Source organism: Oncorhynchus gorbuscha, linkage group LG23 (genome assembly GCF_021184085.1).
Source record: "Oncorhynchus gorbuscha isolate QuinsamMale2020 ecotype Even-year linkage group LG23, OgorEven_v1.0, whole genome shotgun sequence".
Classification (NCBI taxonomy): domain Eukaryota; kingdom Metazoa; phylum Chordata; class Actinopteri; order Salmoniformes; family Salmonidae; genus Oncorhynchus; species Oncorhynchus gorbuscha.
In genome coordinates this window covers 32,149,953-32,213,180 of record NC_060195.1, presented here as the reverse complement: position 1 = coordinate 32,213,180, position 63,228 = coordinate 32,149,953, and the positions used below count along the sequence as shown (strand labels likewise).

Genomic DNA, 63,228 nt, shown 5'->3' with positions numbered 1-63,228 from the left:
TATTGTTAGTGTTAACTAACTACATTTAGTTGATCTGTCCCACATTCTTTATCTTTATCTTTTTTTAAAGTATTGAACAAAAATATAAATGTAACATGCAGCATTTTCAACGATTTTACTGAGTTACAGTTCATATAAGGAAATCAGTCAATTGGAATAAATATATTAGGCCCTAATCAATGGATTTAACATGACTGGGCAGTGGTGCAGCCATGGGTGGGCCGGGGAGGGTACAGGCCCACCCACTTAGAATTTGTTCTTAACTGATTTGCCTAGTTAAATAAAGGTTAAATACAATTAAATAAAACTTAGGAGCCATGTCCAGCCAATCAGAATGAGTTTTTCCCCACAAAAGAGCTTTATTACAGACAGAAATACTTCTCAGTTTCATCAGCTGTCCGTGTGGCTTGACTCAGACAATTGCACGCTCCCTCAAAACTTGAGACAGCTGTGACATTGTGTTGTGTGACACAACTGCAGAGTTTTAGAGTGGCCTTTTATTGTCCCCAGCACAAGGTGCACCTGTGTAATGATCATGCTGTTTAATCAGCTTCTTGATATGCTCCACCTGTCAGGTGGATGGATCATCTTGGCAAAGGAGAAATGCTCACTAACAGGGATGTGGAGAAATGCTCACTAACAGGGATGTAAATACATTTTTCTTAATTTGAGATAAATAATATTTTTGTAGGTCTGGAACATTTCTGGGAACTTTTATTTCAGCTCATGAAACATGGGACCAACACTTTACATGTTGTGTTTATATTTTTGCTCAGTATAGTTATATTACAGTGAACTTTGATGACGCCTATGTAAAGAATATATATAAAATAGCTGTAAGAATGGCTGGTATACTTTTTTTTTCTTTTTTATGTGTGACACTAGTAGATCATTAATCCAGTGTGATGACCATTTTATGAAAGTTTAAAATATTGGTTAAATAATTGGTTATTCTACACGGAGTGTACAAAACATTAGGAACACCTTCCTAATATTGATGCACCCACATTTGCCCTCAGAATCATTTGTCGTGGCATGGACTCTACAAGGTGTTGAAAGCGTTCCACAGGGATGCTGGCCAATGTTGAATCCAATGCTTCCCACGGTTGTGTCAAGTCGGCTGGATGTCCTTTGGGTGGTGGACCATTCTTGATACACACGGGAAACTGTTAAGAGTGAAAAACCCAACAGCGTTGCAGTTCTTGATACACTCAAACCGGTGCGCCTGGCACCTACTACCATATCCCCGCTCAAAGGCACATACATCTTTTGTCTTGCCCATTCACCCCGCACACATACACAAACATCCTTCTTTAACCTGTCTCCTGCCCTTCATCTACACTGAGTGAAGTGGATTTAACACGTGACATCAATAAGGGATCATAGTTTTCAACTGGATTCACCTGGTCAGTCTATGTCATGGAAATGTGTTGTATACTCAGTATATTAAAGTGAACTTTTGAGGGTATGTAACTCAAGTTTTCCACAGACAAAATGTCTGGTAAACATATTTTGAGATGTGAGCCACTAGTAGATCATTAATCCAGTGTGATGACTGTTGCATACCATACGATGCCCATATTATGCCCGTTTAAAGATGTTTTGTCACATGTGAGCCACTAATGGATCAATCATCCATTGTCATCAATATCGCAAAGCATAACATGCTCATATTATGCCGGTTCCAAGATGGGAAAATACTTGTTTTGTCCTATTATCGTGAACTTTGAGGGATTTTAATTCAACTGTAACACAGTAAAAATGGATGGTAAAAATGTTGTCACGTGTGCTACTAGTTGATCAACTAGTGCTACTAGTTGATCAATAATCATTTTTGACTGACTTAATTTAAATATTTGTAACGATTTTTTATTCATTTAATGAAATGATATATGTTATAGCTTGAAAACAAATCTAAGCCTGTACAGTGAGTTGGTTCTCTCTTCCAGTGGTCAGGTTGGAGTCTCTTCTGCTCCTCTTCTGTTAATTGGCTTCAATGGTGTATATCCTCCTTTCTTCTCACCTTCTTCAAATTCTCCCCCGATATCACAAGGAAGCAATGGTGCGCCATGTTAATCACACTGTATTACTGATATACTAGTGACACTCGTCACAAAATGTTTACCATCCATATTTACTGTGTTAAAATTGAATTAGAAATTCAAAATAATGTCACTGTAATATACAGTAAATGTATTTTTCCAATCTTGTAGCTGGCATAGTACTGGCCTTGTGTGGTTTATAAAGATACCATTTTGTTGAGGATAGATCAAACACATGTAGTTATTTAACACTTTATACACAATTCTAAACTCTCTTTAATGAAATACAAAGAAAAATGAAGAAAAACATCAAGCTCACTTAGATTTTGCTGTGAAACTGTGTGTGTGTGTGTGTGTGTACTGTGTGTGTGTGTGTGCACTGTGTGTGTGTGTGTGTGTGTGTGTGTGTGTGTGTGTGTGTGTGTGTGTGTGTGTGTGTGTGTGTGTGTGTGTGTGTGTGTGTGTGTGTGTGTGTGTGTGTGTGTGTGTGTGTGTGTGTACTGTGTTTGTATGTCATGACTGTAAACACATCTTGCTTTCACAATTGAACATGTGTTAACCAGCACACACGCTGGGCTACTGCAGCTTATGCAGCCATACTCTACCCGGAATATCAAAGAAAGTTTTGATAAAGCGAGAAATGTTATAATTTTGATTATGGAAGATTAAATACGTGTGCTTCAAACGGGTTGCTTGGAATGATTTGTAGCCATCGTCTCCATCTGTGCATGAAAGTGCATCCTACTCAGTTTCAGAAAACACGTGATACCCTAAAGTGTTGCGTATTCGCGCATAGAAATTCAGGAGTAAAGTCAAACGCAGGTGGCTTAGCTGCGATTTGCGAGTGTCGGCTCACTTGACCGCAGTGAAATTTATAGTGGGGAAGTCAAGTGTCTGAACAATTGTATAAGTCGATGTCCTTTGTTAGCTAGTACTGACATATTTAGTTGTGTGTAATATGAACAATTTACCATAGATACTGTCCATGTTTGATTAAGTCAAATGAGTTCAGGTCGCAAGCATGGCGCGATAATGTGCAAAACTCGACTCAACTGATTGGATTGGGACTGCCATTGCCTTGGACTTTCATGTTGATGTAGGAATCACATTTGTGACCGAAGGTAAGCATTGGCTACAATGTTCAATTAAATGAGTAACTAAGTTAGAAAGTATATTGATAGTTAGCTTAGCTACCGTTAGCTGGTATAACTTTGCTACCAAGTCAGTTAGGTTGCTAGCCTTGTCCACTTCCTCTTTATTAGCCAGTTAGCATGTATGCTAGCCAACTAAAATAGTATAATCGACTAGCATGTTTGCTAGCCACAATCAAACAATGAAGTAGTTAGCTATGTAAAGCCAATAAAGCCAGTTTGCCCTTTATTTAGTCATTATGGGGCTATTGGAAAATGTACTTAAATTAGCTAAAGCAACACCCTCTCTTATCATGACACTTGTTTTAGTTAGCTATTAAACTTGAACTGGCTAGTTAGCTAAGTGGTTTATGCACAGAGCATTACCCGTAGCAAATCCAAATGTAACGAGAACTGTTTAATCAGGCCACATTTGAGATTGGGTCAGATGCAGGAAATCAATGATATCTTTAATTCCGGTAAGTAATTTGATATAACTGTATGTAATATCCATATGTGCACTATTGCTTTATAAGCCATTACTTTTCTCACGGTCTTTGTCTTCTCTCTCAGACACAATGGCAGAAGAGGAGCCTTACCTACCTCACCAACCGGTAAACTAGGTGTTTCATGTCCACGCAATGTCGACACTGAATTTCTGTATTTGTCATATATGCATTGTAGGCTTTATTTTTTGTCACTGAGTTTTAAGAAGAAATCGATTTCCCTATAAACATATAGCACATCAGAACAACAGCCCATATTAAAGGAGAGGTTAACACGGTGGCTAAAGATGTCTCTTCATCTGTAATAGGTTTGCCAGTGTCTCTTTCATAGATATTATTCATATATTTCTACATTGGTCATTGAAATTAGATTCTCTCTTGTCTTTTCTTGTAGTACAACTTTGACATAGATCCACTATGGGATCCCCTGAATTTCCCTCCCATGTCACACTCCAACTCACTCCGGACAGGTAAGAAGTCATGACCCCCTTTATAAAACCCATTATGAGCTATATTGATTACCTGCACCTATCTGTCACCTTCAGATATGCCCCATGTTTAGGCCTTTATACCCAAATAGAGATGAAATGGGCCTAACTAAAGATGTAATTTGATGAAAGCCTAAAATTGGAGAGTACTTTCACTGTAGAGAGTAAGCTCTTTCTTGCCACCTCTGTTCTTTTATGGAAAAAGTTGTTTTTCTGAACTCAGTTTCATGATGTCATGATATTGCAGAGTTGTAATGTAGACATAAAGTGTACTTCTCCTTCTCTGTGCTTTCACTTCTCCTTTGGTCTCAAGAGGGCTGTTTTAAAACCAAGGTTTAAGTGAGACTAGTAGTGGATGTTTATGCCAGAGTGGTTGTGGGAATGGGCCAATAAGGTTCAAGGTACTGCTGCTTCTGCCTTTTTGAACTGCCCAGACATATGAAGCTGCGAAAGACCATCAACTGTGAACAGCAAGATCTCTACAGTTGTTTTTGTGTTCAAAGCGACATTGAGATTGTTGTTTGTAATGAATAGAGCTATATAAAATACATCTATTTTATTACTACTTTCTTGGGGGATACCCATCTCTGTACCCAGAACTGGCATATTCAAGAGCAGTCTAGATGAATGGACATACCCGATAAACTACTTCATTAATCTTACAAGTATGGAACAAGACATCTTGTGACAGTGCAATGCTCCATTCTTAGAGCTGAAGGAAAATGTCACATTTGAATGTCTGGATGAAGGTTGTCTGTTCTATAGAGATCTGAAGCCGAACATCATTTGGCAGATGAGGTTCTTGATTGAGGTTATGTCAGTGGGAGGATGTGGCTTAGGCAGCGGGCCCTACATTAGGCAGGAAGGGGAAGAAGCTCGCTCAGCTAAGTAGTTTGAGGAGGAAGATGTTCTGAGACAGAGAGCAGAAGATGTTTTGTTGACACGGACGATAGCCCTGGCCCCCATTCCTAAAAGGTTCACACCCTTTGTCAGTGTTGCTTCTTATCTGACTTTAAATACATCCTCTATCACAGCACCTGGGAAAAAGTAATATGTTTGTTTAGTAGAGGGAAGGTCCTGGAGAGCTAGGCTACTGGCTGTGCAGCATTTTGTTCCAGCGCCACTCTAACACCTGATTCCGCTAGTCAATGTCCTCACTGGCAGCTCATTAGTTCACAAAATCGGCTGTGTTAGAGCAGGGCTGGAACAAAAGCCTGTATGCACACCCAGTACAGAAGCTCTCCAGGAGGAGGGTTGGCCAGTCCTGCTGTAAAACTAATGTAAACCATTGTTTATTTGTTCTTAGTTACAGCAGATGGGCCCTACCTCCAAATCATTGAACAGCCTAAACAGGTAACCCTTTTCGTCATTGTGCTCCTTCTTTCAGTTACACCACAGGCTACGTAAACAAGCTAGACTCCAAAATTGAATTTAATCACATTTCAAAGTGGTATTGAAAAGTGTTCAGTTGAGTGTCATTAAAGGTATTCTATGTCTATTCTAGCGGGGCTTCAGGTTTCGTTATGGCTGTGAGGGACCTTCTCATGGCGGGCTACCAGGGGCCTCTAGTGAGAAGAACAGAAAGTCCTATCCCAATATCAGAGTAAGATCCACCAACATGTCCTTCCTTATGTCATAATTTCCTTCCTTTCTTCCTTCATGCTTTCCATCCTTCCTTCTTCCTTTCTCTCCTTAGTTATTTCCCTTCTCCCTCCTTTACTTTCGTCGTTCTGTTCTCTTATTGCCTGCTGTCTGTCCTTCACTCCTTCCTTCCATCCTTTATTATCATGTTTTTTACCCCTTTTTCTCCCAAATTTCATGGTATCCAATTGGTAGTTAGTCTTGTTCCATTGCTGCAACTCCCTTACAGACTCAGGAGAGGCGAAGGTCGAGAGCTGTGCGTCCTCCGAAACACAACCAGCCACACTGCTTCTTGACACAATGCTTGCTTAGCCTGGAAGCCAGCCGCACCAACGTGTCGGAGGAAACACCGTCCACCTGGCGACCGTGTCAGCGTTCATTGGGCCCGGCCCGCTACAGGAGTTTCGAGACAACCCAACCGGCCAATTGCGCGCTGGCTCCCGGTCACGGCTGGATGCGACACAGCCAGGGATCGAACCAGGATCTGTAGTAGCGTAGCTAGCACTGCGATGTAGTTCCTGCGCCACTCGAGAGGCCCCTTTCCTTTGATCCTCCAACTGAACAAGCAGAAGTAGGAATTCTGCTTGCGATTCCTAGGAATTTTCTGTCCCTTATGTGTTTGAGATTTAATTGTTTTTTTCATTCATAAACGAAGGAAGTTATGATCAGTTCCGCTTGTATTTCAAACTAACATTTACAGGCCCACCCTGACAGAAATCCATTCATGGCATGCAAATATATCCATTCTCTCACTCACACCACAAATATTAATTTATCTTAGACAATTTGAACTATGTTCAGAATAAACTCTGGGAAATCCCCTCTTCTCGTGTCTCCACACATTTTCTTCAAGTAGTAGGAGTAGGTATTTCTCCAACCTCTCATTTGCATAGAGTGCTTTTAAAAAAATAGATTTGAACCTTTGTGACAGTAACACCCAAACTCCTAACTGAGCCTGTCACTCAGCCAGTCAGCCAGCCAGTCAAGACCTTACGATTCAGTAATTTAGTCATTAAGTCGTTATGAATGAACTAGCTGCACAGGCTAAGAGCCAATAACCCTGAGAGCACATTTTTGAAAATTAGGTGTTTGAAAACAGGTATATAAATCTGACCTGCCATTTCCTTTGTTTCAAGCCTTTTGGGATTTTCCTCCTGTGTCATAGGGGTAATTACTAGGAACTGTTGAGTGGCGTCTCCGACAGGAAACAGTATTTTCAGCTCGCCCCCACGATCTCAGACAGACTCAGACATGAAACGACTGCCTCAGAGCGAAGAAAGTATTGTCTCTCAAACCTGTTCTAGAGGTTGCGCAGGCACATGTAGACCACTGCCTATGTTGTGCATCTGTACAAAGAAGACACACAGTGCATTGATATATGAGTTCTGTTTCTGTGCCACATACATGCTCCCCTATGTATTTCTTTGGACGGTGAAGCTAAAGCTTTTAATATGACTCTATACTCTAGCCTTCGGGATTGAGATCAAATGTTTCATATGCGGCAACAGTACAGAATGTCTGAGTTCTCCACAAGTCAGTGCTTGCATCCATCCCTGGAGGGGCAATTTAAATTGAATCTGATCTGCAAGACAAGGACAACAAAATAGCATTCTCACTGCATCCTCACTTTTCACCTTGTAAGATAACCCAAATAGGTAACCAAGGGAGGAGTTATATTCTAGTCCTTATATTCTAGAAAGCCGGATATGTATATGCTGTGGCTATAGACTGGGTTGAGGAAAAATACATTTGAGCTCAAGAGCAGGCTAGAGATTGTTTCCTAGGTAGACAACTTCAAAATGTGTTTTCAGTCTCACCCTCTGGCTACTGCACCTAACGACACAGGCTGTTTTTAGGAACTGGGTTGGTTTTATATGTAGGCCAATTTTGTCTCGGGGAACCAGAAAGAGGCGTGAAGTGAAGGCCTAGTTCAGTGGCATTCGTCTACAGCAGGGTTTCCCAAACTCTGTCCTGGGCCCCCCTGGTACACGTTTTGTTTTTCTCCCTAGCACTACACCGTTGATTCAAATAACCAACTCCTCATCAAACTTTCATTATTTGAATCATCTCTGTAGTTGCTAAGGCAAAAACCAAAATGTGCACCTGGGGGGTTGGGGGGAGGGGGCCCAGGACTGAGTTTGGAAACCCTGGTCTACAGTGTGGTATTAATTTTGACCAGGAAGCATGTGTAAGATTTCAAAGTGGTTAGATGGCATACCTTTACCTCCCCCCTCTGTCCATTACATATGTTGATATCCATAAGCTCATAGCATACATAAGTCACTCCCAGAGTTAATCATTTATTTGATGCGTCATTGTTGCTGTATTGAATTAATGGTATCAGCCTTTGACAGATCAAGAATGTTGTTTACATTCTATTGTTAGATCTAGACTATCTATGTCGGCTTCCTTTTAGTCAGAACAGAACTCTGAGACGTTGGTCTGTGTGTCATAGAAAGTGATTCAACTGCATGAAATGCATATCTGATCACTGAAGAGAAATGCACATTCTCTTTTCTGTGAAGAATTGGTGACGGGTAAGCTGAGGGGTTCCCCGTGACGGGTAGTTTTGGATTGGCTGGGAATCTTTAGTTGAACTTAACCTTTTGCCGTTGATTGAAAATAGATCTGGTGGCGTATGAAGAAGTGTGCGAAGACAGGTTCCCAACCTACCCTAACCCTGAGTGTCAACTTGAGCCATGTGGAACACTGTTTTCATCCATCCTTTCCTTCATGTTCTCATTTGGTGGATTCATCACTCAGATATTGTTTACCATTTGGACTGGCATTTTCAACAAATTTGAATGCTTGTTGCGTGTGATTGTATGCGTGTGTTTTGTTGATGCAAGAGAGACTAATTTTCCCCGTAGAGAAAGTGTATGAATAACCACATGATACACACAACACAGTGACCATCACACTGCAGCTCCTAACTGAGCCTCACTCAGCCAGCCATTACATTTCAGTAATTTAGTCATTAAGTTGTTATGAATGAACTAGCTGCACAGGCTAAGAGCCAATAACCCTGAGAGTACATTTTATATTTTTCTAAATTGTATTTCCTTACACAAAAAACCACACTACCATGCTATGTAAGCAGGAGAGCGCGTAGCAGTCTGGCTATAACCCAAAAAGGTAACCAGGGGAGGTGTTGTATTCTAGAAAACCTTATATGTACTCTACCTTTCAAAAGTTTGGGGTGACTTAGAAATGTTCTCTAATGATCAATTAGCCTTTTAAACACCGGTCTCAATGTTAACAGTAAGGAGGCGACTCTGGGATTCTGGCCTTCTAGGCAGAGTTGCAAAGAAAAAGCCATATCTCAGACTGGCCAATAAAAAGAAGATTAAGATGGGCAAAAAAAAACAGACACTGGACAGAGGAACTCTGCCTCGAAGGCCAGCATCCCAGAGTCGCCTCTTCACTGTTGACGTTGATACTGGTGTTTTACGGGTACTATTTAATGAAGCTGCCAGTTGACGACTTGTGAGGCGTCAGTTTCTCAAACTAGACACTCTAATGTACTTGTCCTCTTGCTCAGTTGTGCACTGGGGCCTCCCACTCCTCTTTCTTTTCTGATTAGAGCTAGTTTGCACTGTTCTGTGAAGGGAGTAGGACACAGCATCTTCAGTTTCTTGGCAATTTCTTGCAAGGAATAACCCTTAATTTCTCAGAACAAGAATAAACTGATGAGTTTCAGAAGAAAGTCCATAACCACAAATGGTTATGCTCCAGATACTCAACTAGTCTGAAGAAGGCCAGTTTCATTGATTCTTTAATCAGAACGACAGTTTTCAGCTCTGCTAATATAATTGCAAAAGGGTTTTCTAATGATCAATTAGCCTTTTAAAATGATAAACTTGGATTAGCTAACAACATGCCATTGGAACACAGGAGTGATGGTTGCTGATAATGGGCCTCTGTAGATAATCCATTAAAAAATCTGCCGTTTCCAGCTACAATAGTCATTTACAACACTAACAATGTCTACACTGTATTTCTGATCAATTTGATGTTATTTTAATGGACAAAAAAAAGTTTCTTTCAAAAACAAGGACATTTCTAAGTGACCCCAAACTTTTGAACAGTAGTATATGCTGTGGTTAAAGACAGGGTTGAGGAAAGATACATTTGACAAGTGCAGGCTAGAGACTTTTCTAGGTAGGCCTAGGCAAATTCTAAATGTGTTCTTCAGGTTCACCCGCTGGCTACTGTGTCTAACAACACGTGCTGTTTCTAGGAACTGGGTTGGTTTTGTATGTAGGCTCATTTTGTCTCTGGGAACCAGAAAGAGGCGAAGTGAAGGCCAAGTTCAGTGGCATTCGTCTACAGCAGGGTTCTCCCAACAGGTAGAGCTGCCAGTAGCTCGCAGCCCACCTACGAGTAGCTCGCAAATCAATTCTGAAATAAATGCATTTTTTTCATATGTTCCATCGCAAAATGTCAAACAAAGCTCACGCTATCATTGGCTACTATCCAATTAAAGCCACATTGACATTATCCCACCCCTGGTTAGCCACAGTTGGTTTAAAAAGCCAAATTTAACAAAATATCTGCCAATTAATTTCAGCAATATTGCCCCCCTCTGTCTGTTTGGTTGCGTGTTTGTCTACCAATCTGTATGTAGCCAGTTAGCGACGATAATGATAACCGTCTTGTGGGTAGACATACTTTCCCCAAAAACATTCTCAATTAAATGTTAATCCAGGATTATTTCTATCAATTGGGTGCTGATTGTTTTGCTAACTCTGTCATGACATGTGCTTCAGCAGTAACTGAAAAAAACTGGGGGAAAATCACAAACCACGAAAATAAAATCTTAAAACAGAATTTGGGAAAATACAAAATAGATTTTTATGGGACCTTTTGTGCCAAGTAATGCTTATTAACCAATTTGCTGAGGGATTTTCCGTGACGGGTATGGCGTTTCGGATTGGATGTAGAGGTCGACCGATTAATCGGAATGGCCGATTAATTAAGGCCGATTTCAAGTTTTCATAACAATCAGAAATCGGTATTTTTGGGCGCCGATTTATAAATATATTTTTTTACACCTTTTATTTAACTAGGCAAGTCAGTTAAGAACACATTCTTATTTTCAATGACGGCCTAGGAACGGTGGGTTAACTGCCTCGTTCAGGGGTCGAATGACAGATTTTCACCTTGTCAGCTCGGGGGACCCAATCTTGCAACCTTACAGTTAACTAGTCCAACGCAATAACGACCAGCCTCTCTCTCGTTGCACTCCACAAGGAGGTTGCCTGTTACGCGAATGCAGTTACCCAAGGTATGTTGCTAGCTAGCATTAAACTTATCTTATTAAAAACAAACAATCAATCATAATCACTAGTTAACTACACATGGTTGATGATATTAATAGATATTATCTAGCGTGTCCTGCGTTGCATATAATCTGACTGAGCATACAAGTATCTAAGTATCTGACTGAGCAGTGGTAGGCAGAAGCAGGCGTGTAAACATTCATTCAAACAGCACTTTCGTGCATTTTGCCAGCAGCTCTTCGTTGTGCGTCAAGCATTGCGCTGTTTATGACTTCAAGTCTATCAACTCCCGAGATGAGGCTGGTGTAACCGAAGTGAAATGGCTAGCTAGTTAGCGCGCTAATAGCGTTTCAAACGTCACTCGCTCTGAGCCTTCTAGTAGTTGTTCACCTTGCTCTGCATGGGTAACGCTGCTTCGATGGTGGCTGTTGTCGTTGTGTTGCTGGTTCGAGCCCAGGGAGGAGCGAGGAGAGGGACAGAAGCTATACTGTTACACTGGCAATACTAAAGTGCCTATAAGAACATCAATAGTCAAAGGTTAATGAAATACAAATGGTATAGAAGGAAAATAGTCTTACCTGGGAATATTGAAGACTCTTGTTAAAAGGAACTGAAAACACGACCTTTCACTGTTGTTTAATAAAAAATAACTCTGGTCACTTATTTAAAAAGTGTGCGAAAACAGGTTCCCAACCTACCCTAACCCTGAGTGTCAACTTGAGCCATGTGGAACACTGTTTTCATCCATCCTTTCCTTCATGTTTTCATTTGGTGGATTCATCGCTCAGATATTGTTTACCATTTGGACTGGCATATTCAACTGTTTTTTTCAATGCTTGTATGAATGAATGAATGAATGAATGAATGAATGAATGAGTAAGTGAGTCACTATCAGTCTGGCTCCCGGGGCTGTAGTTCTAATATCTGGTCTAAAAAGTGTTTGTCTCCCTCTTTGCAGATCTTTAACTATCAGGGGTTGGCACGTGTGGTGGTACAGCTGGTGACCAACTCTAAAGATGCCCACCTCCATGCCCACAGTCTGGTGGGCAAGCAGTGTGACAAGGGCATCTGCATCGCAGACCTACAGCCAAAAGACTCCAGCATCAGGTGTTTGTTTCCACCATTCTCTCTCTAGCTGACACACACACCAGCTAGCTTACTGGTGCATTCAACAGGTTTTAATATGCTTACTTATTGACAATATTGCAGACATGTCAGGACTTTTTATAAGATGATTATAGGCCCTTCCTTTGAGATGTAGTGATGAGATTTCTGACTTAGGGTTTCCCCATCTAACCTGAACGTACGTCGTTGTGGTGTTCTATCTTGCATGTTTACGTAGCCCTTCCCATTAACAGCCTGTATCACCCTGTATATAGGTTGAAATTAGAGGTTGACCGATTAATCGGAATGGGCGATTAATTAGGGCCGATTTCAAGTTTTCATAACAATCGGAAATCTGTATTTTTGAACACCGATTTTGCCGATTTAAAAAAAAAGGTTTTTTTTTCTTTAACACCTTTATTTAATCTTTATTTAACTAGGCAAGTCAGTTAAGAACACAGTCTTATTTTCAATGACGGCCTAGGAACGTTGGGTTAACTGCCTCGTTCAGGGGCAGAACGACAGATTTTCACCTTGTCAGCTCGGGGAACCAATCTTACAGTTAACTAGTCCAACGCAATAACGACCTGCCTCTCTCTTGTTGCACTACACAAGGAGACTGCCTGTTACGCGAATGCAGTAAGCCAAGGTAAGTTGCTAGCTAGCATTAAACTTATCTTATAAAAAACAATCAATCAATCATAATCACTAGTTAACTACACATGGTTGATGATATTACTAGATATTATCTAGCGTGTCCGGCGTTGCATATAATCTGACTGAGCATACAAGTATCTAAGTATCTGACTCAGCGGTGGTAGGCAAAAGCAGGCTCGTAAACATTAATTCAAACAGCACTTTCGGGCGTTTTGCCAGCAGCTCTTTGTTGTGCGTCAAGCATTGCGCTGTTTATGACTTCAAGCCTATCAACTCCCGAGATGAGGCTGGTGTAACCGAAGTGAAATGGCCAGCTAGTTAGCGCGCGCTAATAGCGTTTCAAACAGCGTTCCATACCCAAACAGTTTGAACTACTTATTTTGAAAATTACTCTCTCCAGAAACAAGTCTCTCACTGTTGCCGCCTGCTACCGACCCCCCCTCAGCTCCCAGCTGTGCCCTGGACACCATTTGTGAATTGATCGCCCCCCATCTAGCTTCAGAGTTCGTTCTGTTAGGTGACCTAAACTGGGATATGCTTAACACCCCGGCAGTCCTACAATCTAAGCTAGATGCCCTCATTCTCACTCAAATCATCAAGGAACCCACCAGGTACAACCCTAACTCTGTAAACAAGGGCACCCTCATAGACGTCATCCTGACCAACTGGCCCTCCAAATATACCTCTGCTGTCTTCAACCAGGATCTCAGCGATCACTGCCTCATCGCCTGTATCCGCCACGGAGCCGCAGTCAAACGACCACCCCTCATCACTGTCAAACGCTCCCTAAAACACTTCTGTGAGCAGGCCTTTCTAATCGACATGGCCCGGGTATCCTGGAAGGACATTGACCTCATCCCGTCAGTTGAGGATGCATGGTCATTCTTTAAAAGTAACTTCCTCACCATTTTAGATAAGCATGCTCCGTTCAAAAAATGCAGAACCAAGAACAGATACAGCCCTTGGTTCACTCCAGACCTGACTGCCCTCGACCAGCACAAAAACATCCTGTGGCGGACTGCAATAGCATCGAATAGCCCCGTGATATGCAACTGTTCAGGGAAGTCAGGAACCAATACACGCAGTCAGTCAGGAAAGCTAAGGCCAGCTTCTTCAGGCAGAAGTTTGCATCCTGTAGCTCCAACTCCAAAAAGTTCTGGGACACTGTGAAGTCTATGGAGAACAAGAGCACCTCCTCCCAGCTGCCCACTGCTCTGAGGCTAGGAAACACGGTCTCCACCGATAAATCCATGATTATCGAAAACTTCAATAAACACTTCTCAACGGCTGGCCATGCCTTCCGCCTGGCTACTCAAACCTCGGCCAACAGCTCCGCCCCCCCCGTAGCTCCTCACCCAAGCCTCTCCAGGTTCTCCTTTACCCAAATCCAGATAGCAGATGTTCTGAAAGAGCTGCAAAACCTGGACCCGTACAAATCAGCTGGGCTTGACAATCTGGACCCGCTATTTCTGAAACTATCTGCCGCCATTGTCGCAACCCCTATTACCAGCCTGTTCAACCTCTCTTTCATATCGTCTGAGATCCCCAAGGATTGGAAAGCTGCTGCAGTCATCCCCCTCTTCAAAGGGGGAGACACCCTGGACCCAAACTGTTACAGACCTATATCCATCCTGCCCTGCCTATCTAAGGTCTTCGAAAGCCAAGTCAACAAACAGGTCACTGACCATCTCGCATCCCACCGTACCTTCTCCGCTGTGCAATCTGGTTTCCGAGCCGGTCACGGGTGCACCTCAGCCACACTCAAGGTACTAAACGATATCATAACCGCCATCGATAAAAGACAGTACTGTGCAGCCGTCTTCATCGACCTTGCCAAGGCTTTCGACTCTGTCAATCACCATATTCTTATCGGCAGACTCTACAGCCTCGGTTTTTCGGATGACTGCCTTGCCTGGTTCACCAATTACTTTGCAGACAGAGTTCAGTGTGTCAAATCGGAGGGCATGCTGTCCGGTCCTCTGGCAGTCTCTATGGGGGTGCCACAGGGTTCAATTCTCGGGCCGACTCTTTTCTCTGTGTATATCAATGATGTTGCTCTTGCTGCGGGCGATTCCCTGATCCACCTCTACGCAGACGTCACCATTCTATATACTTTCGGCCCGTCATTGGACACTGTGCTATCTAACCTCCAAACGAGCTTCAATGCCATACAGCACTCCTTCCGTGGCCTCCAACTGCTCTTAAATGCGAGTAAAACCAAATGCATGCTTTTCAACCGATTGCTGCCTGCACCCGCATGCCCGACTAGCATCACCACCCTGGATGGTTCCGACCTTGAATATGTGGACATCTATAAGTACCTAGGTGTCTGGCTAGACTGCAAACTCTCCTTCCAGACTCACATCAAACATCTCCAATCGAAAATCAAATCAAGAGTCGGCTTTCTATTCCGCAACAATGCCTCCTTCACTCACGCTGCCAAGCTTACCCTAGTTAAACTGACTATCCTACTGATCCTCGACTTCAGCGATGTCATCTACAAAATGGCTTCCAACACTCTACTCAGCAAACTGGATGCAGTCTATCACAGTGCCATCCGTTTTGTCACTAAAGCACCTTATACCACCCACCACTGCGACTTGTATGCTCTAGTCGGCTGGCCCTCACTACATATTCGTCGCCAGACCCACTGGCTCCAGGTCATCTACAAGTCCATGCTAGGTAAAGCTCCGCCTTATCTCAGTTCACTGGTCACGATGGCAACACCCATCCGTAGCACGCGCTCCAGCAGGTGTATCTCACTGATCATCCCTAAAGCCAACACATCATTTGGCCGCCTTTCGTTCCAGTACTCTGCTGCCTGTGACTGGAACGAATTGCAAAAATCGCTGAAGTTGGAGACTTTTATCTCCCTCACCAACTTCAAACATCAGCTATCCGAGCAGCTAACCGATCTCTGCAGCTGTACATAGTCTATAGGAAAATAGCCCACCCATTTTCACCTACCTCATTCCCATACTGTTTTTTATACTGTTTTTATTTATTTATTTTTCTGCTCTTTTGCACACCAATATCTCTACCTGTACATGACCTGATCATTTATCACTCCAGTGTTAATCTGCAAAACTGTATTATTCGCCTACCTCCTCATGCCTTTTGCACACATTGTATATAGACTGCCCATTTTTTTCTACTGTGTTATTGACTTGTTAATTGTTTATTCCATGTGTAACTCTGTGTTGTCTGTTCACACTGCTATGCTTTTATCTTGGCCAGGTCGCAGTTGCAAATGAGAACTTGTTCTCAACTAGCCTACCTGGTTAAATAAAGGTGAAAAAAATAAAAAAAAAAAACGTCACTCTCTCTGAGCCTGTGGTTGTTTCCCTTTCTCTGCATGGGTAACGCTGCTTCGAGAGTTGCTGTTGACGTTGTGTTCCTGGTTCGAGCACAGGGAGGAGCGAGGAGAGGGACGGAAGCTATACTGTTACACTAGCAATACTAAAGTGCCTATAAGAACATCCAATAGTCAAAGGTTAATGAAATACAAATGGTATAGAAGGAAAATAGTCCTATAATTACAATAATAACGACAACCTAAAACTTCTTACCTGGGAATATTGAAGACTCATGTTAAAAGGAACCACCAACTTTCATATGTTCTCATGTTCTGAGCAAGGAACTTAAACATTAGCTTTCTTACATAGCACATATTGCACTTTTACTTTCTTCTCCAACACTTTGTTTTTGCATTATTTAAACCAAATTGAACATGTTTCAATATTTATTTGAGGCTAAATTGAATTTAATGATGTATTATATTAAGTTAAAATAAGTGTTGATTCAGTATTGTTGTAATTGTCATTATTACAAATAAAACACAAATTAAAAATCGGCTGATTTAATCGGCTTCGGCTTTTTAGGTCCTCCAATAATCTGTATCGGAATTGAAAAATCATCATCGGTCGACCTCTATTTGAAATGGCAGATTTTGTCATTGGTAAGCGCCTAAATTGGAATGCAGTGGCTGTACAGTAACATGCTATACATGAGCTTTTGACTGACAGCCGTTATAAATTTGAACACCGCGCGTGACAAGATGCCCCCGTCCCTCCCGCAAATTGGGCAACTTTTGCACATTTGTTGTCTGACTGAGGGAAATGCTTTAAATCAAGAAAAGTCATGCCATTTACAGTATCAATGTTTATAATGATGTTTCATCCACATTTAGAAAGATGACATGCGTTATAGCCTGGGTTGTCCTGAAGAGAACGAGCCTATGTTTGTCTTGTCCTTTCTATGCGCACCAAAGTTGCAATGTTCTTGAAATGCCTTTTGAAAGCCTAACACTGTAAGATCCTATTTTATAATTTAGCTAGCCATGTTGGCAATATAATACGCTTTCAAATGATGGCCACCTGACCCAAATTGTGATTTTTATAATGGAATGTTTTTGGATTGCGTAAACAACAACAGTAATTTTGTGATGGTGGGGACACGACTGTATTCCAAATAAAAAACTACAAGTGTGCTCGCTCCAGTTCCTCAATGGCAAAGCTAGGAGAGCAAAAAAAGAAGGGGCAGTTAGACCTCTCACTCAAATCCTTGTAATCATTGACAAATGCTGTGAAAAGTACAGTAAATGTAAAATGCACATTGAATCCAAACATTACACTGTTGATTTTGTCTTGTCAGGTGAACTGTTGTGTCCTCACCTTTGGTCTAATATTTTCCCCATAATCTCCAAATTGTTCTCTTTCAATTGCTTCCATGGTCATGAATATGCTTTTTCATAGTTCTTCTATTAGAAACATCTCAATTTGGTGGTATCCATATAGGCCTATTTCCACAAGCGTACAGGGTTAGAAACGTACCACATATAAATCAATATCTCCATGTGACAGTTTCCCCAACTTGGGCATCCTCCACGTGACCAAGAAGAACGTGAGTAAGACACTGGAGGACCGTATGTCTGAGGCCTACAGGATGGGCTACAACTGCGGTATCGTCATCCATCCCGAGATGGACGCCTTCCAGGGAGAGTTCCGCATCCCCCGAGAGCTCACTGGTCAGTCACCTTTAAGACGATGGACTGAATGACTATATTTCTGCAGAGCACAAAGAATATTTTTTTGTTTTGCATACAATGCTTTCAGAAAGTATTCACATCCCCTGACTTTTTACACATTTAGTTGTGTGATAGCCTGAATATAAAATGAATTAAATTGTGATTTTTGTGTCACTGATCCACACCCTATACTGTCATCAGAATTGTGATTTTAGAAATGTTTACAAATGAATTCAAAATGAAAAGCTGTAATATCTTGAGTTAAAAGTATATAACCTCTTTGTTATGGCAAGCCTAAAATAGCTGCTTAACAAATCACATAAGTTGCATGGACTCTGCAATAAAAAAAAATGTGAATACCCCATCTCTGTACCCCACACATATCATTATCTGTAAGGTCCCTCAGTCGAGTAGTGAATTTCAAGATGGGCATTGTTAAAAAAAAAATATATATATATATATATAAAGCTGACACTGAATATCCCTTTGCGCATGGTGAAGCTGTTAATTAGGCTTTGGATGGTGTATCAATACATCTAGTCACTACAACGATACAGGCTCCCTTCCTAACTCAGTTGCCGGAGAGCAAGCAAACCGTTCAGGGATTTCACTGAGGCCAATGGTGACTTTAAAACAGTTACAGGCTGTGATAAGAGAAAACTGAGGATGGATCACCCAACATTGTAGTTACTCCAAAATACTAACCTAAATGACAGTGAAAAGAAGTAAGCCTATACAGAATAAAACAAATATTCCAAAACATGCATCCTGTTTGCAACAAGGCACTAAAGTAATACTGTAAAAAATGTGGCAAAGGAATTAAACTTTTTGTCCTGAATACAAAGTGTTATATTTTGGGCAAATCCAACACAACACATCAATATTTCCAAACATGGTGGTGGCTGCATAATGTTATGGGTATGCTTGTCGTCGTCAAGGACTGGGGAGTTTTTCACTAACCTAAAACACAATGCCAAATCTACAGTTACTTACCAAGACGACATTGAATGTTCCTGAGTGGCCAAGTTACAGTTTTGACTTATCTACTTAAATCTATGGCAATACCTGAAGATGTCTGTCTAGCAATGATCAACAAACAACTTGAAGAATTTTAAAAAGAATAATGGGCAAATGTTGCACAATCCAGGTGTGGAAAGCTTTTCGAGACTTACCCAAAAAAGACTCTGCTGTAATCACTTCCAAAGGTGTCTCTAACCTGTATTGACCCAGTGCTGTGAATACTTATCTAATCAAGATATCTTAGTGTCTTATTTTTTTATTTGTTTAAAAAAAAAAAATCCTTCAACTTTGACATTACAGAGTATTTTGTGTACATTGTTGGCATCCATTTCAACCCTACTTTGTAACAATTGTTTTTTTAGAAGAAGTCAAGGGGTGTGAATACTTACTGAAGGAACTGTATGTGAACTTATGCGTTGCCTGCTTCATTGAACCTTTGTGAGTGTATGTGTTTTCAGATCACCAGAGAAATCTTATCAGCAGCGCAGCGTCCTACCAGGCTAAAGAGATGGACCTGAGCGTGGTGCGCCTCATGTTCACAGCCTTCCTCCCAGACAGTGACGGGGGCTTCTCCCGTAGACTGGACCCCGTCATATCAGACCCCATCTTCGACAGCAGTAAGTCACTAACAGCCACAGCCACTCGGCCGTTTGTGCTGTGCTTTCCAGTGCACTCTGACCCCAACAGTACAGTAATTAGCTAGCCAAGACCCAATAAGAAGTCTCTGTTGTCCACCGTTGTTTATTCTTTACATTACCAGTGAAGGGTGGTTTATTACCCTTCTCTAAGTCCATCTTATGACAAAGCTCCCTCACCTCACCATAGAAACACACCATACCAGGCTACATGCAACCCAGTAGCTATAAGACCAAGTGCCTCAGCTTAATGAAACTCCGGAAGGGACTATTGTTTGAACAAATGAATAGAACCGCTCTCGTGCCTTTATGCAGTGCATCACTGAATTCAGGTTTTTATTCAGAGTTATACAGATGTATTGAAATTAAACCATATCTGTGTGCCCTGGTTTCATTTGCGTAGCTCTGTGCGTTTATCTTCCTCTAAATCACATTTGTCACTCGGCTTCCTCTCAAAGGCTGAAACTAGGCATCCACTTTTCATTTCATGATGCCAGCCCTTTACTGCGTGAAAGCATCCACACAGTTTGTGGATGTCAAGTCCTTTCTTCTTCACATTTGGGGTGTCTGGGGTTTCTTGAAATTAGAAAAGATTTTGAAGAGAAACAAACAAAATGGTGGTTTGAAATTTGATAACAAAGGGCAATTTCAAGGATTTGCAAGGCATCAAATAGGGATGATGCACCACAAAGAATACCTTTTTTTGTTGCATATTAGCTGTCAATAAATAAAAATGTAATTCTGCTTGCACTAAACAGAAGATCTGAGTTGACCCTTTTGACCATCTCTCTATTCCCTTGTCCTGTCTGCAGAAGCTCCAAATGCATCTAACCTGAAGATAGTGCGGATGGACCGAACAGCTGGCTGTGTGACGGGAGGAGAGGAGGTCTACCTGCTCTGTGACAAGGTTCAGAAAGGTACACTAGTTCCTTTTTCACACTCCACAGCTGAGTCAACCTTGAGCTGAGCTGTACTGCGCTGGCATAGTTACGCATCCACCATAGTTGCTGGAAAAGAACATATCCGAGCCGGTACCATTTGGGTCATCACGATAGTGTGAAACCGGTGTAAGATGCAGGCGCCATGGTTGTACCATCTATTCCCCAAGTGTGATTTATCAAGACAACTTTTATCATGAAGATCTAACTGTCAACGTGTTGTCTGAAGCGTTATCTAGCTGGCTCTTAAAATCAACCCGGTACATGTCTCTGTGACATCATTTATCACACTGTACTACTCATGAAGGAAGTCCTCCGGCCTGCTTTTCCAACCTCAGGGAATTCCCCATATGTTATGCAAATGTGGTAAGAGGAAGAGAGTTGTAGTGGCCTATTGTCCTTCTTGCTATGTTTTCCTTTAAAAAAAAATCTGCATTGGTCGGTTGGCAGAAGGTCAACAACCCTGGAATGAAAGATCCTCTCTTGGGACAGAAGTTCAGGTCTCTGTTGGGCTCTGCTGTTTGACTTCCAAACAAAGAGCCTCATCTCCAGTCTCCAGTAATTCTACCTCACTGAGACTCAATCAGTGATCTCCTATTCCTGTCCTACAGGCTTTTCTTCCAGCCCAGCACTAACACACTTGATTCAAACAATCCATACTGAAGACCACGATTTTCAATGATTCTTTGAAATAGGTGTAGTGTAGGGTTGGAACAGATGCCTGCGCACACAGTGGCTTTCCTAAGACCGGAGTTTCCTTGTCGAGGAAGTGTACAATGCAGTCAAAACATTTATCTGAGATATTCAAATACTCCTGTCTGGAGATGTTGGGGACCATTTCCTGGTTTCCTTGGAAAGATGTTGACATTTCCTTTTTGTTCCATGACTGATGACATGTGAAAGATACCTTGCAACACTTGAAAGCTTTATGCACATACTTGTTGGTTTGGATAATGAAGAAGTGTTGTTTTTCTAGTGAACTTGTATTATCCTCCAATATCTTTCACATCGGCAGTTTATTACTTTACTCCTAGTTTGAAGGTGGAGTTGTGACAGTGTATCTTCCCTCTGTCGCGACAGATGACATCCAGGTGCGCTTCTATGAGGATGACGAGACGGGGCTGACATGGGAGGCCTTTGGGGACTTCTCCCCCACCGATGTCCACCGACAGGTCAGTGACACAGAAGTTGCCGATGAAGTCCATTTCCTCCCCTGTAACAGTACTATAACCTAACCATGAGTAAAATCTCCACCCTCCACAGTTTGCCATTGTTTTCAAGACCCCCAAATACAGAGACCTGAACCTCCAGAAACCCACCTCTGTGTTTGTGCAGCTGAAGCGTAAATCGGACAATGAGACGAGCGAGCCCAAGCCCTTCACCTACCATCCGCAGATCATAGGTGAGCCGGTCTGAAACACCCCCAGACCACTTTCTGGAGACCCCTTGTGCATGCTGGCCTCCATTCCAACCCACTGTAGTTTGTGCCATTCTTCAAATTGAACATAACCCATTATTCTGTCAAGTCAATCTGCTCGTCTTGCCCCTGGTCTTCATCTTCAGATAAGGAAGAAGTGCAGAGGAAGAGACAGAAGACCCTGCCTAACTTCCAGGACTACAGCGGCCACGGTGGAGCAGGGGGCCTGTACCGGGGACCAGGGGGGGGGGGTCCCGCTACAGGTGGAGGAGGAGGTACAACGAACATGTTTCTTATGTCATTAATTTTTACAAAAATGAATAAATGTCAACCATGTCAACTTCAAATGGGTAATGTCTCATAAAAGTCCTAAACACAAGATGAAGTACCATTTCAAAAGCTTTGTCTATTTAGGCTAACATAACAACTTTTGATTATATTTTAGGTTTCTTCCAGGGCTATTCCACCTACAATAATTATGGCACCAGCTACAACTCTGGCTTTTCCCCTGGCATGAGTGGTGGCGGGGCAGGAATTAAACATGGTGAGTGTGTCTGTCTGTTTTCCAGGGTTTAGAGCTCAATTCTGTTTCAGTTCAGGATAGGAATGAAGCTCAAACCATGTTCCCTCTCAACACAGCTCCACAAGGCAGAGCGGAGGACAGTGGTGATGACAGTGACATGGATGATGACCCGGCCTCAGGTGCAGTGGTTGGGGTCCGAGCCAAGTCAGAGGATGCCTCTGCTGGGGAGACTAGTGAGGAGAGCGGGGCGCTAGGACCAGGGGACAGGACTGGAGGTGAGGTCAACCGAGACATTTGTAAAGTGATTAGCCAGAGTGAGTCAGTGTCTCGGGGTGCAGACCACTGCAGGGTGTGTGACCGTGTGTGTTGGAAGCCAGGGTGTTGTGTATCCAGTCAATGACAGTGATTTTATATTTGTGTACAGAGTGTGTGCTGGTGGCCAGGCTGGTGGATGTTGCTGAGAGGCAGGCTGAAGCCCTCTTCCAGTACGCCGTCACTGGTGACGTCAGCTACCTGCTGGCTCCACAGCGCCAGCTCATGACTGCTCAGGACGAGAACGGTGACACGTACGTCCCCTCCCCTCTCCCATCACTTCAGATCTCATTTTAATGGAAATATAACCGTCCCTGCATTTTTCAAACTTTTCTATCTGCATTCATTTGCCTCCATTTTGTGTCCATCTGCATTGATGCCAATAGGATATATAGCCCTGAAATGTGGCATAATTTCTCCAGTAGCACATGCCAATCTGTGCCTGTCCTCTGTTTCTCCAGTGGTCTCCATCTGGGGGTGATCCACAGCCAGACAGACGCAGTCAGGAGTCTAGCCCAGGTCCTCTCTGCTCTGCCTGGAGAGGAGGTCCTTAACATGAGAAACAACCTCTACCAGGTAACAAACACACACGGACAAGAATTTGTTCTTAACTAACTTGCCTAGTTAAATAAAGGTCAAATAAATAAAAATCTGAGGTAGTAAAATCAGAACCCCATATTTATTCCTCTATACCAGACTCCTTTGCACATAGCGGTGATAACACAGCAGAAGGCGGCAGCTGAGGCCCTCTTATTGGCTGGGGCTGATGTCACTCTGTGTGATCGCCACGGAAACACAGCTCTTCACCTGGCCGCCCAGCAGAAGGAGGGAGGTATGGTGGGATTTCTACTGAGACACAGAGAGATAGTGGAACTAGTGGACCTCCCCAACACAGCAGGTACAACACACACACACACACACACACACACACACAGTACATTGTGAAGAGTCCACTGGAGTATGACATTGATTTTATCCTCCAGGACTGTGCTCCCTCCACCTGGCTGTGCTTGCCAACAGCCTGTGTTCCCTCAGGGACCTCCTGGTGAACGGGGGCAGTGTGGAGGTCCAGGAGAGGAGCTGCGGCCGCACGGCGCTCCATCTGGCCACTGAGCTGGACAACGTCTCCCTGGCAGGCTGCTTGCTACTGGAGGTATATATTGCAGAAGCCTTGTCTACATCCATACCTTCCACCCTGCATCTTTCTGCTGGCATCTTGAGACTAAGCAGAGTTGGGGCTGGTCAATACCTGGATGGGAGACCTAGAGTATGTTTAGTATAGTCAAACTAACACAACCCAAGTAATCCTTTCCATGTGATGGTCGTGGGCATAAGATGTGTGTGTTGACAGTGTTCTCTTTCTCCATAGGGGAATGCTGATGTGGACTGCTGCACCTACAACGGTTCCAGCCCTCTCCATACAGCCACAGGGCGGGGCTCTGTCAAGCTGACCGCTCTCCTCATGGCTGCAGGTGGGACTGTGTTTCTTCAAACTGTCCCCTTTGTGCAAATGTCTCAATTTGATGACAGTCTTGATGTTTGCTCTGTAATATAGTCCTAGCTCAAAGACAGAAAGGACTTTATCAATCTTTTCATGTCTAGGTGCCGATCCTCACAAAGAAAACTTTGAGCCCCTGTTCTTCAGAGAGCATGACTGCTGTATGGATGAGGCAGGGGAGGAGGACGAAGGCTACATCCCAGGGACAACTCCTCTCAACATGGCTGCCACTCCTGAGGTGGGTTCCGTGTGTTTGTCATTAACCTCAATGTTCTTCTATGTTCACATGTCACTCAGCTGACTAATATTGCTACAGTCCTTTCTCACACTTACTTTCACACTTTTTACTATGAAAGTAATTTTATGACTGTTTGAAACTACTGGTGTGTGAATTCAAGAGTTGAAAGCATTTTTGAGAATTGACCTTTGATCAACTGGAACGTTCGCTAAATATTCTCTCTCTTCCTTGTGCTTCTAGGTGTTGGAAATCTTGAATGGAAAAGAGTACAAGCCCGAGACCAATGCCTTCGTCTTCGTCCCCCCTCAAGGTTGGCTCACGCACTTCAGTTTAAACAAGCCCCTTCATTGTAATCTCTACAGCTTAAGCCATGGGGTTCTCCTGCTGTCTCATCTTGGTTCTTGTCCATTGTGGAGTACAACGATGTCATATTTCTGTAGGTGACATGCAGAGCCTGGGCTCAGACACAAAGCGGGCACTATGCCAGGCTCTGGAGTGCCCGGAGGATGGCTGGGAGATGCTGGCACACATACTGGGCCTGGGCATCCTCAACAGTGCCTTCAGACTCAGCTCCTCCCCCGCAAGCACGCTGCTGGACAGCTACGAGGTACACACCCACTATCCCAACCTAAAGCAAAGATATGAGGGGGAAATATAGGGCTTGTGAGTCACACAGCCATTGTAAGATTGAAATTTCACTTTCATAGTCTGTCCTCTTTCTTGGTCAGATTTATCCCACCTTAAATTAAAATCAGAACAGAAAGTGAATGAATATGTTCTCATGGAAACTTGGGGACTTTTTTCAACACTTCGATTGAATTTTGACTCAATTGCTGAATATTGATGTGTGTCAGGGCCCCCACCGAGCCAGGGGACTAGGTGATCTCGCTCTCCGGGGTCGACGTGATCTTTAATCCGGTCAACACTTAAGGTTGCGGGCCGGGTGTTATTCCAGCAGCTGGCAGGCATATTCACGGTCATGTCCTACCTCTCCTTGACCCCGCCTTTATTCCCCACATCTCAGGAGACCTCAATTCCATTCCACACTGCCCTCACCCACCTAAATAAGAGGAATACCTATGTGGAAATACTTTTCATACACTACAGTTCAGCATTCAACACCATAGTCCCATCCAAGCTCATCACCAAGCTTAGAACCCTGGAACTGAGCACCTTCCTCTGCAGCTGGATCCTGGATTTCCTTTTATTTTGATTTATTTCACCGTTATTTAAGCAGGTAGGCCAGTTGAGAACAAGTTCCCATTTACAACTGCGACCTGGCCAAGATAAAGCAAAGCAGTGCGACAAAAACAACAACACAGAGTTACACACAAACAAACAAACACAGTCAATAACACAATATAAAAATCTATGCACAGTGTGTGCAAATGTAGAAGAATAAAGAGGTAAGGCAATAAATTGAAATAATTACAATCTAGCATTAACACTGGAGTGATGGATGTGCAGATGATGTGCAAGTAGAGATACTGGGGTGCAAAAGAGCAAGAGGGTAAGTAATAATATGGGGATGAGGTAGTTGGGTGTGCTATTTACATTTACATTACATTTAAGTCATTTAGCAGACGCTCTTATCCAGAGCGACTTACAAATTGGTGCATTCACCTTATGACATCCAGTGGAACAGTCACTTTACAATAGTGCATCTAAAACTTAAGGGGGGTGAGAGGGATTACTTATCCTATCCTAGGTATTCCTTAAAGAGGTGGGGTTTCAGGTGTCTCCGGAAGGTGGTGATTGACTCCGCTGTCCTGGCGTCGTGAGGGAGTTTGTTCCACCATTGGGGGGCCAGGGCAGCGAACAGTTTTGACTGGGCTGAGCGGAATATTTACAGATGGGCTGTGTACAGGTACAGTGATCGTTAAGCTGCTCTGACAGCTGATGCTTAGTTAGAGAGGGAGATATAAGATTCCAGCTTCAGTGATTTTTGCAATTCGTTCCAGTCATTGGCAGCAGAGAACTGAAGGAAAGACAGCCAAAGGAAGTGTTGGCTTTGGGGATGACCAGTGAAATATACCTGCTGGAGCGCATGCTACGGGTGGGTGTTGCTATAGTGACCAGTGAGCTGAGATAAGATGGGGCTTTACCTAGCAGAGACTTATAGATGACCTGGAGCCAGTGGGTTTGGCGAACGAGAGCATACAGGTCGCAGTGGTGGGTAGTAAATGGGGCTTTGGTGACAAAACGGATGGCACTGTGATAGGCTACATCCAGTTTGCTAAGTAGAGTGTTGGGAGGCTATTTTGTAAATGACATCGCCGAAGTCGGTAGGATAGTCCGTTTTACGAGGGTATGTTTGGCAGCGTGAGTGAAGGATGCTTTGTTGCGAAATAGGAAGCCGATTCTAGATTTAATTTTGAATTGGTGATGCTTAATGTGAGTCTGGAAGGAGAGTTTACAGTCTAACCAGATACCTAGGTATTTGTAACCGTCCAGATTAGTGATGCTAGTCGGGAGGGTGCTGGCAGCAATCGGTTGAAGAGCATGCACTTAGTTTTACTAGCATTTTATACAAGGGTGGTGAGGGTAGGCAACATCACCTCTGCCACGCTGACCCTCAACATGGGGGCTCCACAGGGGTGGTGCTTAGTCCCCTCCTGTACTCCCTGTTCATCCACGACTGGGTGACCACCCACAACTCCAACTCGATCATCGAGTTTGCTGATGACACGACGGTGGTAGGTCTGATCACTGGTGATGATGAGACAGCTTACAGGGAGGAGATCAGTTATCTGTGGGGCCGGGACAACAACCTCTCCCTCAACATCAGTAAGACCAAAGAGCTGATCGGGGACTACAGGAAACTGGCTGTGAGCACCCCCCCATCCACATCGACAAGGCTGCAGTTGAGCCGGTCGAGAGCTTCAAGTTCCTCGGTGTCCAAATCTTTGAAAAATCTTTTGTATTTATTTAACCTTTTATTTAATTAGGCAAGTCAGTTAAGAACAAATTCTTTCTTACAATGACGGCCTACCCCGGCCAAACCATAACAACACTGGGCTAATTGCGCCGCCTTATGGGACTCTCAATCTCGGCCTGTTGTGATACAGCAGACAGCCCAGTACATCACTGCGGCTCAGCTCCCTTCCGTACAGGACCTCGGTATCAGGCAGTGTGAAAGGAAGGCCCAGAAAATTATTAGAATCCAGCCACCCAAGCCATAATGTTCTCTCTGCTTCTGCACGGCCAGCGGTACCGGTGCATGAAGTCTGACACTAACAGGCTTCTGAACAGCTTCTATCCCCAAGCCATAAAACTGCTACATAGTTAAAAGTGGCTACATGGACTATCTGAGTTGACCCTTTTTATTTACATTTTTACACACTCACAGGACTCTACACACTCACGCACTGACACACCAACACACGCACACTATCCATTTTCTCACACACATTTATTCTGACTCTATACACTCACAATCATAATTTACACTGCTGTTAATCTGTCTGTCATATATCCTGATGCCTAGTCACCTTACCCCTATACATATCTACCTATATGTATATGTATTTCATTGGTGTTGGAACTGACCCTGTATATACCTTACTTACTTTCTTGCTCTCTATTTCTCGTTTGTTGTACTTTATTTTTTAGTACTACTGATATTGATTACTCCATTGTTGGGATAAGCTCTTGCAAGAAAGGCATTTAACTGTAATTGTGCACGTGACAACTTGATATGTTACACTTCTATGCCACCGTCTGTAGGTGTCTGGAGGAAAGGTCAAGGACCTTTTGGAGGGACTCAGGACTGTAGGGAACTGCTCTGCTTTGACAGTACTGGAGGGGGCACTGCGTGAAACAGAACAGGCTCCACCAGCCCCCCAAAGCACCACAAAACTCTTAGGTAAGCTCAAAAACAACAGCCATTATACCTTATGTGATTTCAATAGAATAACCTTGGATAAGAAGTCCCCTGCTCTTAATCCCCCTTATCGCTCTCTCTTTGTGTTGCTGGGTGTCTTAGAACGTATGTGTGATCTGAAGCTGGACGGATGGGAGGACAGCGGAGTGTGTGACAGTGGGGTGGAGCTCTCCACAGCGTGACCGCCAGATTGGTCCATCACATATCATGGCCCTGTCCATGTCATGAAGCTTCTGCTTCCTAAAAGCAGGCTATAGACAATTTCCCTCTGAAAGGGATGAATCCTACAAGCACACCTCACACATCATGCTAAATATCCTCACTTTTCCATTTGGCCCAGTAACATTTTGAAAGTGGTTTTGTATACGTAAATATAATATGCAGGTTATGTTTGCATAATAAGTAATCTATTTGAAATGTTTGTGATGTTTGTATAAACATCATGAATGGGTTTTATTCGGGGGAAAAGGTGTTTCCAAGGTAACAGCATATAGTATAAATCCTTGAAACTAATAATTTATGAAAGATTCATTGACAATTAGAAACAAAATATGATCTGATATTTTCTCCTCCCACTAGTTAATTTAGTCATAGTGAAACAAGCAGCCAATTCTAATAACAATATTTTTGTATGGGTCTTTGCAAAGTCCATCTGGCCCCGGGGCAAAGTGATTTCCAACACCTGATTTATAGGGCAGGGACCCCATACAGAATGGATTTTAACTGTAAACCGCTTTGAATTAATTATATGAAATTAAAATTGCCCCTATACAGCAGTAGTATGCTGCCAAAGGGATAGCTCATTGTTATGAATCTCCCACTCATAAAAAGTGATTCAGTACCTGTGGAAATGCTTAACATGGATAAAATGGTTTGTATTGGAACCAAGCAACCATTAACACTTCTCTCCTGCAATTTTTTTGTATCGTGTACAAAGTCAAATTGAATTTCCTATGGAAGTGATGCTACCAGTCATTTATATGTGTAATGGATTATCCTCCACTATGCATGTCTGTTAGAGCACAATCCTCATCCTGGACTACAGTACAGAAACCACTTTTGGATATCCTTTAGTTAATTCCTGTGTAGACATGCTTTTCTCCATGCATCTGTATTGAGTTGGGGGGTAAACTCAGTTTTGGAAGCCATTTGTTTCTGGTTGTGTGTAATTTGCAGGTCCATTTTAGATCACATGTTGAGTTCTGCGTGAATATTTTGGAGAACGGTGCCTTATTTTCTTCCCAATTTCGTAATCAAGTATTCAGCGTCCCCATTGATATTTCATGTTATCAACAGCAGATTGAAAGACATTTTGTTTCATACAAGTTTGAAGCCATTCCAACATCTTCCTGACAACACTGGCATTTTTAGGCATTAAAATGTGTCTGTCCCAAGCAAAAGTTTGGATTGGCACTGCATCACTGTGTGGGGCTTCAATATTTATACCTGTACCATGTGAAACAGCTTTGTACAGTCAATGTTTGCTTTTTAATGGGTTTTATTGTAACACTTTTTTAATAAAATTGTTAATGGTGTGCAATTTATGTCCCATATTTTAGTAGCTACATATTGGGTGAGGTTAATGTGATGTAGATGGGACACAGGCCTGAAAAAACATGTACAACACGGCAAGTATCTGTCACTCTGGATAAAGTGTACTTAATGTAAATGTCAACCATTTCTGATTCAAATGCAGAAATTCAGCATCCCAGGTGCGTCACTACTGAAGTGGACTTGACCAGTCTTAGTCTGAAGATTTTCTTAAATTAAGGTATTGGAGTCTAGGAAAATACATGGCTACTACATCGTAAGGTCCATAGCTGCTCTAGTCAGTCATGGGGGGCCTATAAATAACCCCACAGTTGAGGGCTTCTCAGCATTCCCAGAGGCATATCGTTTGCTACTTGTAATGTGATCAACAGCCCCAATGCATCTCCATATATTTAAAAGTAGTCCTGCTACAAAAGTTATTTGTTCAACTTTATTGAGAAAAAAAAGTAGCCATTAAATAGCAGAGCTATTAGTTGATCGATCAGCCATTGAGAACTTTGAATAACGTATTCAGTGCAAAAGAGAACAGTGTTATGGATGATGATTAACTAATGGCTCCACATTCTAAGAACAAAAAGTAACAAAATATCAAAGTGAACACATTTGCTCTCAATCCATTCTCAGCAGCACAAACCAATTATCTTATTAACATGCATAAAATATTTCTTATTTACTTCAGCAATTCTCCATTCAAAACAGTTAAGATTCACCCATTCTGAATGTTAAAGTTTTTGTGCATCTCTGATCTATCGATTCCTGCGTCATTCCATGTGTATCTGAGCTATTGCCGTTCAATCAGGCCGGTATGACAAGTTTTGCACCGGCTGTATTTCTGCCTGATGGAACGGTAGCTCAGATACACATGGAATAACCCGGGAATCATTTAGAACATTCAAAATAGGTGAATCTTAACTTTAAGATTAAGTGTATGATATTCACAGACATCAGTTCTCTAATGCTATTGGAAAAGTGTGATTGAACCATGTTGATTCTCTCAATACAGAAATGGTGGCATTGAGAATCTTTATTTTTAGTTGGCACCTCCTGCGTGAATTCAGAGCAATCAAGAGCTCTTCACAAAGTGGCTGTGGTTGGCTTTATACAGACATGCTTCACTGAGAGTTCAGAGCAATTGGCATATTTTGTAAAGGGGGAAAAAATGGGTATTGGAGACATTTGTCCATGTTAAGAGGATGTGAATACATTTAGGGGGCAAAACAAAGAATAATTTACTGTTATTTGCTGATGGTAAGGGGTTGCGGTCGAATGGGCAAAAAAAAAAAACAGTAATTTATAGTTTTTTCCCAGCTATAATGCAAGTTGATACGACCATGACCGATTATCACATGGCGTACTTCTGAGTCCATTCCCGGGCTATTCTGTTGTACCTGTGGAAAAGTAACAGAACATAAATCAATCCACAATAGACGAGGGGTGGAGCTTCAAGAACAACGCCATGCCTTACAACACAGCAAATACCCAAGATAAACCTGAGATGCATAATGTTCACACACAGAATACTCTCCTCCCATAGTCCCACCAAAATGGCATTCAATACTGTCAAACAGTCCAAGACAGACAATCAGACAGTGGGAATACAGGTCAGAGCAAAGCCACCATCCACCAAGGCAAATTTACTTAGTGGCAAAATATGTCAGCCTCATTGAGTTAGTTGAAGTGCTGTCAACAGTATAAATGTCAGAACCCACAACAATGTCCTCTCCCTCGACGATGCAGGGCAGTCTTACCCTAAAGCATAGCGTACTTTTCTGTCCATTCTCTCGCTAGTCTATTATACCTGATGCAGAAGGAAAAGTCCTATATTATAAGTATCTAGATCTAATATTATAGGGCATAACTCACTTTGCACCGATCTTGTTCAAGCCTTTGGATCAAAAAGTTGCATAATATTTTTCACAAAATGATTAGAGTACAATATACTAACTTTTCCGTATCTGTTTTGTAGATACGGGCGATCTCTGGCACTAACGGGTCGTCAGGGTTGGGGTCACATAAGAGTGAACAAATGGACAAAAGTACTGAAAGGGAGATTAAAAAGAAGGATTAGGAGTGGATCTTAGGCATGTGAATCGAAATGAAGTCGAGGTAAAAATGAGTAACACAAAGGGCACAAAGAATGGAAAAACGACACCCTACCTTTAGAGATAGTTAATGCTGGAGACCACTGAGATCTCAAAATATCCAGGCAGATGCTGCCGTTACTGTTAATATTTGGGTGATAAATTCTTGTGGTGAACGCAAGCTGCAAAGAAAAGGTTGGAGGAGCAATCAAACACATTGATCCACGGAAACCTCATTCCTCAATCTTCCACATGCATCAAGACAACTTCAATTGTAAAAGAACAGAGGAACAAGAGCGGAATAATTACCTTAGGTGGTTTGAAGGGATAGTCTGTGGGGAAGTGAATAGTCAGGAAAAAAACACCACCTTGGTATGGGCTGTCATTCTGAAAAGAAAACAGAATTACATCTCAACAGTCACACTGAGCAGCCAAAGCAACTTCAAATTCATCAAATGGAGAAACACTTTATAATGATACTCACAGGCCCCATAATTGTAGCTTGCCAATGAAACACTGCCAAACAGAAAGGGAGACAGTTGAGGAATGTTTCAGATGCCTTGCTGTTGATCATTCATTTACGCACTTTGAGATTATTCTGTATAATGAAAAGCGCTAAACAATTGTAATAAATTAAGAATGATTATAATGTTAGGTTTAATACAAGTGCTCAGTTTGGCCTTACTGTCGTCTCCAACCGGGCCAGCGGAACACTGTGCAGGAGGGTCCCTGCCCAGGTCGTTCAGCTCCTGAAACAGAGAAACCAAACCAGGACACCATCAGCCCACTGTTCCCCTTCCATGTACCAACACTGTTAACTCATCATTGCTACTGCAGACCTCACAGCCGTACTTGGAAGAGCATTTGCTTTGCATTTACATTGCTGGCGTTGCAATGTGCACTGCACAAGAAGTACTTTTAAAGTTTAATTAGAGACTGATGAAAAGAGGAATCCATTTTATAACGACTGTAGCTCAATGATTAGTCTTGGCCATAATGAAAGTGGGCAGTGACTAAACAGTTTCTTGTATTGCAGTGATTGAGCATATGGTATCTTGCAGAGCCCCATCAGAGCAAGTGCTTCAGGACAACAGATCAGGTAAGAACTTCTTGGGCCAATAGTGATACTGTCTATATTGCATGTGGGTCCGAGTGACATGAGGGTGAGAATGTTAGTCATCGAATAGATCAGTAAAATAGGTGCACGCCGTGAGCAGGCAGGAAGCTGTGGGCTGTGTTGCCGTCAGGCAAAGTTGGTGTCAGTGCGAAGCTGAGCTAAAGTACAGACACACACAGCCGTCACTCAACCTGTAACAGCCTGTGTTGACATGGGCCTAGGCTTCCTCCCCCATGGTCAACTAACGGGTTAGAAAAGGTCAAAATTGTACTATTATGTAAATACAGACCTGCTATATCTCAGTAATAAACATAGGTCTGCATAGACTTGAATGATGCGTATGAGAGTCCAGGAAAATAATTAAACTAGAGTGTAGTGATAGGCCTCTACCATTGTGAAAAGTTGGGTCTATCCCTGACAACTTGTGGCAATGTCTCAAACACCCAAGTCAGAATGTGGATTGGCCTGATTGGCTACACTGGAGGGAAAGATGACAGCAGCATTGCTGACAGTAGCTAGGTTTCCATAAAATCTGAAACAGATTTGTGCTAAAATTAAATAATAAGCTTTTTTTTTTATATGCACATTTCCCACCAGAGTTGTTTCCATCAGACTGACTTTGTTGCGGATTAAAAGGCAGTGTGTGACAGGGCACATAAAAACACTTTTGTGCTTAAGTTTTTGTGTACTGAAAAAAACAACTAAATAACTTGTTTGTGTATCCATTGCATTTTACACCACCGATAGTATTGTCACAAACTGTGGCAATAAATGGCAAACTTGGCCAATCTGGTTCACGCACGTTCTCAAGACAACAGTTTGCTCCAAAAGTCGATACAGGACAGGGTAGGTTATGACATGGATAAGAGCAAGATCTTTTTTACTTGTTAATTGGCAGCTAAGCATCGATCATCTTGTCACTAGCATACAAATCTAATCAGCATTTATTTGTCGTAAACATGAGGTAATTCTCCATCTATAAAATCGGGTGAACCACTAAGAAGAATTACAGCACTTTTTGTACATAGTGCCTCCATTTTAGGGGACCAAAAGTATTGGGACAAATTCAATTGTGTGTTAAAGTAGTCAAAAGTTTAGCATTTGGTCCCAAATTCATAGCACGCAATGACTACATCAAGCTTGTGACTGCAATTTTTGGGGGATGCATTTACCGTGTTTCAGATTATTTTGTGCCCAATATAAATTAATGGTAAATAATGTATTGTGTCATGAGGCAGTCCCTGTCATTGTAAATAAGAATAAAATGTTTCCAAAACACTACCATGATTAGAGATAGTCCTGAATGAATCGTGAATAATGATCCGTGAGAAAGTTAGACGCACAAATATCAAACCCCCAAAAACGCAAACCTCCTGTTATTGTGATGGTTAGAGGTTAGCATGTCTGCTTGTGGCCCGCCTGTTAGCTTGCACGATTCTTGCCATTCTCTTTCGACCTCTCATCAAAGCTGTTTACGCCCACAGGACTACCGCTGACTGGATGTTTTGTTTGCCGCACCATTCTCAGTAAACCGTAGCGATGAGCGTGGATTGTGATCGACTGGTTGATCTCAAAAACATTCCCAGCCGATAAAACATTTCTGTAAAAAACAACAACGATAAAGCCTCGAGTTCCAATTTGTTTTGCGCTGCTGCTGGTAAATGCACTTGATTCAGGAGCCATAGCACCGGGAAGGTAAAAGTGTTCCCATTTGAACCATTTCTTGGGTCTAAAAAGGTAGATCTCCACCTACACGGCAAGCCCAGCGAGCAAATCAAGTGCACCCATAGGCCTACCGATGACCAATCAGATAGCTCAAATGACTGTGTATGCACAGGACTCAAACCGTAGACTATAAAAAACCTTGAACACACAGCGAAGTTGATATTGTGAGATTTCAAAACCATGACTAGAGACAACAAAAACAGCAAAGAGCTGTTTTACATCCCAGGTTTACACATGCTTGGGGTAAAATTAAGACCCTCGATATTTATTGGAAAGGAGCCTCATGCTCATCACTGTCCACTTTCACCACCCTGTGCATGCTTTTCAAGTCGCAGTGGGAGGACCACACAACATAGCATAACTGTACATTTACATCAACATGGTTATTCTAGCAACAATTGTCCCAGAAATTGCTACCACCACAATTCGTAGCATAATTCTTTTTACAGACAAAAAGATAATTCCAACAGTTAACCCAAGTGTTTTTCTCTAAATCACAAGTCAAATTGAAACATAAGAAAAAAATAAGGCCCAGATTACTTGCCCATATCGTGCAGCCCTACGTGCAGTGTAGAAATGATCTCAAATGCAGAAATTGATGAAAATTATGACTTTTTTGGTGTTGAAGTTGAACAGTATAAAACAATCAGAATGGAGAAAGACCTATTGAAATCAATTTTTTTTTTGTTATGTTGCCACCCTAGGGTCATGCACTACTCATTAAGCAAATGTATAACTTTTACTATTAAAAAACGAAATACTGTCTTTTTCTTTTCTTTAAATACCGTGATATAATATTTTGCCCATATCGCCCAGCCCTATAGTAAACCAGAGTTTACATGCATCGTCCTGCATGTTTAGGCCTACATTTTGTTGCTGGTTTAATAAACTATGTTGGGTTCAATTCAGTTCAATTGTGTCAGTAAGTTTACAACAGGAACATCCCATTCTAATAGGTTGGTTATTAGGCTATACCTTATTTGTACAGTTAACAACCAATGTTTCCCCTTTATTTTTCAGGTAGGCCTCAAAGGGCTTTGAAGCAACATCCAGGGTTACTAACAACTTATTTTTAGGCACAGGGCCTGTCCCACTCAATGTGAATATAAAGCTATCTGGAAGCATAGCCCTACATTTGTTCACACATATTCAAACTGAATGTTTGTAAGCTAGGCATAATGTAAAATCAACACTGACGCCCAATTTGCTCATGTTTCAAAGGTACAGGCTACTACAGCAATGTAATGTTGGAGACTTCATCCATGATGTTTTAGTTAATGTTTGCCAATTACAATCAAATATGCATTCTTTCAGATTAATGCCATGGCCCTGTAACATTAAAAGCAGAGTAGCTACAGTGGCTTGGTATTTTTCCTATTTGGTATTTTTCCTATTTTGTTGCCTTACAACCTGGAATTAAAATTGATCTCTGGAGGGGGGGGGTCATTTGATTTACACAACATGCCTACCACTTAGAAAATGCTAAATGTTTTTTTCTTGCGAAACAAACAAGAAATAAGACAAAAAACAGACAACTTGAGTGTGCATAACTCATCACCCCCCCCAAAGTCAATACTTTGTAGAGACACATTTTGCAGCAATTACAGCTGCAAGTCTCTTGGGGTATGTCTCTATAAGCTTGGCACATCTAGCCGCTGTGATTTTTGCCTATTCTTCAAGGCAAAACTGCTCCAGCGCCTTCAGGTTAGATGGGTTCTGCTGGTGTACAGCAATCTTTAAGTCATACCACAGATTCTCAATTGGATTGAGGTCTGGGATTTGACTAGGCCATTCCAAGACATTTAAATGTTTCCCCTTAAACCACTCAAGTGTTGCTTTAGCAGTATGCTTAAGGTCATTGTCCTGCTGGAAGGTGAACCTCCATCCCAGTCTCAAATCTCTTGAAGACAAACAGGTTTCCCTCCAGAATTTCCCTGTATTTAGCGCCATCCACCATTCCTTCAATTGTGACCAGTTACCCAGTCCCTGCCGATGAAAAACATCCCCACAGCATGATGCTGCCACCACCATGCTTCACTGTAGGGATGTTGTTCTCGGGTGATGAGGTGTTGGGTTTGCGCCAGACATAGCGTTTTCCTTGATGGCCAAAAACCTCAATTTTAGTCTCATCTGACCAGAGTACCTTCTTCCATATGTTTGGGGAGTCTCCTACATGCCTTTTGGTGAACACCAATACGTTTGCTTATTTTTTTCTTGACACTTTCCGTAAAGCCCAGCCCTGTGGGGTGATACAGTTTAAAGCGGTCTTATGGACAGACACTCCAATCTCCGCTGTGGAGCTCCTTCAGGGTTATCTGATTAATGCCCTCCTTGCCTGGTCCGTGAGTTTTGGTGGGAGGCCCGCTCTGGCAGGTTTGTTGTGGTTCCATATTCTATCCATTTTTTAATAATGGATTTAATGGTGCGCTATGGGATGTTCAAATTTTCGGATATTTTTTTATAACCCAACCCTGATCTGTACTTCACAACTTTGTCCCTGACCTGTTTGGAAAGCTCCTTGGTCTTCATGGTGCTGCTTGCTTGGTGGTGCCCCTTGCTTAGTGGTGTTGCAGACTCTGGGGCCTTTCAGAACAGGTGTATATATACTGAGATCAGGTGATAGATCATGTGACACTTAGATTGCACATAAGTGGAGTTTATTTAACCAATTATGTGACTTCTAAAGGTAATTGGTTGCACCAGATCTTATTTCGGGGCTTCATAGGAAATAGATATGCACCCATCACTTTTCCGTTTTTTATTTTCACTTCACCATTTTGGACTATTTTCTGTACGTCCATTACATGAAATCCATTTAAATTACAGGGTGTAATACAACAAAATAGGAAAAACGCCAAGATGGATTAAATAGTTTTGCAAGGCACTGTAATAGGGTGTTTTCTTAATGAGGGACTACCTTCTCTTGCATTTTTATCTTGACTTCGGGCGTCACAGTCAAGTGTCAGTGCAATCATGACATCGCTCTAAACCAATATTAGGAGAAGTGTTGAATGTATTACTTTGTTTGGGGACACAGCAATTACACTATTTTACTTTAGTAATAATTACCACAGAAGCTATGTATATTTTTATGCTAGTTTCGGAATAGATACCAGAAAATACCAAGACGAGGATGACACTAGACTTGGCCAGCTTGAATGACAAGGTTTATATTTCCAGCAAGATACACCAAACCGAAACCTGCCACGAGTTGGTGGTAGTGGTATGTAATAACAACCATTTCCTCAATCTCATCAGGTTTCACCATGACTTGTTAATTAGTTAACAAGCACCAGAAAGTTTAGGGGATAACGTTACTAGCTAACAATGACACCGACTAAGCTAACGTGAGACGATTGATATAATTCGGATTCTGAGCTAACGTTACTGCTAGCTAGATTCTGAACTAATATTTAGCTCACTCACTTTAAACTAGCTAACGTTAGCTTAACTACTTAGCTAGCTAAGCTACTAGGCCATGCTACTGCAAGCCAAGCTGGCTAACAACCAAATAAGCACGCTTGTTATAGCGAACTTGCAACTGCTCACTGTACGACGCGTTACATAGCTAACTAAAACGACAAAAAAATATATACATTCTACCACATGACCTATAACATCACTAACTGATTTAGCTGTGTTTACGGCAAAGACTCAAACAACAATCAGTTTACCTTGTGAATTCGTTTTAAGGCCATTCTGCTAGTGCGTAGGGACCGGTTGTCGAAGATAGAGCAAAGGCTAGCTACGTGATGCTAACTAGCATATAGCAATTAGCTGTAGTATAAGGCGATCTACCCTGGCTAGCTTTACATCAACTCACAATATTACTTTTATAGTTGATAAACGGGTATTAATAGATATTGGTATTTTCGCTTTTCCGTGGTCGACAGCCGTTGGCTGCTTTGACTGCACTGGTATTATAACGTTTCCGATACGTTAGCTCGGCTCCTTCTTCTGGTCACGACTGTGAAGTGAGCGATATTACCGGTGAGTTGAATCAGCGGTTCGCCTTCATAATAAAAGTTCTGCATTGAAACTGTATACAAATAGTCGAATCATGCCACAATTGGACTAAACCCAAACAAAACAAATCACAGAAGTATATACAGAAGTCAAATAATAAATTATGCACTGGTGTTATTTGTGTGCATACAAATGATATAATAAATTGCTAAAACATATATATGACCACCAGCATTAGTTGAGAGAAGAGAACGCGAAGAGAAAGTTGATAAATGTATAAAATCTGAAGGAGAGTGGTTTCACTAAATGTTTCCCTGTGACCATATATGATAAACCCAATTCAGACTGCCTTTTCTGTTCAATCCTATGCCATGTAGTGAGTTTAAAATTAAGATTGCTGCGTGCGTCTTGTTGGGTATCAGAGCTGGCAAGTCTACTATAGAGAATACTCAAACAACAGGGGGAAACAAGGGTTGAGGGCATTACTTTGCTAACTTTTTAAAATTATTTTAATTTTACCCCTTATTTCTCCCCAATTTCATGGTATCCAACAACTCCCATATGGGCTCGGGAGAGACGAAGGTCGAAAGCCATGCGTCCTCCGAAACACAACCCAACCAAGCCGCACAGCTTCTTTAACACAGCGAGCATCCAACCGGGAAGACAGCCGCACCAATGTATCGGAGGAAACACCGTCCACCTGGCGACCTGGTTAGCGTGCACTGCGCCCAGCCCGCCACAGGAGTCGCTGGTGCGCGATGAGACAAGGATATCCCTAAACCTTCCCCAACCCGGACGACGCTTGGCCAATTATGTGTTGCCCCACGGACCTCCTGGTCGACTGCGACAGAACCTGGGCGTGAACCCAGAGTCTCTGGTGGCACAGCTAGCACTGCAGTGCAATGCCCTAGACCACTGAGGCTCTTTGACCACTAGACCACTGAGGATCTTTGATAACTTTTTAACCCAATGGGAGTATTAACTCATCCTGTCCTTGATAGGGGATTCCCGAAGAAAGTGGGCAGCTAAAACTGGGGGCCCAAAGTCAGAGGAGAGAGATTTTAAACCCTGAGAGATGAATGGAGCCGTCTCCCTGAAGCAGAAACCAGGACACAGAGAAGACGAGAGTTAGTGTGTGTGTGTGTGTGTGTGTGTGTGTGTGTGTGTGTGTGTGTGTGTGTGTGTGTGTGTGTGTGTGTGTGTGTGTGTGTGTGTGTGTGTGTGTGTGTGTGTGTGTGTGCAACATACATTTGTATCTTCCAAGATCCCAAACACTCTTTGCACAATGAAGTAAGCAACATTAAATAGAGCAGAAGATACACCTAAAGGAGGACTCAAAAACACGGGCGTAGTAGGTTGACTGGGTTGGTTGAGGTAACATGAAGCAGCAGCTTAACTGGGTTGGTTGGAGTTACTTGGAGCAGCAGGTTGACTGGGTTGGTTGGAGTTACTTGGAGCAGCAGGTTGACTGGGTTGGTTGGAGTTACTTGGAGCAGCAGGTTGACTGGGTTGGTTGAGGTAACATGAAGCAGCAGGTTGACTAGGTTGGTTGAGGTAACATGAAGCAGCAGGTTGACTGGGGTAACTTGAAGCAGCAGGTTGACTGAGGTAACTTAAAGCAGCAGGTTGACTGGGTTGGTTGAGGTAACTTGAAGCAGCAGGTTGACTGGGTTGGTTGAGGTAACATGAAGCAGCAGGTTGACTGAGTTGGTTGAGGTAACATGAATCAGCAGGTTGACTGGGTTGGTTGAGGTAACATGAAGCAGCAGGTTGACTGGGTTGGTTGAGGTAACATGAAGCAGCAGGTTGACTGGGTTGGTTGAGGTAACATGAAGCAGCAGGTTGACTGAGTTGGTTGAGGTAACATGAAGCAGCAGGTTGACTGGGGTAACATGAAGCAGCAGGTTGACTGAGGTAACTTAAAGCAGCAGATTGACTGGGTTGGTTGAGGTAACTTGAAGCAGCAGGTTGACTGGGTTGGTTGAGGTAACTTGAAGCAGCAGGTTGACTGGGTTGGTTGAGGTAACATGAAGCAGCAGGTTGACTGGGTTGGTTGAGGTAACATGAAGCAGCAGGTTGACTGAGTTGGTTGAGGTAACATGAAGCAGCAGGTTGACTGAGGTAACTTAAAGCAGCAGGTTGACTGGGTTGGTTGAGGTAACTTGAAGCAGCAGGTTGACTGAGGTAACTTAAAGCAGCAGGTTGACTGGGTTGGTTGAGGTAACTTGAAGCAGCAGGTTGACTGGGTTGGTTGAGGTAACTTGAAGCAGCAGGTTGACTGGGTTGGTTGAGGTAACTTGAAGCAGCAGGTTGACTGGGGTAACTTGAAGCAGCAGGTTGACTGAGGTAACTTGAATCAGCAGGTTGACTGGGTTGGTTGAGGTAACTTGAAGCAGCAGGTTGACTGGGATGGTTGAGGTAACTTGAAGCAGCAGGTTGACTGGGTTGGTTGAGGTAACATGAAGCAGCAGGTTGACTGGGGTAACTTGAAGCAGCAGGTTGACTGGGGTAACTTGAAGCAGCAGGTTGACTGGGTTGATTGAGGTAACATGAAGCAGCAGGTTGACTGGGTTGGTTGAGGTAACTTGAAGCAGCAGGTTGACTGGGTTGGTTGAGGTAACATGAAACAGCAGGTTGACTGGGTTGGTTGAGGTAACTTGAAGCAGCAGGTTGACTGGGGTTACTTGAAGCAGCAGGTTGACTGAGGTAACTTAAAGCAGCAGTTTGATTGGGTTGACTAGGGTTCAGTAAATCACATACAGACATGCATAATATTAAAACAATCCTTCAGATACATTTAAAATCCTTTCAGAACTTGCCACAGACAACCATAGAGATGAGGCTTTGTATTTGCATGTACGTCATGATAGTAAACCAAAGGGGGTGCCTGTTGATCCACGGCCTGTCATGGTGTGGCAGCAGAGGTGTCAGGTTTGGCTGCCTGCTTCTTATAGCAACACTTCTTCACATAACAACAACATACAGCCACCACAGCAGAGAATAAGCAGAAAACACTCATATAAACCCATACAGGCATAGGTGTGAGACGAAATGAGTGAGAGACAGACAGACGGAGAGAGAGAATTTGTTCATTTCAAGAAGTTTACATCCTTATTACAAGTTTACAACCCACATCGGATACCCCATCAAAGACTATGTGTATTTGTCTGAAGTATTGGTCACAAAGAAATAATGTCCATTGCCAATCTAAGTTGATACAGAGCAAGACTCTCACTCACCACCACTCCTCAGCTTCACCACCAGGGCAAGGTTGCCATTCTGGGCTGTCAGCTCAAATATGCCTGATTCATAGCGTGCCAGATCCCTGATCTCAAGGTACACCATCGGAACCTTGGAGTCCAATATAGTGAAGGGTAGATATTCTAAGGATGTCCCTGGTCTTGCCATTGTTAAACATGAGAGAAAACATACTCTCATCCTTCTCTGTCACATCTGGCACCTCAAAGATCTTGGTGGTTGTGTACCATGGGTCCTTCAGTTGAAGATCAGAGGGACAAAAACACATCCTGAAAATCCTCTAAATATCAGTGATGAGTGCTGAATGGAAACTAATCAGGCTCCAACCATTTAATTTGGACCTTTGGCAAAAGTCACACACACACACACACACACACACACACACACACACACACACACACACACACACACACACACACACACACACACACACACACACACCACATATTAGCCTGGAGTCAAGAGCATTGGGGAATGGGGGGCCTGGTGGCATACGATAGTTAATTTAAAACTGCTCACCACAAGTTTCCTGTGTTCCGGGTGGTGAATTGGGGTGAAGAAGAGTTTGGTTTGGTAAAGACCACTGTAAATATCCTGTGTCATCTCATAGGTATCACCCCAGCACACATCAGCCGTGATGTGCTGAGCCAAGCCTGAAGAGAAAGCAGGACATTTAAAGGGAGACACACAGAAGGGAAACAGCAAGATGACAGAGACAGAGGAGCGAGAGAAAGAGAGAGATGAGGTGGAGATTGCGTTCACTGGCGGTGAGGAGCTGTGACTTGAAGCAGTATTCAATGTCAATTAAATCAGGGTATTACATTTATTTGACACAGACATTTACTATGCAGGTAGATGTTACCTACCGTCAGTTTCCCCTATATTAATTGAGCAGCAGAGTGCCGCAACTGCATAATCGTCGTCGCCACTTCAAAAAATATGATACAAAAATTATAATAATGAAAATCATTTTAGGTATGCTATATTTTTTTACAAGTTAAACTAGAAAAGATAATGGAGCTTTATATGTATAAGATCGTCAGAAGTTCAAGTAACAACCACCAAATAAAAAGTTGACAGTCGGGAGAATACAAAATTCTGAAAATTTGATGACACGGGGCTTGATTTTGTTATGTTTGAGTCATTCAGATTGCATAAGAACACTGCATAAGTAATGGCAAAATGTGTAGAATTGCAGGCAATTACCTTTAAAAGAGAAAAATGTTGTCTCCATCCACTTGACAGGTGTGGCATATCAAAAAGCTGATTAAACCTCAATCATTACACAGGTGCGCCTTGTGGTGGGTACAATAAAAGACCACTTTAAAATTATATGAACTGTAACTCTGTAAAATCTTTGAAATTGTTGCATGTTGCGTTTATATTTTTGTTCAGTATAGAATCTAGACGCTAGTGCACCATGAGTAGCGTCGGTCCAGGTCACGCGAGGACTGAATTAGGGCACAAAGAAACGTTCACTGTGAGCATCAGATTAGATAGTCACACAAGTCATCTTCAGAATTCAGTTTGATACTTATGCTTAATAAAAGCTTGCGTAAAATGGCCTTTAATGTGGGGGAAGTCCTTTCGAATAACATACAGAGAGCCCTTACTGGGTCCCTGTATATCCGTCTTCCTGTTTAATATAGGATAACAACTGGATAAGATATATGTCACACTCTGACCATGATTTGCGTTGTTTGTTTCTATGTTTTGTTTGGTCAGGGTGTGGGCATTCTATGTTGTATGTCTAGTTTGTCTATTTTTTGTTATTTTTCTTGCGCTGCACCAAAGCAGAGCTGGAGGCAGAGAAAGCAGAGAGGCGCTGGTATGAGGAGGCAGCACAGAAGCGTGGCTGGAAGCCTGAGAGGCAGCCCCAAAAATGTCTTGGAGTGTGGCAGAGTCAGGAGTCAGACCTGAGCCAACTCCCCCTGCTTAGCGTAAGGAGCCAAGGATGGAACCACAGCCGGTCAGGGCAGTATTGGAGGTGAGCGAAGCAGAGACAGTGAATTAGTTAATGGGGAGATTGGAGGAGAGAGTTATGAGGGAAGTGCTGTGTCAGCTCTCCATACTCGTCCCACCGTTGGCAGCCCCCCGCAACAGGCTGTCTCTCCGTCTCATCCCTACAGGTGCTCCCGCCTGTCCAGCGCCGCCAGAGCCTTCCTCCTGCCCAGCGCCGCCAGAGTCTCCCGTCTGTCCTGAGCCGCCAGAGTCTCCCGTCTGTCCTGAGCCGCCAGAGTCTCCCGTCTGTCCTGAGCCGCCAGAGTCTCCCGTCTGTCCTGAGCCGCCAGAGTCTCCCGTCTGTCCTGAGCCGCCAGAGTCTCCCGTCTGTCCTGAGCCCAGAGTCTCCCGTCTGTCCTGAGCCGCCAGTCTCCCGTCTGTCCTGAGCCGCCAGTCTCCCGTCTGTCCTGAGCCGCCAGAGTCTCCCCTGTCCTGAGCCCCAGAGTCTCCCGTCTGTCCTGAGCCGCCAGAGTCTCCCGTCTGTCCTGAGCCGCCAGAGTCTCCCGTCTGTCCTGAGCCGCCAGAGTCTCCCGTCTGCCCTGAGCCGCCAGAGCCCAGAGCCCGTCTGTCCTGAGCCGCCAGAGCCGCCCGTCTGTCCTGAGCCGCCAGAGCCGCCCGTCTGTCCTGAGCCGCCAGAGCCGCCCGTCTGTCCTGAGCCGCCAGAGCCGCCCGTCTGTCCTGAGCCGCCAGAGCCGCCCGTCTGTCCTGAGCCGCCAGAGCCGCCCGTCTGTCCTGAGCCGCCAGAGCCGCCCGTCTGTCCTGAGCCGCCAGAGCCGCCCGTCTGTCCTGAGCCGCCAGAGCAGCCAGTCTGTCCTGAGCCGCCAGAGCCGCCCGGCTGTCCTGAGCCGCCAGAGCCGCCAGGTGCAGCCAGAGCCGTCTGTCAGCCAGGACCTGCCATTGCCGTCAGCCAGCCAGGAGTTGCCAGAGCCGTCACCCAGCCAGGAGTTGCCAGAGCCGTCAGCCAGCCAGGAGCTGCCAGAGCCGTCAGCCAGCCAGCCTGCCCCTCAGTCCAGAGCTGCCCCTCAGTCCGGAGCTGCCCCTCAATCCGGAGCTGACCCTCAGTTTGGAGCTGCCCCTCAGTCCGGAGCTGCCCCTCAGTCCAGAGGCGCTCCTCAGTCCAGTGGGGCCTTTAATTAGGGTCTTAGGCCCAAGGTCGGAGGCGAGGGTCGTCTCTCTAAAGAGGCCCTTGAAGAGGGCAATGACTATGGTGGAGTGGGGTCCACGTCCCGCTCCAGAGCCATCACTGCGGCCACATGCCCACCCAGACCCTCCCCTATAGGTTTAGGTTTTTCCGGCCGGAGTCGGCACCTTAGGGGGTGGGTGTACCGTCACACTCTGACCATGATTGGCGTTGTTTGTTTCTATGTTTTGTTTGGTCAGGGTGTGATATGAGTGGGCATTCTATGTTGTATGTCTAGTTTGTCTATTTCTACGTGTTTTGGCCTGATATGGTTCTCAATCAGTGGCAGGTGTTTGTCGTTGTCTCTGATTGGGAACCATATTTAGGTAGCCTGTGTTGTATTGATGTTGCATGTTAGCACTCAGTTTCGATAGTGGTCACATTCGTTTTGTTATTTTGTTTGTTTGTTTAGTGTACTTTGTGTTTTTTTGTCATTCATTAAAAGTATGTATTCACACCACGCTGCGCTTTGGTCTCCTCACTACGACGATTGTGACAATATAGGACACGTTCCCCTGCATGCATCATCCAATGGGCGGTCGGGTAGGTCATGGACTGTACAGTCGGGCACCAGATTATTATTCACTTTTGTTTAATCAGGGACCAGGTTGTCATTTTCAATAGGGGACATAAAATAAAATATACATATATGAAAGTGATTCCAAGTGTGGAGTGTTAAAATGAAAAGCGTATTTACCTAGTTCAGTGGAGACACAAGGAATCTCAAGAGTTAGTATCTCATGTTTTTATACATCAATATGTAATGTTTTGGGTGACCTGACCAAATTCACATAGAAATAGATCTGCTATTCTCATTGAAGCAAGAAGCGGTATGTGCAGTATGTCTATGCTTCCTGTGCTTAAGTTTGGTTGTTGCATCTTTTACTTACATTTTTGTGCACCAGCTTCAAACTGCTGAAAATACAATATTTTTTGTTATGGAAAATGTATTTCACAGCGGTTAAGATATCAAAATGATTCTGATATGTATTGATGTCCATCAATGATTCCCAACAAATCGAGCAATTTCGACAAAAACAATGGATATGCACTGAGTGTACAAAACATTAAGAACACCGTGCTAATATTGAGTTGCACCCCCTTTTGCCCTCAGAACAGCTGGCCAATGTTGACTCCAATGCTTCCCACAGTTGTGTGCCGAAGTCAGCTGGATTTCCTTTGGGTGGTGGACCATACTTGACACACACCGGAAACTGTTGAGTGTGAGAAACCCAACAGCGTTGCAATTCTTGACACACTTAAACCGGTGCGCCCGGCTCCTACTACCATATCCCCGTTCAAGGCACTTACATATTTTGTCTTTCCCATTCACTTTCTGATTGGCACACATTCACAATCCATGTCGCAATTGGGTCTAGGCTCAAAAACCCTTCTTTAACCTGTCTCCTCCATTTCATATACACTGAAGTGGATTTAACAGGTGACATCAATAAGAGATCATAGCTTTCTCTTGAAGTCACCTGGTCAGTCTGTCATACACTCAGTGTGTATTTCCCTAAGAGTTGAGCAAGATTGGTAGAATGTTACGTGTGTGCGCACACATGTGTAATAATGCATTTATATAGGGACAGAGCTGTCTGGATTGGGGGTCTCCTTCTTGCAGCAACACTTCACACAGCAGCATGCAGCCACAACAGCAATGACAATGAACACAGTAACCGAAAGCACGACACACGCAAAACACCAGTCTCAACGTCAAAACAGTGAAGAGGCGACTCCGGGATGCTGGCCATATCTCAGACTGGCCAATAAAAATAACAGATTAAGATGGGCAAAAGAACAGACACTGGACTGAGGAACTCTGCCTAGAAGGCCACCATCCCGGAGTCGTCTCTTCACTGTTGACATTGAGACTGGTGTTTTGCGGGCACTATTTAATGAAGCTATCAGTTGGGGACTTGTGATGCGTCTGTTTCTCAAACTAGTACTTTGCTCAGTTGTGTACCGGGTCCTCCCACTCTTTCTATTCTGGTTAGAGCCAGTTTACACTGTTCTGTGAAGGAGAGTAGTGCACAGCATTGTATGAGATCTTCAGTTAATTGGCAATTTCTCGCATGTAATAGCCTTCATTTCTCAGAAGAAGAATAGACTGACGAGTTTCAGAAGAAAGTTCTAATTCTGGCCATTTTGAGCCTGTAAGCAAACCCACAAATGCTGATGTGTATAGTGTTTGCAGTGTGATTGGCTTTGCTTTCCAAAGGGACTAAAGAGATTTTAATTTTGAATGAAAACTGTGTGTAGTGTTTTGCAAAAAGTGTGATATAGAATTGAAAACTGAGTGTAAAGCAGGAATTGTGCTTGCAATATTGCAGACTCGGTTTAGGGATTTGGTACATGAGTTTCAGGTTTCAGTGATTGCATTCCAAGTTCCAATTTTAGTGTGTAAACAATTGGGAAAAACTGCAATACAACTGAATACACGAAGAGGAAAGACATGTACATTCTAGGTTGAAGATACCTTATTTCATGCATTTACCACATGCCATGTTTGAAGCAATTAGTCGCAGCTCGGGGCAGCAGCGTAGCCTAGTGGTTAGAGTGTTGGACTAGTAACCGGAAGGTTGCAAGTTCAAACCCCCGAGCTGACAAGGTACAAATCTGTCGTTCTGCCCCTGAACAGGCAGTTAACCCACTGTTCCTAGGCCGTCATTGAAAATAAGAATTTGTTCCTAACTGACTTGCCTAGTTAAATAAAAGGTAGGCATTAGCCAAAACAAAGAGAATGTTTTGAAGTAGATACACGTACCTCTAGGTATACTTACAGTATGTGGGTGAGTCAAATGATTTGAAGGACATTATTTGATATGATGTAATACACGATAACAAACTGTGCTCCATTTAAAGTAGAAGTAACTGCGCAGGCACCTGACCTAGATGGACTGAAATGACCTATATAACCCAGCATCAACAACCCAACAATGTGCTTTGTAGAAAACAACCCAACTAAGTAATCCAATGCCTGCGACTTAGCAATTGGGTCATCCAAAACAGCCCATCATTTTTGTTAGAGTGTACTGCTGACAACCTTGAAGATAAAGTTTGAGGATCATTTAACATGATGGAAAAAATCCCCTTGATGGCCCCTTTCTGTCACATCTGGTACAGTCAAGGGGATATAGGGGATACTTAGCGTGGGTACTTCAGCTGGAGATGAGGACAAAAACCCTTCCTTAAAAGATCTTAAGACATGTACATCAGTGGAGCCTGGTGGGAGGAGCTATAGGAGGACAGGCTCAGTGTAATATCTGGAATGGAATGAATAGAACCGCGTCAAAAACATGGAAACCTCATGTTTGACTCAGCTCCATATATTCCATACCAGCCATTACAATGAGCCCATCCTCCTATAGCTCCTCCCACTGCTATACAGCTAGTGGAAAATGGAACAACATTTCAAAATAATAAACAATACAAAACATACACATACAAACAACAACGTCATACAAACAAACATCAAATACATCACACCTATCCAGACCCACTAACACACCCCCATCTCCAGCGCCCACATCATTCTCCGCCACCTGGCCTGAAACTGCCCTCTTGTTTTTCCTCCGTCACCCACGCACTTTCAATTTTTAAATAATTTGATTTTTCCATAGAGTTAATGATGGACGTTTTTTCAAGATGAGTGAAGAGAAGAGTCCAACCCACCGGGTATCTCACTATGCCTCCGTATGTCTTGAAATATGCAGAGAGACTGATTAAACGTAAGTTTACATTGTAATACTTCTGGCAGCGAACTTCCTAGCTCCGCCAACAACTTCTGGACTTTAAGAGAGTCAGTATTATTTACCTTTCTGACCTAAATCCCAAGCTGCTTCCCCAGAGGACAGTTGGGATGATGAGTTCGGTTTGGAAACCAAAATGTCTTCATGGCAGAATGAACTCTGCCATAACACACCTCATCCTTTTCCACAATATCAGCAACTGACCCGGCTTCAAAGACAGACAATATGAGAGAGAGATAGGAGGTGTGTTTGTGTGAGTGATTGAGTGAGTCAGACTGAGAAAGAGAGAGGACTACAAAGTATGGCACCATACTCAGCCATATGTATCTGTATAATAGACAATTGAAGCAGTCAGCATTATCAGGAGAGACAATCTACAGGGGACACAAGTATTCACACAGGTAGGTCCCTTGTCAAATATATTTCATTTGAAGTTATGCCTACGCTACAAGTGACATTTATCTTTCACAGTGGCATGCAAACATGACAAATAAGTCATTTTCAGAATTCATATATAGGCCTGTTTTATATAGGGGTTGTAGCCTAGACTTCAAGGCTATTTAATTTCGGATGTCAAGACCTAGTGTGTATTCATTAGACTAGTGCACACCATAGCACCCCAAAACAAAACGAGAGTTTCTATTGAATAAACTCACATAGGTTCCTCCCAGTTATGTTCAGTTTGGTTTCCAGTGAATACACCTCTAGGCTAGGTGGGGTTATACTGATGATTTGTCGGCACTGATTATTTGTTTACGTAGCATGTTAAAATAACTAACGGAGCGGGTCAGGAGAACTAACGGAGCGGGTCAGGATTTACTCCCGTGTACACCTGTGTCACGGCTGGGGTCCGCCCCTATATATAGACCCCATGGCTGCGATGCACGTTCTCTACATCATTTTTGAGGCGCCTCTAGCACCATAGAGGATTGGATTGATCCATATAGCTCACATACGTAACCTTTGTTTTGTTTCACTAGATTGGCTCACTCGAATATATTGGTATAACCGTAACTGATTTAGTCGGTGCTAAAGGGACCTGGCCAGCCAGCGGCAAAGTCCCAGCGTGGGACCGAGACGCAGGGGCCGTCAATGTGGAAGGTGGGTCCCGGCACAGTCCCTGGAAGGGGAGGCCATGCCCAGATCCTCTGAACCAACCGCAGAGGGAGTTACCACATTTATCCGATAGTACCTAGCAAAGGTGCAAGAGGAAGCCCAGATGGCTGCAGCACAGATATCAGCGAGGCACTCCTCTCAGTAGAGCCCAGGACGCGGGCACAACACGTGTTGAATGTGCCACCACAGATCCCAGCACTGGCCTGCCAGCCATGAAGTATGCTGTCGTAATTGTGTCCACGATCCAGTGAGAGAGCCTCTGCTTTGATATCCCAGCCCCCAGGACTCTCTCACCATAGCAGACAAAGAGCTGGTCTGTTTTTCTCACTGCCCGTGTCCGCTCCACATAGGCAGTCAGTACCCTCACAGAGCACAGAATGCCGGAGGGAGGCCCAGAATCCCCCACCACTGCTGGGGGGGTCATAAGCAGACAGGATAAAAGAGATGTTCACATGGCTGTCTGACAGAACCTTCAGGAGAAATGAAGGGTTGGGGCGGAGAGATATACTCCTCCCCCCGGGGTCCATCCGGGAGCACTCAGAACTTACCGAAAAAGCATGGAGCTCACCCACCCTCTTCATGGAAGTAATCGCTACCAAGAAAGCCAGAGGTGTTTCAGGGAGGCAGACTCCAACAGTTCGAAAGGCGACTTTCCCAAAGCTGGCAAGACCACATCCAGATCCCAGCTCGCCCATGTGCAGATCCTAGCTGGACGCAGGCGACGAAACCCCTTCATAAACAGCCTTGGATGAGGCTGTTAAGCCTTGGATGAGGCTTCATAACAGCCTTGGATGAGGCTGTTAAGCCCTCATCCAAGCGAGACCCCACCTCTTTAAGGAATACCTAGGATAGGATAAGTATTCCCTCTCACCCCCCCCTTTAAGATTTAGATGCACTATTGTAAAGTGACTGTTCCACTGGATGTCATAAGGTGAATGCACCAATTTGTAAGTCGCTCTGGATAAGAGCGTCTGCTAAATGACTTAAATGTAAATGTAAATGTAATAAACCTGGAGAGCACTGGCCTGTCCATCCACCCCACATGGCAGGGAGATATAGCGGCCAAATACCCTCTCAGTGTAGAGGCTGTTAAGCCCTCATCCAAGCGAGACCTGCAAGTATTGGAGGACATAGTGCACCCCGCATGACTTGGGCACCACCTCAATTCCAGTGCACCAAGAGCAGAACAACCGCCAGCGCAACTGGTATGCCGTGGTTGTAGCCGGTGCCCTTGCGCTCTGCATGGTGTTCATTACACCCTCCTGTAGTAGTCCTAGCATGGACCATTGGTGCCGTTCAGTGGCTAAGCCCACAGACTGAGGCAGTGCGGCCTCGGATGCCACAGAGTTCCCCCGGCCTGAGACAGCAGGTCCGGTCTCAGGGGAAGTTGCCACGGTGTCCCAGACAACAGGCACAAGGAGAAGGCTGAACCAGGATCGTCTGGGCCAGTATGGGCCCACCAGAAGCAGACGATGCTCTGCCATCCTGGTCCTGTCCAGAACAGCCTGGATCAGGGGAAAAGGGGGGAATGTGTAAAGCACCAGCCCTGGCCAATCGTGAGTCAGAGTTTCCAAGCACAGAGGCCCTGATGGATCTGACATGGAGTACCACAGGGGGTAGGGGTGTCCAGGGAGGTAAACGGGTCCAGCTGCACCCTCCTGAACTTGTCCCACAGGTGCTGCACCACCTGAGGATGGAGGCTCCAGTCCCAAAGTTGTGGGCCCTCCCTCAAGAGCATATCCGCTACCACATTCAGGATGCCAGGTACGTGTGCTGCACGTAGAGATGCTAGACATCCCTGAGCCCAGAGAAGTAGCTCCCATGCCATAAGATGGAGGAGGTGGGACCTCAGTCCACCCTGATGGTTGATGTTAGCCACCACTGTGGTGATGTCCATTCTCACCAGGACATGTCTTCCCTTCAGGTGTGGAAGGAAAGACTGCAGGGCCAGCAGTACAGCTCGGAGCTCTAGTGTATTGATGTGCATGCCGCTCCAAGATGGAAGCCAACAGCCGCTGGCCGACCTGCCCTTGGTCACACCCCCCCCAGCCGATTTGGGAGGCGTCTGTGCTGAACAGCTCCCGGAGGCACATCCTCAGCATCTCCACCCCACATGAGGGAAAGGAGTGACAGCGCCACCTCAACAATGCCATGAGGCACTATGTGGTCACCCGCAGCTGGCTGTGACGGTGGTGCTTTGGGTGCAGCCGGTGGGAGTTGAACCACCATTGAAGAGGCCGGAGAGGGAGCAGGCCCAGGGGAATCAACAATGAGCCCAATAGGCGTTGGCAGGTTAGGGCGGATACCACGTACCCCTGACAAAAGTGGTCGAAGCAAGATAAAAATGCCTGAATGCTTCTGGTGGCCAGGCGTGCTCTCATGAAGACCGAGTCCAATTCCATGCCAATGAAGGCCACCCTCTGGGTGGGCGTCAGACGACTCTTGTCATTTACTGTAATGCCCAGCCCGCCAATGTGGGTCAGGAGAATGTCTCTGTCTGAGAGGGCCTGGGTCCTGAGAGGGGCACAAATCAGCTAATCATCCAGGTAATTGAGGATCAACAACCCTTGGGACGTGGGAGGTCCTAGGACAAAGTGTCCATGCACTTTGTGAAAATGCGGGGTGCCAAGGAGCGGCCGAAGGGAAGTACCATGAATTCGTAAGCCCTCCCTTCAAAAGCGAATCGGAGGTACTGCCAATGAGCTGGGTGAACAGGAACGTGGAAGTACGCATCCTTCAGGTACAGCGTCACAAACCACTGGTCCCTGGACACGGCCTGCAACACGCGGGCTGGGGACAGCATGTGGAACCTCAGTACCTTCAAGTACCCATTGAGGTTGCGGAGGTCCAGAATCGGACTAAACCCTGCGTCTCTTTTTGGAACCGCAAAATAAATACCTAGGTATTTGGTTGGATAACAAGTTGTCCTTTAAAGTTCATGTGGATAACCTTGTGACGAAGCTTAAACTGAAATTGGGTTTTTGTTTTTGTAATAAGGCTTGCTTCTGGCTTATCGCTACAAAGAAGCTTGTTCAGGCCACTTTTCTCTCCGTAATTGATTATGGTGACTTGTTGTATATGCATGCATCTCCTCCGTCTTACAGAGACTGGACTCTGTTTATCAAATCAAATGTATTTATATAGCCCTTTGTACATCAGCTGATATCTCAAAGTGCTGTACAGAAACCCAGCCTAAAACCCCAAACAGCAAGCAATGCAGGTGTAGAAGCACGGTGGCTAGGAAAAACTCCCTAGAAAGGCCTAAACCTAGGAAGAATCCTAGAGAGGAACCAGGCTATGTGGGGTGGCCAGTCCTCTCCTGGCTGTGCTGGGTGGAGATTATAACAGAACATGGCCAAGATGTTCAAATCTTCATAAATGACCAGCATGGTCCAATAATAATAAGGCAGAACAGTTGAAACTGGAGCTGCAGCACGGCCAGGTGGACTGGGGACAGCAAGGAGTCATCATGTCAGGTAGTCCTGAGGCATGGTCCTAGAGCTCAGGTCCTCCGAGAGAGAGAAATAAAGAGAGAAAGAGAGAGAGCATACTTAAATTCATACAGGACACCGGATAAGACAGGAGAAATAGTCCAGATATAACAGACTGACCCAAGCCCCCGACACATAAACTACTGCAGCATAAATACTGGAGGCTGAGACAGGAGGTGTCAGGAGACACTGTGGCCCCATCCGAGGACACCCCCGGACAGGGCCAAACAGGAAGAATATAACCCCACCCACTTTGCCAAAGCACAGCCTCCACACCACTAGAGGGATATCTTCAACCACCAACTTACCATCCTGAGACAACCCAAGGGGGGGGCGCCAACCCAACCATGCATCCTTGCGCTTTATTACAAATGCCAAGTCACTCATCCCCCATCGCACATTGTACCAAATGGTAGGTTGGACCTCACTTTATATGAGCATAAAGATAAACACACACATTTGTATCTACAAAGCCCTTTTGGGTAAACTCCCTCTTTACCTCTGTAGTCTGGTCTCCTTCACCACCAGCAGTTACCATAGCCGGTCTGCTGTGGTTTCTACTTAAAGTCCCCAGGACATTCACAGTATTAGGCCAGACTGCCTTCTCCTCTTGTGCACCAGAGGCATGGAATAGTCTACAATTCATGTTAGTGCCACTGAATGAATTTAAAATGTTGATGGGAGACTGTTACAGAGGAGTGCAAATGGTCACAATGGGCTTTTCCTGGTTAAATAAATGTAAAAGTGGAGTAGAACCCACCTAGCCGCTCTGATGTCTCGATCCTGGAACCCTTGTCCAGGATTGAGGAGATCTCCAGCCACAGGGTTTTCTTCAGTGGATCGGTACCCCTGGAGCATTGTGGACAACATCTATGGGGACTCCACACATTCCTCCCACTTGGCCCTTTGAGACCAGGAGAAGTGGCTGAGGCCGGGGAAGGGTGTGTCAGGGTCCTGTCCAGTCTCTGCTGTGAGTCGGAAGCACCCCTCGGCAGAGGCCTAGCTCTCCTGCAAAGCCTCGCAGAACTCAGCAGAGATGGGGACAGATGGAGTCACCACTGTCCAGCAGTAGAGATGGGGACAGATGGAGTCACCACTGTCCACCAGTAGAGATGGGGACAGATGGAGTTACCACTGTCCACCAGTAGAGATGGGGACAGATGGAGTCACCACTGTCCACCAGTAGAGATAGGGACAGATGGAGTCACCACTGTCCACCAGTAGAGATGGGGACAGATGGAGTCGCCACTGTCCACCAGTAGAGATGGGGAAAGATGGAGTCACCACTGTCCACCAGTAGAGATGGGGACAGATGGAGTCGCCACTGTCCACCAGTAGAGATGGGGACAGATGGAGTCGCCACTGTCCACCAGTAGAGATGGGGACAGATGGAGTCACCACTGTCCACCAGTAGAGATGGGGACAGATGGAGTTACCACTGTCCACCAGTAGAGATGGGGACAGATGGAGTCACCACTGTCCACCAGTAGAGATGGGGACAGATGGAGTCACCACTGTCCACCAGTAGAGATGGGGACAGATGGAGTCACCACTGTCTACCAGTAGAGATGGGGACAGATGGAGTCACCACTGTCCAGCAGTAGAGATGGGGACAGATGGAGTCACCACTGTCCAGCAGTAGAGATGGGGACAGATGGAGTCACCACTGTCCACCAGTAGAGATGGGGACAGATGGAGTCACCACTGTCCACCAGTAGAGATGGGGACAGATGGAGTCACCACTGTCCACCAGTAGAGATGGGGACAGATGGAGTCACCACTGTCCACCAGTAGAGATGGGGACAGATGGAGTCACCACTGTCCACCAGTAGAGATGGGGACAGATGGAGTCACCACTGTCCAGCAGTTTGATGTTCAGTGCAGTAGCTACCCGGGTGAGCAGGCCCCTCATAGCCTCTCGAGCCTCTGGGTGCGATGAAGCCCCACTGCTGGCCTGTCAGCCAGGTAGCCCCGCACACAGTGGTGAACAGTGCCAGCATCGTCCCCCAGGAACAGCCCATCACTGGCCAATAGGGAACAGCTGTCATCTCCATCGAAGCAATCAACCTCCTGACGCAGGGCATGCACCCTCCGCTCAATAGGCAGAGGACAAAATAAAAGAGGAGAGAATACACATACTGGTGAAGCTGGTTTCCTGGGGTGGCTAGGGTAAATTGGTGCAGACGGTTCACTGTTATCCTGAAAACCATACACAATGTTAAATATTCCCCCAAATATATTGTGGGAGTTAACATCCTCCTGTTAGACCTTGATACACATGTTGGTTTGTTGTAGTAGTGCTTACATCATGGTAAACCATAGGCTGTCCTGGCATAGGAACAGTTTGGGGGTTTGGAACTAGTTTGGGGGTCTCCGTCTTGCAGCAACACTTCTTCACATAGCAGCATGCAGCCACCTCAGCAATGATGACAATGAACACAGTAACCAAAAGACCTAGAGTACTACGTGCTGAGAGAGAGACATTCCGACGCATTGCATTAGCCAGGGATATCATCAAAATAATGATATGGGTTGAGGGGAAATGACAAGCAAGTTAAAAGTGAAAGTTGTGGGCAGAATCTTCCCTCAGCTGTGACGTTAAGCATCGTTCTCGATATCAACCTCCTGTCACTGCCTTGGAGGGCATAGTGGCCTGAGTGAGATCCCGTAACACCCACATTCTACCCTCCACACTCCCTCATCCCCATTGAAGGTCCCTGGGTTTGTGTGGTTCCACTGGACCACCGGCTGAGAGGTAGAGCCCGGGCAGTAAAGTCCAGCACTTCTCCCCATAATCATGGCATACCCTATCAGCGCAATCAGAGAACAGAGACAGGGTGGTGGTGGTGGGGGGGTGATAGTAGTTATGAGAGCAGAGACAGGATAGAGGGTGGTAGTGGGGGGGGGGTGACAGTAGTTAAGAGAGCAGTGTATCTGTATTAGATGTGTTGTGTAGGTGTCATCAGATTGCGACCTACTGTTGAAATCCCTCACCTTCAACTCTGAGGATGTCTATCAAGCATGGTAGAGGGGGACGACAGATAGTGAAAAATAAAACACCTGCATATTTGTATTGATTATGGATCCCCATATTAGTTCCCCTTCTGACCTTATTCCAAAACGGCTCATCTCAGGTCCGTCCAACCCAAGCTTCTTGGGACCCCAGGGGAAGTTGGTTGGATGAAGTTTGGTCAACAAAATTGAAATGTCTTTGTGGCATCATGTATTCTCTGCCATATTACACCTCAACCTATTCAACAACTGACCCTGAGGGTGTCAAAGACAGATGATGAGTAACAGAGATGGGAGGTGTGCGTGTGTATTTGAAAGAGAGAGAGAGAGATGATGTACAGACGGAACTATACTCATCCATAAATAAATAAGGCACTCAGTAATAAACTCAGCAAAAAAAAGAAACGTCCCTTTTTCAGGACCCTGTCTTTCAAAGATAATTCGTAAAAATCCAAATAACTTCACAGATCTTCATTGTAAAGGCTTTAACACTGTTTGCCATGCTTGTTCAATGAACCATAAACAATTAATGAACATGCACCTGTGAAGCGGTCGTTAAGACACTAACAGCTTACAGACGGTTGGCAATTAATGTCAAGGTTATGAAAACTTAGGACACTAAAGAGGCCTTTCTACTGACTCTGAAAAACACCAAAAGATGCCTGAGGTGTCTGCTCATCCGTGAACGTGCCTTAGGCATGCTGCAAGGAGGCATGAGGACTGCAGATGTGTCCAGGGCAATAAATTGCAATGTCCGTACTGTGAGATGCCTAAGACAGCGCTACAGGGAGACGGGATGGACAGCTGATCGTCCTCGCTGTGGCAGACCATGTGTAACAACACCTGCAAAGGATCGGTACATCCGAACATCACACCTGCGGGACAGGTACAGGATGGCAACAACAACTGCCCGAGTTACACCATGAACACACAATCCCTCCATCAGTGCTCAGACTGCCCGCAATAGGCTGAGAGAGGCTTGACTGAGGGCTTGTAGGCCTGTTGTAAGGCAGGTCGTCACCGGACATCACCGGCAAAAAAGCCGCCTATGGGCACAAACCACCATTGCTGGACCAGACAGAACTGGCAAAAAGTGCTCTTCACTAATGAGTCGCGATTTTGTCTCACCAGGGTTGATGGTCGGATTCGCGTTTATCATCGATGGAATGAGAGTTACACCGAGGCCTGTAAGCTGGAGTGGGATCGATTTGGAGGTGGAGGGTCCGTCATGGTCTGGGGCGGTGTGTCACAGCATCATCGGACTGCATCACCAACTGTCAAACTTATTCCACGAAGGGCCGAGTGTTTGCAGGTTTTCGCTCCTCTCTTGTACTTGATTAATTAAGGTCACTAATTAGTATCTAACTCCCCTCACCTGTGTGTCTAGGTCTTAATTGAAAGGAAAAACGAAAAAACCTGCGGACAAGAGGCCCTCAATGGAATGAGTTTGACACACCTGCTTTATAACATACTATACTTGCTTGTTTTGTCAAATTAACTATTCAAATTTTAGCAACCAGGAAATGGCAGAGCGATTTCTGCATAATATATCATTAAATTAGTTGTGCAAGACATTGCATAGATAAAAAGATAAATAGCATATTGTTTTTAAAAGTGTGCATACGTTTGTCTTCCGACAAAACAAAAGCTGATATTTCAAAACTCTTCCTTCCGCAAAGGACTCAGGTATAGGATCCACATGGCTATCCTCGTTGAAAGGTGGCTATGGAGGAGGGGAGGACACTCTTCCATTCACTTACATACAAATTGACACTCAATTTCAATTTCTATTTAAATGGTTTCATTGGCAGGGGAAACATATGTTTACGTTGCCAAAGCAAGTGAAATAGATAATAAACAAATGTGAATTAAACAAAACATTAACAGTAAACATTACACTCACAAAAGTTCCAAAAGAATAAAGACATTTCAAATGTTATATTATGTCTATATACAGTGTTGTAATGATGTGCAAATAGTTATAGCACAAAAGGGAAAATAAAACTTAAACATAGGTTGCATTTACCATGGTGTTTGTTCTTCACTCGTTGCCCTTTTCTTGTGGCAAACGGTTACAAATTGCTGCTGTGATTTGCACATTGTGGTATTTCACCCAAAAGATAGGTCTGTTTGTGTTTGTGAACAGTGCCCCAGGACCAGCTTGCCTAGAGGGCTCTTCTCCAGGTTAATTTCTCTGTAGGTGATGGCTTTGTTATGGAAGGTTAGGGAATAGCAGATCGTTCACAGCTTCGTGGAAGTTACCTGTGGCGCTGATGTTTAGGCCGTGGTACAGTATGTATAGGTTTTTGTGTGCTCTAGGGCAACAGTGTATAGATGGAATTTGTATTTGTGGTCCTGGCAACTGGACTTTTTTTTTAGATTTACTGTCAGGGCCCAGGTCTGACATAATCTGTGTAGAAGATCTAGGTTCTGCTGTAGGACCTCCTTGGTTGGGGACAGAAGCACCAGATCATCAGCAAACAGTAGACATTTGACTTCAGATTCTAGTAGGGTGAGGCCAGGTGCTGCAGACTGTTCTAGTGCCCTCTCCAATTTGTTGATATATATGTTGAAGAGGGTGAGGCTCGACCTCGATCAATGATCTGTTTCCGGGTCAGGGGGAGAGAGGATAGAGGAGAGGAGGACCGACTTTTTTCCCAAATTAGAAAAGGCCCAGAAAGTCGACAGAGCCTTGAAACTTCCCTAGACTGTAGCCTAGTAGAGACATTCCGGTTGGCTACATTCCTGCCTGTGCTGTATATAATTTCATAAACTCACTATCTGCAAATTGGGGTGATTTATGATAATCTGCGCAGCACCTTGATAGCGTTCCAGGTCATAATTTTCTAGTTGCACTGCGCATTAGAAGATTGCGATTTAATGAGTGGCCACTGCAACATTCCAGTCCTTGTGTGAAATCTGATTTTAAAAAGACGACCTGGAACGCTAACCTAAGAACAAGTAGCAGCATAGGAAACAACCTCACTCACGACCTCCCAGGCTCCTTTTGAGGCTCTGTATGGAGTAAAGCAGACTGATTTTGATTAGTTTCATTTGATCTTTGATCGTTTGTATGAATATTTTTACACCGCATTTTCCATTTTTAGGGATCGTATTATCCAGGCGTACAGTAGGTGGCGACATGCATATTCACCATTATTGCAAATGCCATTATACCAGAGAAGAAGAACCTCTCCAAAGAATACGCAGTTAATTAGTTTTACGCTGCTTGGCTCATTCACCAAAAGGGCTTGCAAAACAATAATATAAAATATTAGCACTGTTTACTTTTGCCGTCGTGCATAGGTGAGTGCAAATATAGGCATCTAATACATCTGCATTTTATTCAATGTTGATTCTAAGAAATTCCTCCGATAAGTAGCTTACTGAAAAATATTTTGTCGTAGTATATTAGTTTAATGTAGTCGATAATCGCCTAATACTCTGCCAATAATCAGCGAAAAATATCAGCATCACCGGTCGTGTGAAATTAGCAGTGCAACATTCTAAAGATAGACTTTTAGCACCCCCTTGTGTAGTTGATTGATGGTGAACGGTGTTTGCTGGCTCGGTAATTGTGAGGAGTGGGGTGAATGACAATTGTAGTGTTCAACTGACTGTACAGTAGTCCACTAGCTCTGTGGACCAAGTCAACTTGGTGATGTTCTTCAATAAAATTGCAACTGTAGGAAAAGGAGAGCAGCGATGAAACAATGTTTCATAAAAATGCCTTGAATCATGGACAATCCTATTCTTGTTTTCTGTAGCCTAGTTGTAAATGTTCATCATGCACTAGATGAATTGTTGGAATAAGGTACTGTTAGCCTATTGTATTGCACAACGAATTTTCTGTCCACTTTCTAACATCTATTATGTCTAACACATATTCCACGGTGTTAAAATATGTATAACAAATCTTCCATAGATTATGAAGTAGGCTGTTTTTTGAAGGATTACAAGTGAGATGTAATTAGAACCTGCTATACAGTTAAACTGACCCAGTGGGTGTGTCTCTACAGCTGTCTTGTGTCTGTCCTCAGAAAATGCACCTCTCTATCCTACTGAGTGCCCTTCTCAGCATCCCTGTCTCTTTGGGTGAGTTGTTTGTTGTTGCCATTTTAGTATTATAGCTGTTGGTTCCAGTCGTAGATGGCTGTTCAACCAGTGATTTACTTTACAGTAGTAATATGTTGGGAAGAATTGGATTCCCATCTCTCTCTCTCTCCCCGTAGCTTTTCTTTGTCAGTATCGCTGTGGTTGTTTTTCAAACCTCAAAGTCACACATGGATTTGTAAAAATTCACGTTTTTTATTTTGATAATTTAATTTTCTATCAATGTGATACATGTCATTCTGCCTCCCTCTATTTGTCCCTCTCTTTTTCAGGCTGGAATGAAGACTTCCAGATAGTGTGTTCTGGACAAGAGTTCCGCCTGCCGGTCTACTCAGGGTCAAGGATTGTGACCTTTACCCCCAGCTACCCTCCAGGACCAAGAAGAGTGCTACTGGAGAATAACAATGTAGGTACAGTAGTGTGTGTACAGCATGTGTACAGCGGGTTCCTGTATGCTAAGCATTGCTATTGTGTCTTGTAGTTGAAGGACCCGCGGTTTGAGTGGACCAAAGATAGGACATTGCTGTTGAAGGACGTCACACACGGTGACCAGGGACTCTACTCTATCAAGCTGTCCTCTGGATTCACAGATGAGACCGTTCGCCTCACTGTCTCAGGTACTACTCAGCCTCAGGGACTACCGCTCTCCACCTCTTTCTCTCAATTTTTTTCTACTGCATGTTTCTTTCTCTATAATATTATATAATGATTCATTCTATCTGTGGAAATTGATTGTATGACATTTGAAACATTTTATAACTCAATGTCATCTCTCTCTTTTTCCCTTTCTCAGAATGTATAAAAACTTTCAGACGGGGCTATGGGGAGACTTTTCAGCACAACATCCCTAAAGATGGCTCCCTGCTGGAGTTTTCACCCCGGGGCTCCCCCCCTGATTCCCAGCCGGTGGTACTGTGGAACCGGACAGACCTCGAGACCAGTGAGGCGGGTCGGGGGAGGCTGGGGTCGGACGGGAGGGTCTGGGTGGCAGAGAGGGTGACCCAGGCAGACCAGGGAAACTACACCATCAGAGACGAGAACGGGAAAGTAATCTCCCGCAGCAAACTCACTGTCAATGGTGAGCACTGGAAATATCAAAAATATCATGGAGATGAGAAAGCGATATCAGTTTTTAGAGCATTCTGATAAATTGTCCAAACTGACACTTAATGCTTGTATCTATCTGATTCTTTCTTTCATCTGGATGTCCCTCACCATCCTCATTCCTCTCCACTCTTTCCCATACTCTCTTTCTCGCTCCTCATTATCACCTGTGTGGGTGCAGGGCACACCTTCAATGTCACCCGCTTCTTCAAGGAGTCGCTAAACCTTCCCCTGTTTCTCCCTGTCCCTCATGTCCACCTCATTTTTACCCCTTCCCTGCACCCGTCCAACCCCTCCAATGTTCCCCTTGACTCCCGGTACTCCCGCCCCGTGCAGCTGATCAGGGACGGGCATATCGTGGATCAGGACTCCCGGTACTGGGGCCTCATCTCTCTGGGGAGAAATAGGACTGTCAACGAGGTGGTCATCACCAGGCTGAGTGCAAAGCATGATGGGATGTATGAGATTCGAGATCAGGACGGCAACCTGGTGTCGTCTACTGTTCTCCATGTGGTCGGTGAGAGACTGTGTGTGTGTGTGTGTGTGTGTGTGTGTGTGTGTGTGTGTGTGTGTGTGTGTGTGTGTGTGTGTGTGTGTGTGTGTGTGTGTGTGTGTGTGTGTGTGTGTGTGTGTGTGTGTGTGTGTGTGTGAGCAACAGCTTTTCCCTTTATGTGATGCAGAGCTCTTCCTCTCTGATTCAGAGGGGTTGGGTTAAATGCGGAAGTCACATTTCGGTTGAATGCATTCAGATGTGCAACTGGCTAGGTATCCCCCCTTTCCCTTCATTTATTTTCTTTCACACACCCTTTGTATCTATGGCTCTACCAAATCTTATTTTTCTTTCTCCAGATAAGACTGCTAGATGGAGAGCGGTCCTCAAGTCCATCAGCGTCCCTTCTGGCATGTTTGTGACTTTGGCTGGTTTCATCCTGTTTATGAAGCGCTACCCTAACTGCAGCCTCACTATGATCATCAATGGCCTAAGAGGTCACCACACACCCGCAGCTAACCCGCCAAGAGGCAATGTCCAGGTGACCGCTGTGGAGTGAGAGTTATGTGTGAGCTTGGAAGGTAGAAGCAATATGGTTGGGTTATTCCAGGGTTTGTGTGTGCGCAATGCTGTGAGCCTGTTGTCATGGTACTATGTTGTCCATCTATTTCAACTGTATGATCTTATCGCATTCTGAAGTGAGTGTCAGTAAAAATAGATCCAGTCCTTTGCGCCAGTCTCAATTTCCTCAGGCATCAGTTCCTTCCATATTTAAATTGGGTCAAGGGTCACATACAACTTATCTGTGGATGGTTTATGTTTGTCTTCCTGTGTGTGTCTATGCTGAATATACAACTCAGTATTAGGAATGTGTTCCTAATGTTTGGTATACTCAGTGTAGTGGTTGTGATATTTACATAGTTGTTTTATT

General features: G+C 44.2%; 3 protein-coding genes across 5 annotated transcripts in view; 2 read left to right on the top strand and 1 right to left on the bottom strand.

The window, feature by feature from the left end:
- The first annotated feature begins 2,847 nt into the window (after window positions 1–2,847).
- LOC124011515 (nuclear factor NF-kappa-B p105 subunit-like) lies at window positions 2,848–29,880 on the top strand. The gene is made up of 24 exons (XM_046324958.1): window positions 2,848–3,163; window positions 3,746–3,786; window positions 4,073–4,148; window positions 5,473–5,519; window positions 5,671–5,769; window positions 12,048–12,196; window positions 17,713–17,876; window positions 19,355–19,513; window positions 20,344–20,448; window positions 21,550–21,641; window positions 21,733–21,871; window positions 22,033–22,161; window positions 22,332–22,430; window positions 22,526–22,684; window positions 22,834–22,975; window positions 23,183–23,297; window positions 23,418–23,619; window positions 23,705–23,874; window positions 24,091–24,193; window positions 24,324–24,457; window positions 24,698–24,767; window positions 24,898–25,064; window positions 28,184–28,322; window positions 28,443–29,880. Exons 2-24 carry the CDS (start codon window positions 3,751–3,753, stop codon window positions 28,520–28,522), a joined length of 2,775 nt encoding a protein of 924 aa, XP_046180914.1. The 5' UTR covers window positions 2,848–3,163; window positions 3,746–3,750; the 3' UTR covers window positions 28,523–29,880.
- A 419-nt stretch (window positions 29,881–30,299) lies between these two features.
- On the bottom strand, window positions 30,300–38,825 carry LOC124011516 (ubiquitin-conjugating enzyme E2 D2-like). 2 transcript variants are annotated; one of them, XM_046324959.1, is made up of 8 exons: window positions 38,489–38,811; window positions 32,658–32,721; window positions 32,457–32,488; window positions 32,282–32,359; window positions 32,049–32,154; window positions 31,837–31,930; window positions 31,640–31,689; window positions 30,300–31,279 (listed from the first exon to the last, which is right to left on the bottom strand). In XM_046324959.1, exons 1-7 carry the CDS (start codon window positions 38,510–38,512, stop codon window positions 31,641–31,643), a joined length of 447 nt encoding a protein of 148 aa, XP_046180915.1. In that variant the 5' UTR covers window positions 38,513–38,811; the 3' UTR covers window positions 30,300–31,279; window position 31,640. The 2 variants fall into 2 exon arrangements, with proteins under 2 accessions (XP_046180915.1, XP_046180916.1); XM_046324960.1 differs by lacking the exon at window positions 31,640–31,689 and having other exon boundaries at window positions 38,489–38,825.
- A 20,916-nt stretch (window positions 38,826–59,741) lies between these two features.
- Window positions 59,742–63,228, top strand: part of LOC124010993 (pre-mRNA-processing factor 19-like) — an 11,667-nt gene continuing 8,180 nt past the window's right edge. Inside the window, exons 1-7 of one of the 2 annotated variants that reach the window (XM_046323873.1) lie at window positions 59,742–59,896; window positions 60,610–60,685; window positions 60,976–61,109; window positions 61,185–61,320; window positions 61,497–61,781; window positions 61,989–62,324; window positions 62,657–62,838. In XM_046323873.1, the coding sequence (XP_046179829.1) occupies window positions 60,634–60,685; window positions 60,976–61,109; window positions 61,185–61,320; window positions 61,497–61,781; window positions 61,989–62,324; window positions 62,657–62,838 (1,125 nt within the window). In that variant the 5' untranslated portion in view covers window positions 59,742–59,896; window positions 60,610–60,633. The remainder of the gene's footprint in view (window positions 59,897–60,609; window positions 60,686–60,975; window positions 61,110–61,184; window positions 61,321–61,496; window positions 61,782–61,988; window positions 62,325–62,656; window positions 62,839–63,228) is intronic. The other variant, XM_046323872.1, reaches the window with a different exon arrangement.

Coding starts and splice junctions, on each gene's coding strand:
- LOC124011515 (XM_046324958.1), top strand. CDS start 3,751: ATGGCAGAAGAGGAGCCTTACCTACCTCACCAACCG. Junction 3,787..4,072: donor CTTACCTACCTCACCAACCG/GTAAACTAGGTG, acceptor CTTTTCTTGTAG/TACAACTTTGACATAGATCC. Junction 21,642..21,732: donor CCACCGATGTCCACCGACAG/GTCAGTGACACA, acceptor CACCCTCCACAG/TTTGCCATTGTTTTCAAGAC.
- LOC124011516 (XM_046324959.1), bottom strand. CDS start 38,512: ATGGCCTTAAAACGAATTCACAAG. Junction 32,722..38,488: donor CCTTAAAACGAATTCACAAG/GTAAACTGATTG, acceptor TCTCTGTTTCAG/GAGCTGAACGACCTGGGCAG. Junction 31,690..31,836: donor TACAAAACAGATACGGAAAA/GTTAGTATATTG, acceptor CTTCTGCATCAG/GTATAATAGACTAGCGAGAG.